Source organism: Lissotriton helveticus, chromosome 4_1, assembly GCF_964261635.1.
Source record: "Lissotriton helveticus chromosome 4_1, aLisHel1.1, whole genome shotgun sequence".
Classification (NCBI taxonomy): Eukaryota; Metazoa; Chordata; class Amphibia; order Caudata; family Salamandridae; genus Lissotriton; species Lissotriton helveticus.
The window spans coordinates 594781644-594853732 of NC_136063.1; positions in this window are offsets into that span (position 1 = coordinate 594781644).

A 72089-nucleotide genomic window follows, 5' to 3' on the forward strand; every position below is an offset into this window, starting at 1 on the left:
TTGCCTATAGAACTATATAAAATTTGCGAGAAAGAACTTCTCCCGCTTTTTCATTTGGTGATAGTTTCTATAGGGCAAACAGGAAGTGCCCCTATATCTTGGAGAACTGCAAAAATAATATTCTTTTTGAAAAAAGGCAAACTGTCAGAGGACCGGGGGTCTTATAGGCCCATCTCATTAATAAATAGTGATGCCAAGGTCTTCGCTAAAATTCTAGCCAATCGTCTCGCTCCTATTATGCCAGGTCTAGTGAATTGCCAGCAACATGGGTTTGTGGTGGGGAGAGACACCACTACCCATATTAATACCGCTGTGACTGCATTTGATGTGGCCTCAACTACCCTCACCCCACTCGGAATGGTTATGCTGGATGCGGAAAAAGCATTTGACCGAGTGGGGTGGGAGTATCTGTGGGCAGCGCTGAGCGCATTTGCTATACAGGGACAATATCTCAGATGGGTTCGCTCTTTGTATGAACAACCAATGGCAATAGTTAGTTATGCTGGAATTAATTCAGCTAACTTCGCAATTAAAAGGGGGACTAGGCAGGGGTGTCCTTTATCACCCCTGCTTTTCGCTCTAGCTCTGGAGCCATTTCTAAATGCACTGACAGCCCAAGATAATATAATACCAATACAACATGGAGGCAAGAGCCTGAAAATAACCGCTTTTGCGGACGATATAGCCATATTTACTACAGATCTAGTTTTGGCAATCCCTGAGATAATTGAAGAAGCTAGCAAATTTGGAGAGATATCAGGGTATAAGCTAAATGTGAGTAAAACCCAAGTAATCGCTAACTACAAACCTGCTCAATCGATATTGGGACTCTCCACTAATGCTATTTATTTAGGAGTCAAGCTCGCTGCAGCAATAGAGAAAATTATAGCACTGAACTATGATCCCTTGCTTAAGGAAATAACTGTATCTTTAAAAAATTGGCATAAGATACCACTTAGTTTGGTAGGACGAATAAACTTAATAAAAATGAAGATCGTACCAAAATTACTGTACTTATTTAGATCAATCCCCTTACAACTCAATAACGTATATATTGAAAAAATAGAGGGTATATGTAGTAGCTATATTTGGGGCTATAAAAAAGCTCGTAGATGAATGGCTTGTCTGAAACTCCCAATCGAAAAAGGGGGACTAAATTTCCCGGATTTTAAAATGTATTTTTTTGCAACCTTTTTTCAACGTATACGTAGGTTATTGACAAATGATACTTCTATTTTTCCATCACTTTATGTTGGGACCAGACAGCAATCAGTTCTTGTACCGTGTGCACGACCCCAATTATTTCAAGAGAGTCAAGTTTAAGACCGCGAGACATATTAAATGAATTTGGGATCAAATTATGACTTCAGATAAGATTTCATTTTTTAATGCTGAGCTGCAAATATGGGGGAACCCAGGGATACCAGGCTTCTTCTCTGATGGCGCTGGAGCCCTGTGGCTTGAGCATGGCATAAGTACTCTAGGCGACTTATATGGCTCGGATGGCTTTTTGAGCTTTAATGCACTAAAATTACTATATAAAATCAGTGATGCTATGCATTTTAAATACATTCAGATGAAATACTTTTTGGTCAATAAAATGAAAATTGAGAAAGTAGAACATTCAGATACTTTAAAATGCCTCTATTCGAGGCATACTAATTCACTTATTAGCAAGAGCTATGCCTGCTTAAGTAGCCACAGAGAAGGAGATTGTGCAAACATGGCGGACAAATGGACTAACAGACTAGGTGTTAATATCAGCCCTAGCCAGATTGCAGGCTCGCTTAGACAAATAAATCAAGTGGTTCAATCTTCAAGCCTAAGGCTTCAATTCTATAGAACGGTAACCCAAATTTATTATACACCTCAAAGAATTGCCAGTTGGACATCTGGAAATGCTGTTAGCGAGCGAACTAAATATCTGAAATGTAATCTGGAAGCCGCCGGTATAGAACATATGCTCTATCAATGCCCGGAACTTACTGTGTTTTGGAAAGGATTAAGAGCGGCTTTAAACAGTAGACAAATTACACTTCCAACACTTTTGGCACATTTAATATTGTTAGACATACAAGACACTAATAGCAAGTATAAAGATTTGATAACTGTTGTTATCGCATGTGCTAGGTTGGTCATAGCACGGACTTGGATCTCTAAGGAACCTCCTAGTGTTATGGAGTGGTGGAATCTTATCAATGAAATACATACGATGGAACTCTCATTGGCTAAGCTCAGGGGTACTAAGGAATTGAAAGGGAGGGTAAAAATTTGGGGAACGTTTATTTGATATATATGTAAATACTTAGAGAGATGAACTTACTCTTTTTCTTTGCGTTTTCTTTTTACTGGCAGCAACGAAATGACTCATATTTGGGAATGTATGAATTGCAATCCTCTGCATGTATTTAATGGTTAAATCTATGTTTGGATACCTTTGCTCTTGATATATGTATGTTAAGAGATTTTTTTTACTTTTATCTTTTCTTTTCCTGCAATAAATAAAAAACATTTAAAAAAAAAAAAGAGAAAAAGTTAGTGACTACCCTGTATCGCAAGTCGACAGATAGGAATACAATCCTGCACTACCAGAGCTCCCACCCAAGGAGCTTACGCGATACCCTTCTGTATGGACAGCTGTTACGCATCAGAAGGAATTACGCAAGAAAGGAGGACTTCATGATTCATGCAGCAGTACTATGTAATCAACTCCAGGAACGAGGTTACCCTAAAAAATTTTGAAGCATGCTACATAAAGGGCTTGGTATGCACCAAGGGAAGAACTACTCACAAAAGCAACTAACAAACCTCTTGAGAAACTAGTCTGTGAGACCACTTTTTGCCCACATACCCACCAGTTTTGCCAGATAATATTGAAAAACTGGCATCTCCTTTCTCAACTTGAATGTCAATTGGAGCGTCCTTTATTCGATATGAAAAAGGTAGAAGTATTGGACAGCAAATTATGAGGGCTGATCGGACACCCAAAAAAACAAAAGAAAGATTTAATAGCCCCATGGAATATGCAACCTATAGAAGGCCATCATAAATTTGGCAAGTGCTTGGCCTGTGATAGCACCATTGAAGGTTCTGAATTTATTCACAACAGAACAAAGAGGACACATAACACATTTTTGGAACTGTCGGACAAAAAACACATTTTATGCAATTCGGTGCCCATGCCTCAAATTATATTTGGGAAAAATGAATCAACAAGTCAATCAAAGCATTCTGCAACACTGTTCAAGGATCAAAAAACAAGCATTGACAGCTCCAATGGTTCCTCACTTTATAGAAGCAAAACACTCGGAGAAAGACTTTGTCTGGACAGTGCTAGCCGCACTTAAACCAACAACCCAAGGAAACAGAAGCGATCGTAAGATGAGAGCAGCGGGTTCGAGTTTTACAAACCAATAAAGTTACAATTGTTTCAAACCACAGATCACAGACAAGCCCTAACTCCCATAAGAAAATCCAATGAAATTGGCTCCCAGCTCAAATGCACGCATGAATCAATGCTTCAACCGTGACCAAGTAAGTTTGATAGCAACAATGTTTCCCAATCAAGCAAAAGCAACACGCACTACCACCGCAGTGAACAGATAGGATTTTCAAAAACATGTGTACAACTTTATGTTGTAGATGTGAAATGATAAACCTGGTCACCTTCGTGTCTTAAATAAACGGGACAACAAAGTTTCAGCATTTAATTGTGACCGTGAAAAACCATCTGGCTACCCGCTAAGATTGTTTCCATTTACTAAAGTAAGTCAAAGCAACAATATTCTTTTCACAAGTACACAAACTGCACTAAATAGCGATAGAAACCAAAATTACAAAAACCTTAGTTGTAACTTCTGTTTCAGATGTGAAACCATCCAATGGACCATTGAAAAACTCAGTGCTTGAAGTGAGCATGACTCTCCAGTAAACATAGCAAACTGGCAGTAAATAAGGCTCATGTCCAAATAGCGTAAGCAAATTATTATTATAGATCAAACAGCCAATATACAAGTGCTAAATGATAATTTACAAATACTGCTTCTTCACATTCACATGATTGAAAATTTAAATAGCTGCCTTTTTATTGAAAATAAAAACGAATACGCAGAAAACAGCAAAAAGTGCAGATAAAATTCATTACTCCCAGCAATAAATAGGGCCACAATAATAAGAGACGTTTTTTATGTACTGACAACCAATTTTTTTGTTATTGTTTTGTTATTTCCAGATTACACCCTGTCACTGACCTGATGAAAATCCCTTGACTAATATAGGGATTTGATATGCGTTGACACTTTTCTACATTGAACCCATTAGGGAATTTATTTAAATAATGCCCATAAGTCACAAAAAGGGACAGTCTTAAAAGTTCTTTTTCCCATTGACATAAAGCTTTATCCCCATGGCCAGTACTTCTCTTATAAGTAAAAGCTTTGTCATGAGAGTACTGTGAGGTTATTTTTCAGTTAAACAAAAGACTGGTATAACATGTTTTTCGGTTAATGTGACTGTTTTTGCACTTTTTATGACTGTTTTTTCACTTGTGTAACCTATGATTATTATTTAACCTATGTTACTTAATGCCAAATGTACTAGGTATCATTTTTTGCATATGCTTGCATTCAAATAATGGAATTGTGTTTGTAAGTTTTTGAATAATGGCAAAGCAATTTAGCCAGCACCAAGTAAATATATGAATATTGGTTCATTTGCCTGCTTGAATAAACTGCAGGGCATCAAAAGAAGTTGGCCGGATTCCCTTTCTTTTTTGAGATTGTATTACGTCCGATGTGGCTAGACTAGGACGTAACCCCGATTTGATATACTTTTAGAAATTAGGCATTTTCTTGTTTAACCATTCTGTGTGCCTCTGCTTGTTTGTGTATTGACTGTCTGGTTTTGGAGTGAAAGGGCTGGGGATGTGCATTCTCTCAGACGGCCACTGGAGGGGAGAGGTTGATGTGTGTCCTGCCTTTCCCGATTGAGTCAGGGCTGGGCTGAATAGACCTAGGCTGCATTCAGAGTAGTGGGAGGAGTTTTCACTAACACCTATATAGGCCTGGTTCACATTTAGCGTGGTCGGAGAAGATTTTCCTTGCAATTGAATAGGGACTGTCTCCCTTGCATAATGTTGTCTCCAGCCCCTGCGGTCATGCTGCACCAGTGAGGACAGAATTGGTTTGGACTGGGCTGAGAGACCCTTGCTCAAAGAGAAAAAATACATTTTGGGGTATAAGTATTACCTGAAACCCCAGAATTTTAGACTACTTCTGGAATCAAGAGAAACCTTTGCCAAGGAGAAGAGCTGGAGAAACTGAGAAGTACTGCTCCTTTGCTGTGTACTGTCTGGGGTTGGCCTGCAGTAGCTGTTTCTGCCAAGGAAAGGATAAGGACTTTGCTGTGTGCTGTGTCCCTTTGCTTGAGGAAGATCTACAAGGGATTGAGTGGAGTTTGCCTCCTGTTCTGAAGTCTCAGGGACACAAACACTTCACCCCCAGCTCCCCTGAACTTACTTGCTGGGAGTTCTGACCTGCCAAGTGGTGCCAGTGACTGTGGTGGACCTCTGGATATTGTTCCTGCTGCTGTTGGGAGCTGGAAAAGCAACGCAACTACAAGAAAATCGAGGCATCGCTCTTCTTGTGGTAGTTTTCCTGACGCAGCACCAATGTGCGACAAGAATCTCCACGCATTGTCAAGCCGCTGCAAAAACGGAGGCAGCCCCTGTCACCACTGCAAGAACCGACGCATTGATAGGTCGCAACTGAAGAAACTGACGCAGCACCAATCTACGCCGCTGCATCAATCGCCCACGCACCGCGGATTTTCATGCATCGTACCTGTGTGGCACGTTTTCCCAATGCATCACCCGCGGACCAGAACTGCCTCAGAATCAACGGATCACTTCCCCCTACACACTGGATTTGACGCATCACTTCTCTTGCGTGCAACAGAACGATCGCATTGCCTCACCATGGTCTCAGGAACTGATGCATCTCTTTATTTTTCTGCGCTTCCCATCTCTGCGGCTCTTTGGCTTGTGAATTTTGTCGCAACTACAGGTACTTTGAGAGAAATCATGCATCTATAGCAGGGGTCTCCAACCTTTTCTGTAGTGAGAGCTACTTCTGAGCAGTGAAAATTGTCGTGAGCTACTGAAGGCTCGGAAACTTGCACATTTTTTGAAGAGACCCCTCTCACGCCCAGTTTCATTGACTTTAAGCCTAATTTCTTCCAAGCCATCATTACCAACCTTAAAACTCCTTACTGCTCTTTTGCCCCCACCATCATTGAAATTCCTGTCCTGGCAGCCCCATGGCTCTGAAATCTGCGGGTCACATTTCTTTCAAACAACTGCATTTGGTACTAGGTAGGGACCGGGTAACATTTATAACAGCTGAGGTAGCACAGTGGTGTCTCGGGCCAGTGTAAGCTGCCTGCACCAGCGCTGTGAGCTGCCTGCACCAGCGTTGTGAACTGTCTGCACCATTACTGAATTTGCGGCGTAGCCTGCTAACCATACAGCCCGGAGCTGCCTTACTAAAATCACTCAGCTCACTCGAATCAGCATGTTTACAGTACAGAAGGCTGCAGTCTGGAGAACAGCATTAAGATGTATATTGCTTACCGATTGATCTGCTTCTCGCTTGCCTCTCACTTTCATCTGCCTTTCTTCCTCCTCTTCCCTTACCTCTCACAGCTACCTCCTTCTCGAACCTCCACGCAGCCCGACCTGCCTCGACCACCTTTCTCATTCGTCTTTGTTCTCTCCCTTCCCCCGGCTGGTGTTTAGACCCCTTCATCACTCGCACTAGCCTCCGCTTCACTGTCCCTGCTGGCCACTCCGGACACAGTGTCTGTTGTCAGCGGGCCCATCGCACCGCGCTATGCGCCAAGTGTCCTGCCCCTGTGATGAGACCTGCAGGCGCTGGCCTGCCAGGGAGAGCGCCTCTCTGCCAGGCTGCAAGGCAGAAAAAAGCAGGTTGCGAGGGTTCATTGCAGTTAAAAACTGCTTGCACCACCTGCATGCTAGCAGGCTTTCCCAGGACCTGCTGCTGTGCACCAGCACACGTCGTGCTGGAGGATCAAGAACGCGGTGCCAGGCTGTGAAAGGCCGGTAGCGTGGACTGGAGGCTGACATCAGCAATAGCGTCATCATCTTTGGACTGCCCCGCCCCAGCTAAGCTCAGTTAGGCCAATCTGAGCGATTGGGTTTGATGAGGGCAGGCAACGGCTGTAAAAAAAGGCCCAAGAATAATAAATGACAATAACAGGCTACAAAATTTAGATGCAAGGCGCGAGCTACTCATGGGGGTTCGGCGAACTACCGGTAGCTCGCGATCGACCTGTTGGAGACCTCTGATCTATAGTTTTCTATGGTCCAAGTTGTTTGAAACCTTTTTAAAGTCATATTCTTATTACATGTATGTTGAATTTTTGTGGTTTTGGTCTTGTTGAGTTTAGATGAAGATACTTTATTTCTCTAAATTGGTGTGGTGTTCATTTGTGGTGTTATCAGTGTATTACTGTGTGTTTTGAGTACAAATACTTTACACATTGCCTATGGGATAGGCCTGTCTGCTCATGCCAAGCTACCCAGGAGGGTGAGCAGGGGTTATCTAATGTGTGTATCCCCCTTACCCTGACTAGAAGCAAGGGTCCCTATTTGTACAAAAGTACCTACCTCTGCCAACTAGAGACTCCTATTTCTAAAACATTTTTTTCTGCATAAAAGAGCGTGTCTCTTTCACCTGTGCACCTATCTTACCCTCCAATATTTTTAAATGTTTTCCACTACTTCTATAACCACTAGGTACAAACGTGTAATTTTTGCTCTTTGAAAGCAATCTGCCACTCCTTTTTCCTACGTTAATATTATACAAATAAATACATAGGATTAAAATTAGAATATTTTTTTTATGAAGTTTAGCTGCTTGTGGATGCGTTACAAATGTAGGGTGTTGACACTTTTACTTCAATGTTGCTGCATATTATGAAGACTAAGGCGCAGCCATCTCTTCTCACAAACTTAATAGACACATTTAAACTAGGCCAAAGTTTTTAGCGTGCGAGCAAAGGTTTTCATAAATCCCAATATTGCCAAACCATAGATTGTTGTATTTCCAGCTTTCCTGTGTTTATATCGTCTCACCTTTCATACCTACCTGGATTTTCCGGTAGATTGGAGCTATTTGAGGCTTTTTTTTAGGGCAGAGGGCTGCTGCTGGCATCTCTGCTACTTTCTCCACCTCCCGCATGTTATTACAGCAGGCATCAGAGAGGGAGAACAGCGAAGGCTCAGAGAGAAAAACTGCCACTTCACACACACCAAATTCAAACACACCACCTATGATCTGAATGCATGGTCATTTTGTAACCCCAGTCTCATAGATTCTATTCCAGGGATGAATGGGTGAAGAGTGAGAAACTGTTCCTTCAGAACTTAGCACCATATGTACTATTTTTCTGGTTGTAAAAAGCAGTCTCAATTTGAAACCAGTCTTTTTTGCGACCAGAAACTCATTTTGTGGAACAACTTATGTATAAATTGATCGGTTCACAAAATAAGGAATAGCAGAAAGTCACAGTCTGATTTACTAGATTAATATTAATAGTAATTAGGTTGGTTGCAAATAGCAACTCACTCTGAATGGTTAAAATCTCGTGAAAGAACACCGGAAAGCTACACAGTCCACAGGAACGCCACCCGCCGACACCACAAACTCATCAGATCCGCCAAAAGGACCGCCTTCAGAGACCGCATAGACAACAACGCTCACAACAGCAAAGAACTCTTCAGCATCGTGAACTCTCCAACCCCAGCTCCAACGCCAACGACATCCCACCATCACAAGACTTGTGCGACTCACTGGCCACCTTCTTCCATCACAAGAGAGTAGATCCACGACAGCTTCGATGCTGCCACCACCTCGGCAACCACCGACACCACCGCTCCCACGACCACCGCCCTCACCAACTGCCTGCTCGCCTGGAATAACATCAATGACGATGACACCATCAAGATCATGAACACCGTCTACTCCGGATCCCTGGAAAACCCCTGCCAACACCACATCTTCAACAAAGCCAACAGCACCATCGCACCGCACCTCCGGAAAACCATCACATCTCGTTTGAGACAGTGACCTTCCCGGAGAGCTGGAAGCACGCAGAGATCAACGCCCTACTAAAGAAACCCAAGACCGACCCCAAGGACCTCAAGAACTTCCGCCCCATCTCGCTGCTCCCGTTCCCGGCAAATGTCATCGAAAAGGCCGTCAATAAACAACTGACCAGCTGCCTCGGAGAGAACAACATCCTGGACCCATCCCAGTCCGAGTCCCGCAGCGACCACAGAACCGAAACTGCCCTCATCGCTGCCACCGACGAGATCAGGATCCTGCTCGACAATGGAGAAACCGCGGCCCTCATCCTCCTGGACCTGTCAGCCGCTTTCGACACAGTCTGCCACCGCACACTAAGAGCACGCCTCCACGACACCGAAATCCAAGAGAAGGCCCTGGACTGGACCACTTCCTTCCTCACCGGGAGAACCCAGAGCATCCCATGAGGAACAGGGTCAAGACTGATTTGCATATGGCCATGTCTGAACAGGGGTGGCTTGGTGAGCAAAATAACGATGGATGAAACCCAGATCTGTGACTGGGGGTGAATGTTTTGCCATTGTGCAACATTCTGTCCATCATCTTGTGTGTTTTTAAGTGTGAATTTGTCCCTGTCAGAGGCAACCAAATGTCCAAAAGTGCCAATGTTGGTTTCTAAGCCATAGAAAGTGTCTAATCTTTAAACTGTCACATCATTTTCATTTTGGTGTCATTTTAAAGATACCAATATTTCCTATTTTTATAAATTGGTGTTGGATTTGTATTGTGTGTTGCGTCTTAATTATTTACTGAATTGGTGTTTTTAAATGTTTTATATACCTGTCTTTGAAGTTAAGCCTGCCTGCTTGCAGCCAAATTACCAAGGGTTAAGGATGGGAATGATTTTCTCAGACCTATTCTAAGCCCTATATTGTGTTAGTAGAATTTTCGCTAGTGGTAAATGCAAATCTGCCACTGCTAACAATCCACTTTCCAACAAAGTTTAAGCCTGGTGGAAAACGTTGCATGTGTAAATGTGATGTAATGGTACATTCTCACGTTTAACTTTCTACTTTTGTTTCTCCCCAGGGGCATTGTATCCCCATTCTAATCTTGGAAGCATATTTACTTCTGTCTTTGACAGAAGTAAACAGCAGTAAATCGAATTGCCTTTCAAAGGTGGGAAACTACCTAAATATCGAACTGGGAGCTATGTCTCAGTGGATTGAAATGCACTGTTGAATCATTGATTGAAGCCTGATGATCATTTTCCCTTCAGTCTTCCTAAACTAGGACTTTTCCAAGTGACCTCTGACGTCACATTTGTGGCATATAGCACAGTATTTGAAAAGATATCCCAATGTCGCCAGCACTGTAAGCAGAAGTAGTAATACACTCACATATGCAAAGATTTATGACACAAAAGCCAAGATCTGCATGCAGTATTCTGTTTTTCGCTAAATTGTAGTCCTGCTGTTAGCATAGCACATGGTGTTTATCAGCATATTTTGACCTCTTATTTTTGGGATCCGTTTTATTAGCAATCATCTCTGCAGATGGAAGTAACAATGCATGGTTAAACTTTTGGATTCAATGAATAAAAAATGCCTAAACTTAATCAGAAGAGAAATCTCATGAGTTGCTGTTGCAAAGAGGAATTGGATGGTTTCCCAGCCAACAAATGTTTCTAATTTTCTGTTAGAATTTGCAGCACTTGCTAGCATAATGAAACGTTCACTTAATTTTACAGACAACGGAGTGATAGAGAGAGTAATTTCCCAAGTCAGTTAACTTCTCCTTCCCTAGGCCCTACCACAGTGCGAACACGTTAGACTCCCACCTCTGTTTACATAAACTTTTTTTGGTTTAGATTTAGTTAAGATACATTTTTGGGGTGCTTTGGGTTAATACATCTTTTATGTCATGCAAGGACACTTTGTTGTGCGGACTTTCGCACAATATGCCTGCCAATGAAACTGAGAAAGGCATGCGCCCAGTCAATAGGGGAAGATTATTTATACATAGACAGTGGCAAAGGGAAAACAATCACCTACCATCTCAATGTATTCAGATAACAGCGTCTTGAGTATGCAAGGACGTTACCGCACCATGGGTAACACCACACCACCTGATTGTGGTATTACCCATCCAAACTGTAGCTTCAGAGTGAGTAAACTTCATAAAATGCACGTGACTAGAAACAGCGTTGTACTGAACTGCTCTAGCACAAACAGATGCAGCAACTTGAATACAGGTATGCTGAGCAGTAAATGATCAATCATGCAAGTAGAATCATATGCATATAATAAATATGGAAACGGTTAAGTATAGGTTATGAACACACTGAATGCCCCTGCCACAATGCAAACAGCACCAGGGCACCAGAGTAATAAGTACCATCTAGCAGTATTACCACAATCTCACCAATAAGTAGCATGGCTATGCAAGCCACGCATTCCCAAATACCCACTATCAGAAATCATGTTGACATCAAGAATGTTACATGAATTATGTCCTGTAAATGGATGCCCTCAAGAGGAGCAACGAAATAAAGGTTGTATCCACCCTTATCTAGGTTGTCAAAAATTGGAAACATGGGCATAGAATCCAGAGGGAAACAACCTTTACAACGCAACTTTTACAACGCACTACCATTACAACGCATTCATTACATCGCAACATCCCTTACAACGCATGCCATTACAACGCAACCATTACCACGCATGACACTACAACGCATACAATTACAACTCATGTCATTACAACGCAGTCATTACAACGCACACCATTACAACGCATACCATTACAACGCATAGTACCCTTACACTATCCAACACTTACCCTACTGTTGCACCCCCTGGAGTTAGAATAGTACATTTTACCCCTACACTATCCAACACTTACCCTACTGTTGCACCCCCTGGAGTTAGAATAGTAATATTTACCCCTACACTATCCAATACTTACCATACATGCAATGTAATGGTATGGGTTGTAATGGTATGCGTTGTAAAGGTAGTATGCGTTTGTAATGGAATGCGTTATAAAGGTAGTTTTTAAAAATTCGTTGTAATGGCATGCATTGTAATGGAATGCGTTGTAATGGATGTTGCATTGTGAAAAATGCGTTGTAAAGGTATGCGTTGTAAAAGTATGCGTTGTAACGTCATACTACCCATCCAGAAATTTGGAACATGTCCTACTGAGAAACTCTATTCAGGCTAGCAGTGCTTCTTCAGATTCTTTCCTCACAAGGTCATAATCACTCACTTCCTGTTACTGAATGGACTCTTACGCCCTGAAAGGGACATTTGGAATCAGAGAATTCAGAACTTTAACAACTCTTTCGTCACTTTACAGATAGTCGTACTCTGTGTGTTACAGCCTTTGAGCACAATGGCAATAAAGCCCAATTTACCCCCAAAACACTTCAGGGCTCATTTACAAGAAAGTGCAGCAGCGCTGCACCGCAAGCCCTTTGGCTGCACCATACTGCAGCACTTTCAAAGCACAGGGATGTGACATATTTACAATAATATGTCGCATTCCTTCGCTCTACCCTGCGCTGACACACAATTGGCTGCCGTGCGCCGATGCAGGCACAATGGTGCAAGGATGCCTTTGTCGCTGGAATGATTGTTTATGTGCAGGAAGGGCTCCATGGGTGTTGTGTGGGAACACTCACAGCAACACCGATGGAGCGCCCCTTGCACGCAAAGTGCAGCGTGTGAAGGGGCTGTATCTACAAGGACAGGAAAAGCCAAGGAGGGTGGCTTTACCTGTCCTTGTAAATATGGGGCAGGAAAATGCACCACCGATGCGTCACAAAAAGTGATGCACTGGAGGCACAAGGGGCTTGTGAATAAGCCCCTTAATTCTTATTTGCACCACAATCCTCAACAGAAAACCAGCAACCATTTTCTTCTCCGTGCATACCTATGCAGCATTACGTAATCCAAAGACATTTTGCACATCCTTCTTGCATGTAACGTCTAGTGTTTATGGCTTTGTTTTTGCTTCCCCTCTTTCTTTCTTACTATGGGTGCATGGTTCACCTTGTGATATGGGGAGCTGCACTGGTATTTGCCTTCTTCCTAGTCCCAGGCCGCTCAGATGAGATGACTATCATCATGTAACTGAGTTACTCCCCAGTCATTACAGGCTTACATTTATTCTGCTTCGAATAGTCATGCCTGGGGGTAGGATGCTGGGTGACAGGATGCTGGGTGACAGAGTTAAAGACATCTTCTTGACTGATTTTGTCTGTTTGGGACCATGGAAATAAAGGGTGGGGGTAATACTTCATGTATTTCAGAAGATTTGAGACACCTGTTGTACTTTTAGATTTAAATGTAGTTTAAATATATATTCTTAGATCTAGTTGATTATGTATTTGTTTCTAAAACATATTCCCATTGTTTTGTACAGGCATCTGTCTGCTTTCTGTAGTTCAGAAACATATTGCTTAGGGATTTTTTTTCTACGTTTTTAGACAATCTTAGATGTATTTCCTTCAAATGTGTGAGATGCTAGCTCTGACCATAATGTCCTTTGGAATGGTAAGTGTGTCTATGCTCATACACTAAGTACAGCTGAGCTGAAAACACACAAAGGGATTGATGTTTTCTTTCTTATTTGACATGGTTTTCTGCCACAACTCTCGCTTGATTGATGATGAAGTGCTGCCCAAGAACAATTAGCTGCACAATATTGAATAAGCTTCTAGAATAACTGCTGGGTGGCTTTGATAACTATCATCAAATGGAACATGCATTGGCAGAGCCATTAGGTCTGGCTGTTTCAGACATGAAAGTGGTTTTGTATTGAGTGCGAAGTTTGGGTGTGTATATAGCACAAACGTGACCCGTTAGGGTATCAGAGCGCTTTACAGGGATAACACGTTGTGTACCGGTTTAGCAAGGGCAACACACATTGATAGGGATAGAGGGAAGTGACTACATTAGGACAAAAGCCAGGGTTATATGCAATAATCAATATAATACAATAATCAGCAGATCGACATGTCAGCAACATATAGAGAAAAACAGCAATTATATATGAGGGGGATATGACAGCAAAAGGTAGAGAGAACTAGCAATACATTTGAAGGAGTAAGAAATCGGTACAAGGAAAGGGCAATCAAGCAGAACAGGAAATTTTGCATAGGAACAAAAGCAATGACACAAGGCAGTATGCACGACAAAAGGAAGTTACGTGAGGAATTTGCTCATTAGGAAGGTTTTAGCTGCCTTTTTAACGATTGACAGAGAAGGTATTCTTCTCATGGAGGTTGTTGGTGAAGCCCCAGAGAAGGTACAGTTATACGTTTTTCTTTATGGAAGCAGGGTGGCTGGAGCACACAGTCTCTGGAGGACCAGGAGTTTCTGATTCCCCAAGATGTTCTGGGCGAGATTTGCCTGGAAGTTTGTGTATAGTGCTTTGTGTGTGATACGGGTCACTTTGAGCTAGATTCGGGCTTTAAAAGGAAGCCAGTTCAGGGCCTTCAGATGTGGTGTGATGTGGTCAAATATTTTTGAGCCTGATAAGAATCTAGCTGCTGCATTGAGGCAACCTTTTTGGGGGGCCATGGAGGTCTTTGGTAGGCCAGATACCGTTGAGCAGCCGTATTCAATTCTGGAGACAATTAACGCCTGAACTGCGGTTTTTAGGTCCTTAGCTTCAAGGAAGGGTTTTGGTTTTCTCAAATAGCTCTGGTGGAACCTGGCAGATTTGGCCATTGAGTTGATGTGCTCATGCATATTCAGGTTGCTGTCTAAGGTTATACCGAGAGATTTGGCAGAATCCCCTATGGTTGGTGTGCAGTTAAGTGCTGTGATCAAGTTAGTCCATTCCAGGATGTCATTGGTGTTTTTAGGGGGGATGATAAGTGACTGCATTTTTTGGCATTCTGTTTGAGCTGGTTGTTGGCGAGCCATTGAAGAGTCAGTTTCAGGGCATCATTCAGATAGGTAATCTCCTCTAGAGATAAGATTTTGATGTAGATCTGAGTATCATTGGCATTCAGATGGAAGGAGATGTTGGCAGTGCAGAGTATTTCAATTAACGGTTCAAGGTGAAGATTGAAGAGGGTAGAGGACACCGTGGGTTGTGGGACACTGATTGTTATCGGGGAAGGAACAGACATGTTACCGTTGACTAAGAATCTCTGGGAGCGGTTCTGGAGGAAGGAACCAAACCATTTGATGACTGTACCTCCTAAACCCATCCTGTGTTCGAAGCAATCAATCAAGTAGTTTCTTGTGGTTGACTGTGTTGAATGCCGAAAATAGATCCAGTAGGATCAAGGGACAGGTTTTGCCTTGGTCTAGAGCTTGGAGAGCATCATCTACAATGTGAAGAATAGTGGTTTCAGTGCTTCCAAGCCACCCCGAAACGCACCCACTGACCCTTCTACTGCCACGCCTGCAACTTTACATGCGACAGAACCACCATACCCCCACGGACCAGACCCAACCACCTCTGCTGCATACTCTTCAACACCCCCTCCGCATGCAAACACGCCGTCGAGCTCTGGGACCTTCTCGACACCACCGCCCCAGACATTGCCTTCCTGACCGAAACCTGGTGGAACGACTCCTGGGTGCCTAACATCGCCATTGCCATCACGGATGGCTACAAAATCTCCCGCCGAGACCGCAACAATGGGATGGGACGAAGAATAGCCATCGTCCACAAGTCCACCCTCCAGGTCCACACCCTCGCAGACGACTACCTCAACTCCGCCGAACACCTTCACTTCCGGATCCACACCGACCCCAACACCACCCTCAGAGGAACACTCATCTACAGACCGCCTGGACCCTGGGACCTCTTCAGCAACTCCATCGCCTACCTCGCCAGCACCCACACACTCGCCTCCACGGACTACATCCTCCTCGGGGACCTGAACTTCCACCTCATCAACAACAACGACGCCAGCTCCGCCACCCTGATTGACAACCTCGACAACCTCGGCCTCTGACAGCTCATCACCGAAGCTACCCACACTGCCGGCCACACGCTCGACCCCGTCTTCTCCACAAGCACCCACGTCGCCTTCAACCACACCACCAAACTCCACGGGACCAACCACAGATGCATCCACTTCGCCTTCGAGAAACCAACCACGCACCACCGCATCCAACAGCTGCCTCGCCGCTGCTGGAGCAAAGACCAGCTGGCCTCCACCCTTGCCCAGGACCCACCCACCAACCCCACCGACACAGACGCCGCCGCCCAAATCTTCAGACAGTGGATCGACGACTGTGCCAACACCCTTGCCCCGATCAAGAAACCCTCCATCAACCACCCCAGCAAGAAAGCCGCCTGTTTCACCGAAGAACTCCAGACCACCAAACGAACATGCCGGAAGCTGGAGAAGATATGGCTCCACGACCGCACACCAGACAGCCACGCAGCCCACAAGGACGCCATCCACAGACAGCACCACCTCATCAGAACAGCCAAGACAGTGTCTGCTGGCCAGCGGCATGGGTTGGAGGGAAGGCATGGTGAGCGGGGGAAGGACTGAGTTAAGGGAGGGCATGAGGGTGGCGATGGAGTGTTCAGTGACGAAAAGGATGTTCTTCAAATTTAATATGGATTTCTGGATTCTCTGAACTATGTTGGATGCTCTGGTGTTCAGGGTTTCAAGGTCCTTAGGTGAAAGTTGTACTTGCGGACAGGGGACCTGATGGTCAGGACAGGTTCTGGCGGCGTGAGCGGGAAGCCAGGCGGGGGAGCTTGACCACCCTAAGGCTTGGTTACAGGGAGGAGGGGAGAGAGGAGGGCTAGGCAAGCTCAGTGGGGTGGGTATGGGACTGTTAAGGTGAAAGTTAGGTGAGCTGAGGGTGAAGTGTGTGTTAGTTACAAAGCGAGAAGGCGAGGAGCGAGGATAGGAAGCGGGGGCGGCGGCGCAGTCTTATTGAAAGATGCTGGAGGTTGGGGGAGTGGAGGTAAGTTCTCTAACAGCACTAGGGGGGATACAGTTCCGAGATTTGAACTGAGAGGGGAACACATTGGGGAGAATCCAGCCAACCCGACCTATGTTAGGAGTGAGGTGGTGGAAGGGGGATTGGCAGCAACATTGGTAGATCTAGATGGTAGGCCCTTATCCTTGGACTTAGAGCCGGTGCTGCGACAGGAGTCAGGAAGCAATGCCATGCCCAGGGGGTGCATAGAGGAATTATGTACTTGTTCTTTGAGGATGGAGAAGAAGTCAGCAAATTTATTTAGATCTATGTCTGGTGCTTGGATCATAACTATGCCGTTTTTGTATAAGGTAATGGTAAGGTCAGCTTTGAGATTTTTGGAAGGCACGATTGTGAGTTTGGCACCATAAGGAATATTCCTGGATTCATGTACGCTAAGTAGGTTAAATATGGTAGTGCGCCATAGTGCTGTTTTACTAGTATAGAACTGTTCCTTGGAAAGATCATTGAGAAAATCTGAAAAAAAGCCCTCTATTTTGAAGAAGTCTGTTGCATTCTTGAGCTTCTCTAGTGACAAGGTTAGGCTCTGACCCCGTGTATGTAAAACAAAATGGATTAGCAGTTCAGTAACTTGATCACTGTTGTCCAAAGCAAGTCCAGGAGTGCTTGACCATACTAGATTTTCATCATAACCACAGATAATGTAAACATGTTCCATTTACATGGGATATCTGTTACGTTTGTGACAGAGTATTCTCCTCTGCGAAGAGTTAAATCAGACCCAGAGTACCTTGTGTCCTGGGTGTTAAGATGCAGAGTCCTTGCATCGAGCTACGTGAGCCAATGTTGAGATCCTCGACGACTAGCTGCAATGTGAAGTGCGGTGTTAAGATGTATCGCACAGCAACCAAGTCAATGTCGCAATCAATTGGAGCTTGCATTTAAATGCGGGACCTATTGCATTTAGTGAGTTGTGGTGTTATTTTATTAGCTGCTATCTTTTTTTTAGTTTAAAAAATAAAAATGGGGATCACATGCCTAAATCACAAAGGATATAAAATACGTTGGTACAGAATACCAGTGCAAATCAAGTTCTGTATTAAAATACGGCCACTGAAATCACTTATCGCGGGTGTGCATCATACATCTTCAACATGTAGAAAAGTGTACCTTTGCCGCTTTTTATGTCTACACACTTCATTGTGGTAGATCAGGAAATTTGTCATATCAGTCCTTCGTCCACATCAGTGGCAAAAGAAGAACTAGACTTGTGATTGAGGCTTAGAAAGCAAAGCGATTACGCTCCAGCGCCCGCTGCTTTCGGGTCTGATGAATACACGCGTCCCGTTGTGTGTTGTGTGTGCAAAAGCGTGTGAGGTGATAAATAGCGTGCGTGGCGCTGGCCCGTATTTCTGAGCCTGAGTAAAAGCGTGTGAAACTCTAGCACCGGTCCCTGACAGGTACCAGCACGTCTAACCCTTTAACCCGTAGCCTGTCTGGAAAAACATGGCATCTTCAGCAGCTGCAGCAGCACCAACCCCTGTAGTCCCTGTTGCTCCTCTGCAGAGGGGCATCGTTACGATGGTGAGAGAGGGGAATGGAAAGGGTATTCTGTCCTGGCAAAAGCGTTTGCCACCATTGACACCCATTAATTATCCTGCAAAACCACAAGTTATTTTAACTTTCTGCATAACCCCTTTACATCTGATCAGTTTATAGTTTCTCATAGCCAGGTTAGTTATCCGTAGCAGGGTAATGATTGAATATCCTGCCCCCAGATTTGGGTTATAATTGTATAATTGTAGTCTGCATAGAACATTGCTTACTATGTGTGTAACTAATCAGAAATAGTTTTGACTAATGTTGTTGTTACATATGCATATATCACAAACCCATCTTTCCTTGCCCATGAGTATTAATTAATCACCTACAACTCTAACTTCATAAATCACAAACCAGCATGCACCATTTGAAGTTATGTCTAGATCGCTGGCACATATGCATAAATCAATAATGCTGCAAGCATACCTTTAACTCTTAAAAGATCTTTAAAAACCATGTTTAAAAGAACTGACCATGCACAAAGCCCCTTAAAACACTTCCACAAATCATGTTCCCACCCTATATGACTTCTTTGATACCTGGCACAGCAGCACAAATGCCTACAACAGATCACTATACTCTTCCTCATCAACGTTCTCACACTGTATGTATGAGCCCTGCCAAGAGAGTCCACCCTCCTTTCTTCCTATTTGTATTATATACATATATATTTTTAACCTTACCCCTTCTTCTTCATCTGCTCTGGAATTGAATACTTCAAATCATTCAGTTATTGAAGGTTGTCGGTGTCACCAGGGCTTCAGAAACTCAGGCAAATCATTGCACAAAAGTATACCTTTCCATCCATGAATTGTTCTACTTTTCTGTTTATTAAGTTTGTGCAAGTTTTAAGGTGTCTTTCAACCAAATCTGAGTGTTGGGACTTAGTGTGGAGCATTGAGATCTGGGTGTTAAGGGATCTGTGTTGTCAATTTTAAATATTGGCTATAGTTGGCCATGTTGGATTGGGCCTGCCGGGAGGCTGCCTGATCCCATCTCTCAATCGGAGCGGAGATGAAATGCCGAGATTCCAGAGTTCCTGATGACCGTTAATACATCGCAATTATAGACTTCAGTTTATGAAGGTGCGCTGCAAACACGGATGCCTTTGTCGTGGCTCGAGGTGGCCTAATTTGTACAGGATTATGATTTGTAACCCCGTTGGTTGCCGACGACCGAGTGTCCAAAATGGCGGCCACTCAGCAACTAACTTTTGAAAGTCTTGGTTTGCCGATCCACGACATTACACCACTACCGGGATCAACCGTTTGATGTTACTAGGGATATATCCACCAAGTGACAAGGTATTTACCCCCCCTTCTATCGGGACTGCTGTTGTAATATACCGATACCTGTGCCAGAGTGCCTGACTCGTTAATTGCGGTGAACTGTGACATGAACGAGCTATTTTATTAACTTTAATTAAGCTGCAAAATACTTATGGGGCGAAATAAATGGAGGAGCGAACACAGCAAGTTGTGAGCTTAAGTGCGCTTTATTGTAAGAAATGCTCACTACTCGCTGACAACCTCCGATGCAATACCTGTGCCCAACAGAACGGCTGGTTGTGGATGATGGACTGCGTGTGGTCACCTAACTGGATACTGCCGAAATCTTCGGTGCCTGCGCAGTGATATTACATCCTGTTGCAGCGCTGGCCCATGTTTGATGCGCGTCGGCACCAAGTTCATTCCTGCCGGTGGTTTGGAGGTGAGCTTGTTAGGAATGTTTTAACACTGCTCTGTGAGGGTTTCTGATCTCCAATCTACACGTAAAATGGCTGCCAACCAGAGATGCTGTATCTAAAATCTCTGCTAATCTGTTCTGCAGTGCATTGCGACCCCAGTCCGATGGTCGCTTGGAGCTAAGCTCCGTGAAGATCCCGCACACTGCAGCGCAATACGCCAACTTCGTCAAAACAAACTGCTTTAATTTCACAGGAAGCAGTTTTGATCTTGGATGCTGCAATAGCAATCCCTTGCCTGACCCTAAGATGGCTGCCACAGTTTTCCCTGCCACCAGACTCCGACCAGACCTTGATCACATCCCCCATCGGCCTAATTGGCAGCCCCAGCTCCTTCTCTGGTGTGTTTGTATTCCCACCCCTCCACCTCCTTCTTTACCTCTATCCTTTAGTGGGGACATGCTCTTCCACTACTTGACTCTGTTACTGTAGCCTATGTATCTATTCCAAATGTTTTTTCCCTAACGTTGAGAGCTGAGCAACATGGCTGATGCCCGGTGGTGCTGCTAGACAGCTAATGAGGAGATTGGCCCTGGTTTCCCCCTCGACCATCACCTACCCAGCCGGACACTAGACACAGTTCTTCCTTGTCTCCCTGCTATGGCTCCTTCCTCCCCTCCTTTCCCACAAATTCTCTCAACCTCGTTGTTTGTTTACTGTACCTTACTACGCTATTGTAACTGATGTAACTTGTAACGCAATGTTCCTCTGGTTTAGCGCTCTGTTACCTTCGGGTCTAGCCAGCGCTATATAAACCTTTTTAGATGTACATTGTATTGCAACGATCCTGTGGTTAAGCGCTCTGATACCTCCGGGTCTAGGCAGCGCTATATAAACTTCTTAAATCAAATACATTCAAAACTGGTTTTCCTGAACACTGAGACCTGAGCAACATGTCTGATGCCCGGTGGAGCTTCTAGACAGCTAATGAGGAGATTGGCCCTGGTTTCCTCCATGACCTTCACCTACCCAGCTGGACATTGGGCCCAGTTACTCCTCGTCTCTCCGTTATTACTCCTTCTTCCCCTCCCTCCTACAAATTCTTGCAACATTGTTTATGTAAACCTTACCATGCTCTTATAACTGATGTAACTTCTAACGCAACGATCCTAAATGTAAAGCGCTCTGATACCCTGTTGGGTCAAGTTCGCGCTATATAAAACTTTATAAATAAAATGAATAAATAAATGAATTGTACTTTTGTATGTGATTTTATAATTTATGAGAAGACCGAGAAGTTCTGGTAGAGCTGCAGATTCCATCTTGGTGATTGGGTTTGACGAATGATGATCCACATGGGCAGATTAGGTCTGTATGTTTGCTTTGTGGCTCTATGGGGAATAGGCAGTGGCAATAGGAATTCACCCTCTGAGAACAAGGAGCTAAGAGTACTTGGTTTATGCCCATTGTATGTAGCAATGTGCAGAGGCGGTACAACAGTGCTACTTGAGACACTGTCTGGTTTTAAATGGTGACCTTGGTTACCAATGAGTTCCTGGGAGTGGCAAGGAGCAATTCTCGGGCGTACTCTGTTTCGCTATATCAGAAAGGGGCAGGCTTAAGGTGGTAGTGTAAGGACAGTTTTTTCAGACTCTATGGAAATTCAACAATTCCTCTACCGTGTCTCTATAGGAAGAGACGTTTACAGTTTGACAGGGCTTTAAACGACCAGTGGGCAATGTCTAAATCCTCAGGCCTTTTTCCTTGGACTCACAAAAAAGTTTAATTTAGCAAAAGACCTCAAACGTCTTTGACTATTTGGAAGGACCTTGCTTTGCTAAGGTCTATCGCCTACTGAAAGAATGACTTTGTCACTGCAGTCATGGGCTTTCCAGGACGGGCAAAAGCGATGGAGATTGTCCTTCCCCAGGTGGTTGCATTAGAGACCTGCCTTTAAAATTTGTCATGCCCATTTTCAAGAGCACGCTTGTTTGGAGAGCAACACTTTACTAACTATCTCTGGTAAATGTTCCCCCCGCTCATATTCAAGCACACTTTGGTTGAGAGCAATTATAAATGAGAGGTAGACTGGCCTATGGGCCATCTTTATGATTCTTTACATGGTGGGGCCTCTGTTTTAAAAACAACACATAAATAAAAGGCACTGTCATTACAATGCCAATAGCTCAAACTCTCGTAATTGCGAAGCATATTGCATTGCAAATGCTTGTTATAACTGGTGCCCACTTTCAAGTGGGAGAAGCATCTGGGGTTCCCCCTACTGAGGTGTCTGAAAATGTCTGCCTTCCTGCTCTAGTCCTAGTCTGTCTGAAGGTACAATAGGCTAGTGTCAAGTCCTGTGTGTGAGGGTGGGCACAGCTCACTGAAGTGTAAGAGTGGTAAGTGACAGCTCCGCCCCTTATCATGTCAGAGTTGGCCCATCCTGCCAACATCCTCTTTTGTGATGCTATCAGGGAGGACTATACAAAGGCCAACTGCTAACTATATCAAGTAATGGATCCTAGGAACAGGCTGTAGACACCAAAAGTTTATAACAGGAAAATAACAACTTTCTATAAGTGTCATTTTCTCGATTGGGACTTAAAATCCAACTTTACCATTAAAATTGATTTTAAATTACAATTCCTTAGACACAAAACTTGACTTTCCTACCTGCCCCTGATCAAAAGTTTGCATTTCTTAAATGTAATATGGCAACTCAATGTTATCTTACGGAAGAGGTGGGCCTTGCAAAAGTGAAAATAAAATTTGAGAGTTTTTCACTACCAGTATATGTGAAACCTAAAAATGCATGTCCAACTTTTTTAAAACATTATACTCTGCCCTATTGGCTGTCAGAGGCCTACCCTACAGGTAACTTATCCGTATTAAAAAGGAAGATTTAGCCCGAGAAAAAAGTTTATTTTGCCAGGTCAAAATGGAAGTTTGAAACTGCCAACAAGGCTACTTAAATGGGTTGCAGCATAAGTGCAGCAGGCCCACTAGTAGCATTTAATTTACAGGCTCTGGGTACATGTAGTACCATGTTACTAGGGACATTCAAGTAAATTAAATATACCAATTGGGTATAAGCCAATTTCACCATGTTTAAAGGAAAGAGCACAAGCACTTTAAAACTGGTTAGTAGTGGTAAAGTGCACAGAATCCTAAAAGCCAACAAAAATGGGTTCAGAAAACAGGAGGGTGAAGCCAAAAAGTTTTGAGATGGTTCTGGAGAAAGGACCAAGTCCAACACACGGAGTGTGCTGTACTCAACCCTCTTGTGTTTGATTTAATAGACTATAATGTTCTTTATTCATAATAGGAATCTAGGCCAGCTACAGGGTACACATCACAACTGACTTGCCTCCTAGTTCACTAATGGCACCATCATCAGGGCAAGGGGGGCAGGAATGTTTCTAAGTCCAGGTCAAAAAACTTTTAATAAATGCCTGGTATAATCTGAGGTACTAAGGTGGAATACCTTGGCAGAAATACACTTTTTTAAAGAGACTTTGTCATATTTTTACATGATTTTGTATTTGCATGCCAGCTATTTTCATTGCTTGGCTCATGCATGGGCTTTTGATGCCAAGCCATAGCTTTGGCTAATCTCATCCTTTTAATCTGTTGGCTTGACTACCTCTATGAAATCACAGTACCATACAAAGACCTAACATAACCCTGAGCACCCTAAAAATACCTACGTCCCAAAAATAAACCTGACACCTCCGAATTCCTACTGGAACACGCACCCAATCAAAAACCCTAATACAACCAAAACCCTAATACAACCCACAATGTCTAATAATTACTTAACCACATTATATATATGAACACTGGTAAAATAACTGAACAAGCACTCTCCATTAACTGCCCTGATATAACCTCTATGTCATCCACCTGGCTAAACTGATACAAAGATATGGCTGAATGCACGTATTGTATGCAGACGACACTCAGATAATTGTCTAGGTGAACAGTTCATCCAGCTCCACAGCCACCAGATTTCATGACTGTATGAATCATATAGGTAACTGGATGATAGACAATTATCTGAAGTTAAACTCCTCCAAGACTAAGGTTCTTTTACTTGGAAACAACCCCCCTACCTGGACAGATAGTTGGTGGCCTGTCCAACTTGGTCCTTTACCTACACCAGCGTCTAAAGCCAAAAACCTAGGAGTCATCTTCGATACCAAGCTATCATTTGAAGCACAGACTACCTCTATCACCTCTGCCTGTTTCTTTATCCTCAAAATCTTGAGAAAAGTACACCCTTATTCCCTATGGATCTCAGGAAAACTGTGGTACTTATTTCATCTAGACTGGATTACTGCAATGCTCTTTTTACCAGTGCCTCTAAATCCAGTATTCAAAAGCTGCAGATTGCTCAAAATGCAGCAGAAAGAGCACTCTTATGATCTCTAAATTCGATTCTGCTTCCAAAGCTCTATTCCGTGTGCACTGGTTGCCAGTAGCAAAACGGATTCAGTTTAAATCGCTCTGCATTGCTTTTAAATCTTTGAACAATCTGGGGCCAATGCAGTTGACAAATTATCGTAAGCCATTTATCTCAGCAAGGTACCTTAGTTTAGCTGAGCTTGGAAATCTTGCTGTCCCTAGAGTAGGTAGGGCCAGGTGTTTCACTACAACACCAGCCAAACTGTGGAACTCTCTGCCAACCTCACTTAAAAAAGAGACTAACCTGGTAAAATTTAGAAAGGGTTTAAAAACATGACTCTTCAAGGCATACATTTTAAATCCACTCCTGTCAGATCGGTACTTTCTTGGGGCAGCGCTTAAAAACCGTAGGGCATTTTTCGCAGTTTATAAATTTATCATCATCATAACCAAGAACTCCCCAAAGAATTACATGAACATTAAAAATATTCCCAAATATAAACAACCATGCAAACCCCTATTAAAACTCAAACTTCTAATAAATACCAAACCTAACAAAAGAAAACCTACATCAAATTTATAAAGTTAACAGTATTATATTTTTTAATTTTATTTAATTATAATTATATCCCACAATTGTACCTACCAAGGTAAAAAAAATATATATTTACAATTGATATTTTGACTCACAATATTCTGCTAATGGTATTTTGGCTGAACAAGATTGGAGCCTGAATATTCAATGCATGTACTGAGGCGTTTAAAGGGCAATCCTATCTCACAGAGTACAAAGTGCCCCAAGAATGGAAGATGTGACAGCAATCCTGAACTCCTTAGGCATTAGGGTCTATAAAAATGTGAAGGTGAACTCTTTTTTTTTTTTTAAACATTTTTATTAACTTTTGTCATCATGAAATCATACATCAAGAATGTCAGTATCGAGCAACACACCCATCCCCCCGCCTCCCCGCCCTCCTTCCCCACCAGTTGATCAAAGACATAGTCCATTTTGTCCGATAATTCCGTTAGGTCTCTCCCCCAAATCCTTCCAGAAACCAACCCCACCCTCCTCATCCATTCCCATTCAATTAAGAGTATAAGCCCAGACCTCCCTTTCAGCTCATAGCCCTCCATCTAGTCAATGATAGCGTCGCCATTTGCCCCACACCCTACCAAACTTCTTTGGGCACCCCCTCGCCTTATTCGTAACTCTCTCAGCCACCATGTAAAGGTCCATACCCCTCCTCTACTCCTCCAGGTGCGGTATGTCAGGTGCCCCCCACTTCCGGGCCATATCTCTCTTCGCCACCACTAAGGCCAGCACCAGGAAAATCAGTAGGGATCGAGCAAGGTCCACGTCATTTGTCATTCCCAGGAGGGCAAGTTTGGGGTCTAAAGGTAAGGCAGTCTCTAGCACCTCCCCAAACTCTTTCAGGACCTCCCCCCAAAAGCGTTGAATTTTCGGGCATGCCCAGATTGTGTGATAGAAGTCCCCACTGTCGTGGCCACATCTCAAACAGCAAGGGTCAGTTACTCTCCCAATCCTATGCAGGCGCACTCTATTGTAATAGGTTCTATGAAGGACATTAAATTGGATCAGCCTTAGGCGAGACTTAACTGCTACTTCCCTGGGATGCATCAGAATCATACCCCAGTCTACTTCATCCATGTCACCCACCTCTCGCTCCCATGTAACCCTGAGGTCCCCGAATCTGTCTGGCCTGTTATTCATTATGGTTTTATATGTGAGGGACACTGCCTTACCAGAGATCCGTTCCTGCAGCAGGCGACCCTCCAGTGGACCGTATTCTGGGAGTGCCTCCGCCAGAGCCCTCTCCGCCCTCCAGGCATGTCGTAGTTGCATATACTTGAAATATTGTGTGTGGTGGAGCCCATAGTCCTGTCGCAGTGAGGGAAAGGATTGCAGCACCCCTTTCTTCATCACGTCTCCCAGAGTCGACACGCCAATGGCATCCAAGCTCTGGAATCCTCTCAATTTATTAAGCTCCTTCAACCAGGCGCATTTCCATAGTGGTGTTTGTATCGTTGGCCTGCGCTCCCACCCTAACGCTTTTGTCGCCCTCGTCCATATCCCTAGTGTGAGTCTCATAGCGGGCAGTAGTCTAGCCCTCCCCCTACCTCCGTATAGATAATGTATGCATGTATGGGTGTCCATGGTGTGTCTTTCTAGTGCAAAAGTGGGGTGGGTGGCCTGGGCGTGTATCCATTCATTTATGGAGACTAAGTGTTCTGCCCAATAGTAGGCCTCAAGGTCGGGCAAAGAGATACCACCATTATACTGGTGTCTCTGTAGGGTGGACAGCGCCACCCTGGGTTGCTTCCCCAGCCATAGAAATGTCCGGAGCTCCGCCTGTATATCCTTAAAAACCCGACCCTGCAGGGGAAAATATTCATTTTGAAAGGCGTATAAGAATCTCGGGAGCGTGATCATTTTAAACATTGCTGCCCGGCCTAAAAGTGTCAGGGGCAGCAATTTCCATCGCGCCGCATCCTCATTAAAGTTACGCACTACACGGTTAACATTCCTCTCAAAAGAGAGTGTCCTGTCAGTCGTAAGAAATACCCCCAGGTAGGCAAATCCCTCCGTTGTCTTTTGTAGCCTCTCTGGCAGCGTGGGCCCTTCCTCCCTTCTCTGGGGATCATAAAGAGTTGATTTATGCCAGTTGATCTGGTAGCTTGCTTTGTCCCCATAACGATCGAGTTCTGAGAACAGTGCAGGTATGGTACTACCTGGTTTCGTGATATACAAAAGGACGTCGTCCGCATACAGGAAAAGTTTTTCTTTGGACATATCTGACTGTTTTATTCTAAACCCTCTGATTCCCTCATTCTGCAGGATTGCGCATGCCATCACCTCAAGGGAGAGGGCGAGCAACAGTGGGGACAGGCCTGGTACCCCGCCTAATGGGGAAGTCCCCTGACAGTGTCCCATTGACCCGAACTCTCACCCTGGGGTCAGTGTATAACAGACCAATCTTCTTCCTATATTTGGGTCCAAAACCGAAACGTTCTAGTACCCCCTCTAAAAAGGGCCAGTGGACAGCATCAAATGCCTTTTCGGCATCGAGGGATACAGATCTAGTGTACACCTCCATCAGCCAGTTATGGGTTCTCCTAAGGTTGTATCTGGTCGCCCTCTCAGGGAGGAACCCTGTTTGGTCGAGATGTACCAGTCCCGAAATCACCCGCCTAAGGCGAAGGGCCAGTATCGTTGCGAAAAGCTTTGCCTCCACATTTAGGAAGGAGATGGGTCAATAGGACGAACATTCATCGGAAAACCAGGATAATCATGGCTTGTCGGAGGTCTAGCGGAACACCCCTTCCGATTCAGCGTCCACAAAGAGGCCCAATAGGTGACGGGTCAGGAGATCTGCCGTTTTAAAACAAAATTCCGCTGGGAAGCCATTAGGACCCAGAGCCTTCCCCGCCCGATGTTTAACCATAGCCTCCCTAATTTCATCCTCTGTTATGTCTGCCTCCAGGTCCTGTTGGTCCGTGTCCTCCAGGTCCGGAAGCTTGATATGTGCCATGTACTGCAGCTCGTCCTCCCTTGTCCCCAGTTCCCTTGCGTCGTAAAAGGCCTCATAGTAGCCTGCAAAAGTTTAGGCTATCTGTTCATCAGCTCGAGCCCATCTACCCTGGCCATCTCTCACCTTCTCCACCCATCGCGCATCTCTCTCTTTCTTGCTAAACCATGCTAGTAGCCGCCTGGACTTGTCACCCCCATCGTATAGGCGGTGTAGCGTTGCCAGGGCCTGTGCCTTTCCCTCCCCCGTAACCAGATGTTTATACTGGGCTTGTATATCCGAAAGTCGTCTAAGCGTCCCTAAGTCTCTGGCGGTCTGATGCTCCTGCTCTAGAGCCAGTATCTGGGCTTCCAGGGCTAGGACCTCTGCTTGTACTTTTCTCCTGTATTCCGCTAACTTATATTGTGCCCTGTCACGCAGGACCGTTTTGAGTGCTTCCCATAGCATCACCCGGGAGGCCACCGTCCCCTCATTTTCTGCTATGTATACCTTCACATCAGCCTGCAGGCCTCTCAGTATGTCTGCGTTTTGGAGGTCCCAAGCAGTCAGCCGTAGTGCCGCGGGTCGCCCTCCCCTTCTCCCTCTCACATTGAGCAGTAGGGGTGAGTGGTCCAAAATGCCTCTCGCGCAGTATTCTGCCACATCGGTGACACACAGCGCCTGTCTAGCCATAAATATATAATCTAGGCGGGAGTACACTTTATGCGCTCCGGAAAAGAAGAAGTACGACCTAGTCTCCGGATGGAGCCATCTCCAGGCATCTACCAGGCCCACTGTATCCATCGTTTTAGCCAGCAAAGTAGGGCCCGCGGGCCTGTCCCTGTCTCCTGTCCTGTCCGCCCCCAGATCCATAACGTCGTTGAAATCTCCCCCCAGGACTTGCACCGTGTCGGACGTATTGAGGAGGATGTCAGTAACGCCTCTGAGTGTACCTACCTGCAATTTGGGTGGGGCGTAAGCCGATATAAATGTGTATTCCCTCCTCTCCCAGTGACCCCGCACTCCCACGTATGTCCCTTGTGGGTCCGTCCAAGTCTGTGCTATTCACATGGGTGGATGTTTTTTAATCAGGATCGCTACCCCTCTCGAGCCAGATGTGAAACCTGCATGCGCTAAAACTATGTAGTGCCCCCCAGCTTCCTCCGCGCTGGCCCTTATCCGGCCTAGACTCTCACAAGGCCCACTCGGGTCCAGGTCCAAGGGCCTCCCGGGAGCGTGGCTGGTCTCTCGGCTCCAGGGCACTTGGTCCCGGCACAGTGGCGCCCAATATGCCTCTCCGCGGGGTCCCGCCCCTAGTAGTGCCGCCCTCGCAGTCTCCAGGTCTACAGTGCTTGCTCGCCGGCCCGAGACGGCTAGGGGGCCGGGTCTTCAGTGAAGGGCACCCCCGTTGGCCGTCTCACTCTCTCCACGGTCCGCTATACGGTCTCAGGGACCTGCCGCCAGGCCACGCCCCGCAGAGAAGGCGAGCTCCGCTGGGCTGCGCGCCGGCTCCGGGAGTCTCCCCCAGGGATTGCGGGGGTGGGGGCGAGGGTGCAGATTCCGGAGCCTCAGCAATCCCGGGCTCACCTCCTTATGCTCGTTCTTATGTTTCGTCTCGCCGGGCCAGTCCTTTCGCGTCGGGTCTCAGATCGCCTCCATTTTAGGGGGTCGAGCCGCAGCAGCCCAGGACGGCGTGCTGGCTCTCGCAGGGACAGGTCGTTGCAGCGTTGTAAGCCTGGATTTATGGATCGCCCCCAGTGTCACGGGGCCAATGACATGTCCTGTGTGTCCAAATCAGGGTCTTTGGATGGTATTTATCGCCGGATAACGAATAGCTCGCCGGAGCTCACAGGAGACTCGACCTAGTCGGCCATGTTGTTGGCCACGCCCCTCGTGAAGGTGAACTCTTAATCTCCTAAATGACAATTGACATAATGACACCTAGGGGTTGTCTTTAATTTGCTCTGTGTTTCACAGGTGTAGAAGTTGAAACATTCTATGGGATCGCAACCCCAATGCTAAAATGGTGATGTATTATGAAAAGTATTGTTATTCCTCTTGGCTCTGGTTTGGAGTTCACAATAGTGTCTTTAAATACTAATCTCTTGTGACTCTCTTGTGACTCATGTCTTCTAATCCTGCTGGACATTTCAGAAACCCTACCTATTGAATATACTAAGGAAAAGAAAGAGCATGGAAGGCACAGTCCTTATTAGGGTCACCATCAGCCTGGAAAACAGAGGTGAAATCATAAAAATAGTCAACTCACTATCCAATACCTCAGTGTTCCACCAATGATTCCCTCAAGATACCATACATTTACCAACACTCTTCAACAAACACACGGAATTATATCCACACTACTTAACAACACAAATGTTCTGTGCCGCTTTGTTGATGATACCTTTACATGAAAATTTCTTCACTTATTGATAATATATCTGTATTTCAAAACCTTAAATAAATGCAGTCTGGCATATCACCATCTAAAACTAAACCTTCTCAAAACTGAATTTTTACAATTGTTAACCCAAAGCAGCTTCATTCCAATGCTGCGAAGGTTCAACGATTACATCACAGATTGTATATAGCAAAGAATCACTTGTCTTCTCACTTGACAAAAATGTTAGACTACACGCATACATAAATGGACGAGTACACTTGGAAAGAATAAAAAACAAGGCGAAATAAAGATATTTCCCCTCGTTATGTCTCACCTGGGGAGGCGTAGCATTTTTACGCATTCCCAGATCTACCAGTAATAGTAAATCTAGGAATGCACCAAAACCGATAAGTGGATGCATGGGAACACCCATGCACCACTCATGGAAAGCCACCGTGGGGCTGAGTAATGCAACACAACGATTTGCGCTGTGTTGCATTACTCCAATGGGTTGCATTACTCTAGACACACAAGGCCACGCAAGGTGGCCTTGCGTTGATAGATAAATCTAATTTTGTAGTTCCCTCGCCCTTACGACCTCTTGTGAGGCACAAGGGCAATGCAACTCATTGATAAATATGCCTTCAGTATCTGCTACTACCTCTCATACAAACTGAACATCTAAGGCAGTGAACACTCCTTAACATGTTCAGATACTCATTGCTAGAAATCATAGCCTTCAAGAAAGAAAAAAATTTAAACACAATCCTTCTCAGAACATACACCAAACATGTGTAAGTCCATATCCCCTCAATAGTTGTAGAGGGCGACTGCAACCTAGTTGATGAGCTACTGTCCGAAATTACATCTGAAGGATGACTGTTTCCATGCTACTTCCAAATTCTTGATGATGTAATAACTTGACATGTGTGACTTGTGTCTACTTATCCTCCATGATCAGTAATCAGTTTTTTATATTTTTGAATCAAACTCAAGGAAAGAATGTACGTAGTTGGCATCGCATTAAGCTGTCAGGAACACTGATTCCAGCAAGTATTATTGGTCATTAATTGGCCTAACAGCAAGGGTGCTCGACCTCGGATCTGGGGAACTGGGTTCGAGTCTCAGTAATCACGCTTAAACATCCTGTGATTCTGGGCAAATCACTTAATCTCCCCGTGCCTGACAAAAATGATTGTGTGTCCTCATGTAACGTAACTGGTGCTATGTTAAGCGCTCTGATACCCGATTCGGGTCAAGTTCGCGCTATATAAAGCTCTGCAAAAAAAAAATCAGATCCTTCAACCCTAGGCCAGGGAGTGCCACATAAGCCTGGGCGGCCAGCTATGCTCCGTGCACGGAGTGCACGGAGTGCCGCCTCCTACGCATTTTGCGTAGGCGGCGTAGCCAGGCGGCACTACGCGCGCTCCGCAGACGGAGCGTAGCCGGCCACCACCCGCCTCCCTCCCGCCCTCCCTAAATACATAAATAAATGGATAAAAAGCTTTTTAAAACACTTACCTTGTCTGCCGCTTCCCCGGGGCTCCCTCTCGCCGTCCCGCGATGCGCGCCGCCATTTCGGATCCTAATGCGCATGCGCGGGCGGCCTCGCATGCGCATTTCTCGTGAGGAATGCGCATGCGCGGCCGCCCGCGCATGCGCATTAGGATCCGATTCGGTGGCGGCGCGAACGGCGGGACGGCGAGAGGGAGCCCCGGGGACGCGGCAGACAAGGTAAGTGTTTTAAAAAGCTTTTTCTGCATTTATTTATGTATTTAGGGAGGGCGGGAGGGAGGCGGGCGGCGCGGAGTGGGGCTACGCGGAGTGCGCGGGTGGGCGTAGTTGTGCGCCCACTTCGCGTAGCTCCGCGGAGCCCCACTCCGCACACTACGCCCAGGGTTAGTGCCACATAATGTAACTCAAGCTCTTTTCAATCTGAACTTGGAACACCTGCCCACACATCTTAACTGCTAAAACATCTTCTGTATTGTCTCTTGAAGTATATAAGCATCTGTACCTAAAAGTCTCCTTCTCAGATTACATACTGCTTCTAGAACAGACACTGGAAAACAAGCAATGAAAAAATGTGTTTTACTACTTCAAATAAATCCACTTAGGACCGAATGCCTACTCATTTCCCAGCCTTTGAGTTTTATTCCTATAACAGTCATTGCAAGACTCACTCCATGTACTGGAGCAAGCCCCACTCTCAAAATCTCTGGGCTTCACTCTAGATTGAAACCTGACCCAAGAACACACCTAAATAAAAAAAAGAACAGTAACGCAAAGAACATGTATGCTGTTTACCTTTATGCAAACTGTTGCTATTTATTTAAGCGTCTCTGATATACCATTGGTTTGATTCACAAGTAGGGAGGCGTTGTCCTCCTGTAAAGCTATGATAGAGCGCAGACTCACCTTCTCAACATATTCACCTGGGCCCATATGATTATATATATATATATATATATATATATATATATATATATATATATATATATATATATATATATATATATATAAATATATATATATATATATATACATATATATATATATATATATATATATATATATATATATATATATATATATATATATATATATATATATATATATATATATATATATTAAACAGCTAAACCTACACTCAAATCAATTGGTTTGTTTTACCATTTGGATTTTTATTCCATTTATCTTACCAATCCAAGTCACCGATACCTAAAGTCTTAAAGGATCAAAGGAGTTTGAGAGAAAATAGGTAGCAATAATAACATTTAGCATTTCATAAATAACCACAAACTAGGTAAAGGTATTAAAATCTTTATCCAAGTACATTTTTGAAAGACTTATAAAACATGAAACTCAAATTCATTTCTTATTCTGTTTAGACTAATGCAGATTTTAAAAACAACATTTGCAATAACTTGGAGAGAAATTGTCGTTAGGCATTTGAACAGAGGGTGGGTAAAGGAAAAAGGGAAAACAGTACAATGACAAACCCACACTTAATAGTTACCTATTTCGGTGTGATGACCAATCCTGGTCATAGGCTTAGTCAAAGAAATAGAATCCCAAAGTACAGGTGCCAGCAGAAAAGAACAGGTGCAAGCCAGAATCAGGACAGGTTACGGACCAAATTGGATCAGGATAGGACCACCACAGGCTAAGACCAGCACCACAGTTAAAGTTCAAAATGCCAGCGTTGTAAACCCTTTCTGCAGCTAACAGTTGAACCCCGATTGGGTCATCGATCTCCTCCCCAGAACCCCGATTGGGTTATTGATTCTTCTGACAGAGTGCTCCGCCAGCAACTCTGCTCCCAATTCCCTATTGAGTGCATTGGGACAGTGACAGGTCAGATATTCTGACAAGTCGGACAAACTAACTAACTAAACCTACCCTAGTAATACTATTTTTCAGGTCAGTGTACCACCCCCAAATGTAGCAAACGTGTGAATTCCACAATTTTATTGGACAAAGAACGAGGAGTACTTTTCTAGAAGCAACCTGTCAATCATGTATTCAAGTTGTTCCCTCCCATAACTTTATCTACCCATGTTCTTTATTCCTCCCGGTAGTGAAATGTATCAATGATCATTTTAAACAATGTAATCAATTCAGCTTCCTCTGGCAAGGCAAGGAGTTCACTCTTCTCCGCCTTCCATGTCCGTCTTGGCCATGATTCAAGACTACAGCTTCTGTGGCTTCAGGACATTTGTCGCACAGGCGCAGTTTCTCCAAAGATGGAGTTCAGCAAAGCATTTAGGCCCATAATTTTGATAACATGTAAAAATAGAAAAGAAACATTTTCAGAAACACAGAATAAATGAATGCACTGTATACCATTTCTTTCTACTCTATTCCCATTATTTTATTTTAACTATTGCATTAGATATTAAGCAAAAACAAACACCGTAGCAAAGCAGCGATGCAAGTTTCTTGCACATTAGGACACATAACAGCCATCTTAGTTCTATTGCGCAGAAGCAAAACTTTTCCCACCAAGCATGTCACGTAGGCATGACAGACGCATGCGCAGTAGAAAATCCTGCGTAGCAGAAGCCATTTTAGTGCAAGCGGATTATAGTTAGTAAACGCACATTGGCAAGCTTCCCCTAGATATCTAATATGTCGTGTAATGCAATATTAATAAGACAAAACATGTTAGTTAGTACATTAATATTATTATCGAGAGGGTTGAGTACGACCAAGTCACTTTACGTGTGAAACCTTGCACCATCAGCTATCTGACACCCTTGGGTCTGATAACTGCTATACAAAACTTCAAATAAATATAAAAAACAAAATAACTATCTGAAAGAGAATTCTTCAATCACTCACAAAGTAATCTTTGGCGAGCCATGTCTAATGTGGCTTTACAGAGTATGGCCCGGGGAGATAGTGAATAAATTGAAAATTCTCTTCGATTCTGAACTCTCTATTTCTCCACAAGCGGAAACTGTATTGAGAAAAAGTTTCCAGTTGAAATCTCTCAAGTGGCTTTTTCCTCTTATTGTTCTCCTGCTTTAGGGGATGTTCACATTGCAAAATCTTAATGCGACATGGCCAAAGAGTTCATACTCGGTCCTGCCTGAAGCTCTGGTGTCCAGGACTCAGAGATTGCAGGACGCTCCTGCTGGGTTTCTGCTTGCCTTGAGATGAAATGATCCCATCATCCCACATTGAGACCTTCCACATGCCTCTGATTTCTATCAGTATGTTTTTTAATCCGCCTTGTGTGGTTAATCAGACTTGTTATGGAAGAGACCCATATATTTGAGCGAGAAATTTCAACCACAAGCTCTTTATGAACCACTATTACCAATAATTTATCCCAAAAGCCTCTTGGAAAAGATTGGGAGGTTTTGCCTCATTGGAAAGGGTTGTTAGACTAATCAGACGTCTACCTCTGAGCCAAGCGCCACTGATAATCAATCTAAAAAGTTTTGGGGCCACAAGGCAGTATGTATGGTGGTAGTGGCGCTCTTTAAAAATGGGCGACATGATATACAACATCTAAGAAATATAATGTTTTTACATGAAAGAAGACATCAAAAGAAAAAGTATACATTTTCAAAACAGATTTAAGTTCCAGGTCTATTAATGGAGATTGAGCTGTACCACTGAGACAATGGTGCAAAATTATTGCACTCATTTTTGTTTAAGCAAACATAATGCATGTGGAAAGATGCATTGGCAGCTCTTCGGAGTAATCTTGTCAAAGAGTGGTATAATTATTGTAGTGTTGCAACTGTGCCAGTCACAACTTCCAAACTGGTATCTTGATCTCATGGGGTAGCTTTTGCCATTCAGTCGAGCACTTGGGTGATACAAAGCCAATGAAGGGCCGCGAATGAAATACTGGCTCTTCACAAAACAAACAAGTACATCCATTCAGGAATAAATAGCTTAATAAATTAATCTATGACACGTGCACCCGAGCCTACAAAAAAGAATCCAGCTCAGTAGACTCGCCATAAATAACGTTTAATTAATTTTCACAATACTGATGTACGTAGGTTCCACTTTGCCAAGATGTTAAATAGGCATCATTTGATCGGTCTTCTCATTCTAAACGAGTTCGTTTCAAAAACGTGACAGAAAATCAGTACAAAACTTGATGCTGCTCTTGTTGATGTGTTTTGCAGAATAAATTCTTGTCGAGGTTCAGGTGCGCGCGCAACAATGGGCGGGAGCGCGTGTGCCGGGAAGATTCTTGGAATGCACTCTTATGAAGCACTTACCGCACATCAGCTCGCAGCAGATCATGCACTGAATTATTTACACTTCCATCTGGTTTGAGGGACACCAGGTGGAAATCAGAGAGGACGAGGCTGCAGAATGGATGGACATCATTGCTTAACAAAATAGAGCAGCAAACGTTTGGGCAAACGATAATTTGTTATTGCAGGGTAGGATCCGCTGGCCCGTCTTGCGCTGTTTTCATCCAAAAGAGCTTATTAAGTGCCTGGTTTAAAATATGTATAGGAAAAAAGTCAATTATTCTCATCCCGACAGTTGCCAACACTGGGAAGAACCAAGAGCAAAGGCCAAAAATGAACACATTTTGAAAACGAGACTCACTTAACCTACTTCCCATTCAGGGCACGGGAGCGCGAGCGGGAAGAGTCGCCTTCTGTGGTACAGCCTGTCCAGGGACCGTGGAGGACGGAAGCGGGAGGAAAACGTGCTAATACAGTAGCTGCCAGGCCGGTTGATGCCTCCAGAGAAAATAAGTTCGATAAATATGATTCTCCAGTTTGTATTTCATGTTTTTTCCCCCATCTGAGGTCTTATGCCTTACACGAACAATCATCTCTTAAACAAAGATGTCAGAGCGTCGACCTCACTTAGTCAGTGGCTTAGCTAAGTTGCCATGAGCCCTACTGCAAGTAAACTAACTGGCCCCTTCAATAGGGTGACTCGTCAGTCTGTCAGCTGCCCCTAACACTCCTCAACCTCCTTGGACAGAGTCTGCATCTGCCATATTAAAGCTCACTACCATTCTCATGCACACACTATTGTATTTGCACTCCCTGCACTGAATTTCTTTAGGTCAAAGCCATATCCTTAAAAAGCTTAAACAAAGCCAATAGGTTTGGCCCATGTAAAGTGCATGCCCACAAAGACACAACATGCAGCAACCGCATATTCACTCTACTTCCCTCACATGGGCACATCCCTCATGATGCACTCACACAGGTATATGCCTCACTCTGCACTTGCACAGGCACAAAGTTCAACCTGTAGACCACTCAGCCTGCACTTGCAAAAGACAATGTTAATCCTCCATTCTCACAGGCACACCCCTTACAATGCACTCACTAAACATGGTGGCAATCCTGGACTCACACAAGTATGCTGCTTACACACAAGAACGTCACTCGGTACGAAGTAGCATTGTTTGGATAGATGGTGGCATAGGAGGCATAGGTTGAGTATCTGGTGCATAGATTCACTAGAACAATTCAGAGTTGTTGAGGTAAGCTGCACTGAAGCCTAAATGTCCACTGAGGTTATCTAATCTCCCATTAGCCACACTCTGTACAACACTGCAGACTTTGTGAGCCTGATCTTTGTTGATTTTTGCGAGGGAAAAGTCTTGACATCAACAAATAAACCTACTTGCCTTCTAAAAAGCAAGGTGGGTTTCTTTTTATTGCAAGCATATGCTAAAATAAATAAAGAAAAAGAAAAAAAAGCCAACTAAATGTGGAATGCATGTGCTTCAACAACATTTTTTAAAAGTAAAGCTTCACACTAGTCTGCCATCTCGAAACAGTAAAAAGTTTTCAGAGTATGCAGAATATCATTTCAAGATGGTGGGATGGTTATGAAGCTTGCAGCATTGATGCCTGGTGCTCTTCTGCATAAGAACGGTGTGGTTTAGTAGCAATGGCAACACAGCTGCTGGTACTTTCATTACTCAATTAGCACTAGTCTGCATTTGCATGAGCTGCTGGGGAATTCATTTAAAGGAAATACCTCTGGAGGTTGGACTCCTGTGGAAGCACCGTAAGACAGAGTACGCTGGCAAAATACTGTTATTCAGAATTGTTGACATCCTAAAGATCAGCAGTTGTCTTCCAAGCAGAGTTAACATTGGCAACACAGCCAATGGCTGAAGAGGGCTGACCCACTGCCCAATCGTATGTATGCTGCTCTGAAACGTTGAAGTAATACGTGAAGAACACTGATGAATACCTAATTGAGTTTTTCCAAATCCCATTTTCTCTAAGAAAAAATATGTATTATTTTTGTAAAAATATGAAGCTGTTAATAAGCTAAATCTTTCTTTTGGCAGACCAAAAGGACAGAAATAGAGTACAGGAAGCAGGAGTACAGGGGTCCTTTGTTCACAGGCAGAAGACATACATCACTGGTGAAGAGCATCGCAATCTACCCTGAGAGACACTTACCAAGTATGGTAGTGCAGACACTGAACAAGTGTGGTAGTGCATGACCTGTAGGAGTTTCCTTCAAGGACATAGAACAATAGTGGTGCTGCAGTACCAGCCAGTAAAAGCTTCCTTCAAAGACATTGAACAAGTATGCTACTGCAGGGCCAGCCAGTGCAAGCTTCCTTCAAAATCATGGAACACATGTGGTACTGTAGGGCCAGTACAAGCTTCATTGAAAGATTTGGAACACATGTTGTACTGCAGGGCCAGTGCAAGTGATGGAGCAAGAATTCACACGTAAAGCGGCTTGCTTGTATTCATGAACCTCGAATAACCATAATGAACTAATTCAACCTGTTTGTGTTACTAATATTGCCCATTTTACATTACACGGGGTGTCCCAGTGACGCGTGCCTATGTGTTTACTTATCCTAAACCGCTTGTCACTAAAAATGGCCGCTGCTTAGCGGGGTTTTCTTCTGCGCATGCGTAGGTCACACTCACGTGACGTGACGTACTCGCAGTTCTGGTGGGAAATCTTTGCGCTTGCGCACTAGCTTTAAAATGGCCGCTTTGTGTTTTCACATGCTGAAGCTTGCACTGCTGCTCTTGCAATGCTTGTTCGCTTTGCACTAATCTTAATGCTATAGTTAGTATAAAGGAAGGGGAGTCATATAGGGATTCCTGGTATGCAGTGTAATCATTTATTTTCTGTATTCTAAATTGTTTTCCTTTACTTTTCATGTATCGTAATCCGTGGGCATGAGGGATGGGAATGCTCCATATTGAACGGCCTTTCTGCGGATGACAGTCTTCTGCCAGAGGATGAACTCTATGACATTGAACGCCTGCCAACCCGAGGTCCCAGTGAGGATGTGCCTGGGAAGATGCACCTTCGCCTAGCAGAAGAAGCTGAAATGTACTAAATGTATCATAATGTAAAAATTTATAGATGCGCTATTGTAATTCTGAGACATATGTCATGGGAACCCCAAATTCAATAGGCGGTCCCAAAAGATGTAAATTAGGACTTGAGAAAGTAAATCCTGGTTGGTGTGTTAACCTATCCTACTTGTGGACCAATCGAAATTGGGGATTCTTAACTTGCAACATTTGGGGGGGGTGGTACACTGACCCGAAAACAGTATAACTAGCCTAGGTTTAGCTAGAGAAATTGTCCGACTTGTCCGAATAGCTGACCTGTCGCTGACCCAACGCACTCAATACGTGACTGATACAGAGAGCTGTGGAGCACTCTGTCCGTAATTTCCACAGACCCAGGGGGGTTTGTTCTGAAACCTTAAGTGCTGGCGGAGCACTTTGCTGGGGAATTTGATAACCCAATCGGGGTCCTGACTGATAGCTGCAGAGAGGGTGGAGCGCAGGCGTTGCTTCCGAATGCGGGTGCTGGTCTTACCTTGGTGGTCCTGTCCTGATCCTAATCTGGTTTTCCTGTCCTGTCCTGGGGTGTCCGTTCTGCACCTGCTGGTCTACTGGCGACTGTCCTTCCTTTGGGTTTCTCCTGTCCTTAACTGACCCGTGGCCAGGGTTGGTCTTCACACCGTTCTAGGTAAATATAAATCTGAGGGAACCCATTTGACTTGCATTTCTTGCTTTTGAATAAAAATCACACTTGCTTTTATTCTTTTTATTCTTTTTTTCTGACAAATGATAAAGTCCTATATTATAGTTGCCATACTAGCATGTTCCATTTTTTCCCTTACCTATAGTTGAATACAGCACTGTTTCTGAAAATTAGATGTTCCTTCTCTTTACCAATCCTTTAGTGAATTACAGTAATTGCTTTGAATGGTAGCATATTCCAATTTTACCTGCCCCATAGTTACATAGTATTCCAGAATTTTCGAAATACAAACTAAAGTTCTTTCCCGTACCCATTATTTCAGGATAACTCAACTGTAATATTCTAGTATGTTCCTTATTTTTCCCCGTCCTGTAGTCACTCCTTGGTAAATCTAAAATTCTGAAACCACTTACTAGCATGTACCCTGTTCTTACCCTCCTTTAGACTAATAAATGGTTAGCCTTATCTACTTCCTGTATGGATACGTGCTCTTTATAATCTTGGTTATTGACTGCTTACTTATTGTGAATCTTATACTTTCTGAATTCGATGAACACTAGATAAAGGTTTTAAAACTTCTCGAGTCTGTGGTCATTACATGAGTGCAAAGAAAATATATGGTATTTGGTATTTTGTGTCTGCCTTTTTTTTACATCTAGCTCCCTTATCCATTGTGATCATAGGTACCCGTAACAGTGGATTGGTAAGTCGGGTACACTGGAAATAAATAGGAAGGAACAACGGTTACTGGTAGTAGAGAGTAAGGTTACCTAATCAATAAATGTGGTGAATTGAATTTATGGGCCCAATGTGCATATGGTAAAATTATTGGTCGGGTGACCTGCGCGCTCTATCAGTAATTTTCTGGTAGCAGAGGAAATGGTTAGGGACTAGTTAGAGTTAGGTAGGACTAGTTAAGATAGGTTATTTGCTGCTAATTGTGAACATTTTTGCTGCTAATCGATCGATCGAAAATACAATTGTTGCTTATTGCTTTGAAAATTATGAAATGTTTTAAATTGTTTTTCTTGCTGTTATATTGATAAATGTACTAATAATATTCGTTAGTGAATTGTTATATGTTTGTCTGGAATCCCCGGGGAATAGAATTGTGGGTGGTGAGGAGAATCCACGCCGTAGTGAGGTCACTTGCTCAAGGAAAATTGGTGCAGTTTAGGCAGAACTGGAAGCACTAATTAGGGTTTTCTGAATGAATGTTTGAATAAATGGTAGCAAAGAGTTCGCTGGCAAAACTTCTATTGTGATATAACCTAGTAGGGGTCACACGGAAGGAGTAGCAGGTTCGTCTAAGCTTGATTGGTAGCAAAGGAGTTCACTAGTGAAACTTTTGGCTTAGTATATAGCCCGCAGTGGATGAGTCGAAGGAGTAGCAGGTTCACTAATGCTTGTGTGAAGAGTAGGCAGAAGGGATCTACTCTCAGTATTTGAAAAGTAAATAGAAGAGGTTTACTTGCAGTGAAACAAATTTTTTCTTTCTAGACACTCGAGTACAGTGGCGAATGTGTTTACATTGTGAATTAAACAGAGCACTTGCACTTTAAAAGGTCGAAATTGCATTTTCCTTACCTTGTGAAGGAGGGAGTCAGTTGCGGAGCTGCGCTGACGTCACTCGGTGCCGCGCTGGTATTGGTCGAGACAGCGGGCGTGTAGCTGAGGCGGAATTGTAAAGGAGGGGTGAGCACAAGAGCGTGAGAACTCGTTTGCGAGAAACGCCGCACACACATTGGCTGAATTCATTTGAATTCGCGCATTTGATTGGTTGCACGAAAATAAAAGACGCCTTTCTATTGGAAGTGATTTTTGTAAACAAAGTCGCTTGTGGGAAAGTATATGTGGCATTCCTATACACCGGAGACTAGACCTGATCCAAGATATCTAGGGTTTGCTAAAGAAAAGTGGAAAGGTCGTAACTGTAGCATTATGTACTGAAATAAGAGGAAAGTGACCATAGTAAACAAAGTAAAGAATTATTTCAAGAAAAACAAGCCTATCAAAACTAGAGAAGGAGTTGTCATTCCACCACCTAATACTCCCGCATCATTCATGATGTTTGATAAAGGTTACCATTCTTGTGTATGGTTGGAAAATTGGGTGGAATACACTAAGAATGATGGAATTTTGGCGTTTCCGTTAGATGGAATGTTTAACAGCAGGATTTTGTTCAATTTGAGAACCAGAATGAATGATTTACATCCCAGACCGAGATTAATGCAATATGAGGCCTTAGAAGAGTGGGAGATAGAGGCTTTTGAGCGAGACAAACCCAGAATGGACAAAGGGTTAACCAAATGGTATCCAAAAGTGAAACAAGAAACCCGAGAGAAAAAAATGAAACAATGGACACAGAACATGATAGTGGAAGTACTGTACCCCTTAATAACCCTAGAAGCGCCCCTGGGAGAGAAAAGGACAGAGAAAACAAAGCATTTAGTGACCAGTGGGGATTCAGATGATGATTATTTGGAGGAACTATTAATGAAGAACCCACCTCCTTATAATGAAGGTTCAAGACCCATAGGTGCCAGAGACACCTGTCTGAGACCCCCTTATAGTGAAGAGTCAAGATACTCAGGTGAGAGAGACTCCTGTCCAAGACCTCCTTATGAGGATGAGTCAAGACCCTTAAGCACAGGAAATCCATTCTTGAAACCTAATTACGGTGAAGGACCGAGTATGACACATCCGACTGCCCCGTATTTTGCTCCAACCCTAACTCCGCAAATATTGCACGAAGCCTCCCTGGAAAGGGTACTGCAGGAGAGAGAGCGAGAGGCCATGGCCAAACAGAGACCAGAATTAATTCAGAAAATCTCCCAACTAAATACAAGTCCTGAAGCCCTGACCATCCCAGTAACTATTGGACCAGTTGTTCCTTTGTACGGGGATAAACAGGGGAGTCCAAAGACTCAGATCATTACCCCAGCTGTAGTACAGCCGAGGAAAGAGCCCTTAATTGTAGATGATCAGGCGAGTGAATGTGAATCCGTGATTTCTTTAATGGATTTACCGAACAGGGAACCAGAAAGGGATTCACAGAGGAGAAACACTCCTTTCACTTCAAGAGAAATTCAAATGGAATCAACTTCAGGTACTAAAAGTGTCACAGTAGTGACTCCTGAAGAAATTGAAAGATGGAGTCGAGAATTAGAGAAACAAAATCCTCAGTCGAAACCCTTAGATATTTACAAATTAAGAATAGAATTTGAAGAATTGATGGCTGGAAATGTGGGGTTAGACAGACTGAATACCTATACTGAGGAAGAATTGCTGTTTATTTGCAAAAGTATCACCCGTAATACCAGAGTGTTCCATGAGAAGCTAATGGACACCGCGGCTAGTATGGGAATAGATATCGGTAAATCTAAAGTGCTGCAAAAGCCCTATAGAGCAGAGTTCTCAGACAGAGATTTGGAAAACATGAATGTGTCAGGGAAAAAGGTACAGATCAAAGAATTATTAAACCTGCTACAAAAATGGGAAGAATTAGAAAAATGGAAAGCCAGATGGGCAAAGAAAAAAGAGGAGATTAGATCAAAACAGATGGCATCCGAGTATGTCTTAAAAGAAGCTGACAAGGCAGAAAAATTATATCCTATGCGAGAAGTGCCTGGTGGAAAGTATGTGCATGTTCCATGGTCCCGACAGGATATTGTGTCCTTTACTAATGACTTCCCAAAGCTGCGAGAAAAACCTGTAGAGTGGTACAGGCAGGTTGAGAGATTTGTGAAGGTCCAGAAATGTCTCTGGAAAGATTTGGATGGGTTCTTTGATATTGTGGTGCCTGTAGATCTGTGGACAGAATGTAAAATCGCAATTGATTGGCCTAGTGATGAATACCCGAGCGATCCAAATACAGGGGCGCCTTCAGCAGATGTGATGAAAAAGTACAATCAGGTAATGTTACATCTAAAGGGGAAGGTGCCTGCAAAAGAAACTGATTGGACTCGAATAGACAGAACTACCCAGAATAGGGATGAAACTGTGCATTCCTATTATGAACGATTGTTACAGGTGTTCAAAATATACAGTGGTCTAGACAACATTGAAATGAAGGACATGACTCACTTCCTTTATAGTTTTGTGCTAGGGTTAAGACCTGAGATTTCCCAGTGGATCAAAGACAATAAGATCTGCTGGCAGTCTAAACCAATTGATGACGTTTTAAAATATGCTAAATATTGTGAGGATGAATTGGCAGATAAACGAAAAGAGTTAAAGGAAAAAGTAATGTGGGCTCAGGTAAAATTAGCCGAACACCAAGAACAGCAGTTAAGTAAATTGACCAGTAATCAGAATAAAGGCTCCGGGGGTGGGGGAAAGACCCGAGTAAAGAGGAGGCCAAAAAGAAATTCCCCTGTCACGGATGCGGCCAGATAGGTCACTGGAGAGACGAGTGTCCACATGTACAGAATGGTAATATCCAAATAACTGATTTAAATCCACAGACGCAGAATGAAAAACCACGAAAGACCCAGCCACAGGTAAAGCAGAATCAGTTGCCTCGTGCGCCTAGACAATATTTTAGGAGCAAAGCACAGCAGGGTGAAGACACCGAAGTGTGGGAAGGAAAGGAGGATAGAAATGCAGCCGCTTCACAATTTCTGTTAAATGACACGTTTCTCTGTGATGACACCTACTGACGGTGCCTGAGAGGGGAGGACAAGGAGTGCGTGCTTGGCGCCTCCTTGCCGGTGGACCAGTCAGGGCCATACATTGAAGGAAAGGTTGAGGGAAATGACGTCACCTTTCTGTTGGACACTGGTGCTACCCGTTCTACTGTGAGAACAGCAGACGTTCCAAACCTACCCCTCTCGGGAGAAGCGATCCAAGTAGTGGGCGTTTCTAATCAGCTAATTAGTACCCCAGTTACAAAACCTATGGAGATTAAAGAGATGCATAGATTTGTCATTTGCTACTCTAGTCCTGTAAACCTGCTAGGAAGGGATTTGTTGTGTAAAATGAACTGTACTATCTTTTGCACACCAAATGGAGTCGAAATTCAGACCCCAGACCAAGATGGAATTTACAAATTAATGCTAGCAAGACCTGACTCAGAAATTACAAGACTGACAATACAAGACTTACCCGAAGAACTCCAAGAGAAAGTGAAACCAGAAGTATGGGATTTTACGGGAAAAGATGTAGGATTAATGGAAAATGTAGACCCAATCAAAATAGCCATAAAGGAAAATGCAGTATACCCAAATATTAAACAGTACAAAATGAGTGCAGAGGTGAAAGCAGGGGTTGCCACTGAAATAAAAAGATTGTTAAAAGCAAAAATCATACAAGAAGTGATGAGCAGTCCATGCAATTCGCCCATAATTGGAATCAAGAAACCTAGTGGTAAGTACAGGGTAGTACAGGACCTGCGAAGGGTTAACAAAATTGTGGTTCCTTGTTGTCCTGTTGTACCAAACCCTGCAGTGATTTTATACCAAATTCCCTGGAATGCTGGATGGTTCACCGTCATTGACTTATGTCATGCATTATTTTCAATTCCATTGCATCCAGACAGCAAATTTCTTTTCTCATTTGAATTCGACAGTCACGTGTATGTCTGGAATTGCGTCCCTCAGGGGTATACAGAAAGCCCCTCAATCTTTAATCAGATTTTGAAAAAGTGCCTTGAGACCCTAATATTGCCGGGAAAATCAGTTTTGGTGCAATACATAGACGACCTCTTGGTGGCGTCTAAAAGCCGAAGAGACTGTGTAACTGACACGATTGCCTTGCTGAACCATTTAGGTGAAGGAGGGCATAAAGTATCACCAGAAAAGCTGCAATTCTGTACCACATCAGTGAAATATCTGGGGCACCAGATAGAGAGAGGTATCAGGAAAGTCACCACAGAAAGAATCAGGATAATTCGAAACATGGAATTACCAAATACCCAGAAAGAAATCAGAATGTTCCTTGGAGTTGTAGGCTACTGTAGGCAATGGATTGTGGAATTTGCAGTCCTTGCAAGACCATTGATAAAAATGACAAAGAAAGGTGAGAAGGATCCAGTGGAGTGGGATGACGAAAGCACGACAGCTTTTACCAAATTGCGAGACTGTCTCTGTACTGCTCCTGCATTAGGAATGCCTGATTATTCCAAAGATTTTGCACTGTTCTGTGACACACGAGACAATTGTGCACTTTCAGTTCTGACCCAAATTCATGGTTTGACTCGACGTCCAGTGGCATACTTTTCTTCCATATTGGACCCAGTAGCAGCTGGATTACCTGGGTGTTTGAAAGCTGTAGCTGCAACTTGCATGAGTCTTGAACAGAGTGAGTCCATTGTGATGGGACATCTAGTAACTGTATATGTTCCACATTCTGTTGTAATTTTACTGACAAGGGCAAAAACCCAGTATCTCACTCTTAGTCGGCTGACTAAGTATGAGAGAATCCTTGTAGGTGCAGGAAATGTAACCATCGAAAGATGTAACATTTTGAATCCAGCTACCTTATTACCTAGCTCATTTGCAGCTGAAGTGAGGGAAGAATTTGCGCATGATTGCATTGACTTGACTGAATTCAGTACAAAACCACGCCCAGATATAAAAGAGAACCCTCTTTACAGTGAGGATTATGAGCTGTTTGTAGACGGCTCATGCATGAGACACGAGGACGGTGGCCTTAGTGCTGCCTACTCAGTGTACACTCTAGATCGTCCAGTGGAAGCATCCTATTTGTATGGAGTCAAGTCTGCACAAATAGCCGAATTAATTGCATTGACAAAAGCTTGTAAATTTGGAAGAAATTTGAGAATAACCATATATACTGATAGCCAGTATGGTTATGGGGTTGTGCATGACTTTGGCCAATTGTGGCTACAGAGGGAGTTCCTGACTTCTTCAGGCACCCCTATCCGAAATGGAAAATATGTGCAGGATTTACTGGAATCAATCCAGTTACCAAAAGAATTGGCTGTGGTCAAGTGTGCTGCTGACAAATCTGGTGATGACAATGTGACAGCAGGTAATCGATATGCTGACCAGTTAGCCCAACATTGTGCAAAGTACAAAATCTCAATCAATATAAAGGTGGGAGGAAACGGAAACAGCTGCCAACTTTTGATGCTAGAGGGTGTGAATACATGGGAGGAAGTGAGAGACTTACAGGAAACAGCAGAGCCACAGGAAAAACAAAGATGGAGAATCTTTGGTTGTCGTAGGAGCGCTGCAGATGGTGTCATTGTTTACCTTGATGATATGCCTGTGTTGCCAGACTGTATGCTTGCTCCTATGGCCAGGTTAATACATAGAGACACACATGTGGGCAGAGATGTGATAATTCGCATGTTCCGCCAGACATGGTTCAATTCGAAATTCAGAAGCGTAGCAGAAGCACTCTGCCAGAGGTGTTTGACCTGCCAGCAATTTAATCCTGTTAAGAAAACAATAGTCTTGCCAGGGAAAATTGGAAAGGCAGAAGGCCCTTTTATTAGACTACAACTTGACTTTATTCAGTTGCCCCCTTGTCGAAGAATGAAATACCTACTTGTCATTGTCTGCCTGTTTTCAAAATGGGTGGAAGCTTTCCCTGCACGTAGAAATGACAGCATCACAGTAGCAAAATTATTGCTTAGGGAACTTATACCTCGTTACGGTTTCCCAGTCTTAATTGAGTCTGACAGAGGAAGTCATTTCCAGAATGAAATAATAAAGCAAATCTGTGAAGCATTCAAAATCACGCAAAATCTGCACTGTGCATAGAGAACAGATAAATGGCACAATCAAGTCAAGATTGGGAAAAATGTGTGAATACACTCAACTGGAATGGCCAGATGCTCTGCCTCTTGTGTTGATGGGACTCAGAAGTATTCCAGATCGGAACACAGGCTTGAGTCCACATGAAATCCTAATGGGAAGAGTAATGCGGCAAGCATGGGTACCAGGATACAAAATAATAAGCATATCTGATGATTTGGTACTGGAATACTGTAAAGAGCTGGCTGACCAAGTACGTTCTATCTCTCGCCAGGTTGGGGGAGAAGACGTCGCCAGACCAACGACTCCAGCCCATGGCCTGAATCCAGGTGACTGGGTCATAATAGAGAAGCACACTCGGAAAAGTTGCCTTGAACCCAGGTGGGGAAAGCCACGACAGGTGATCCTGGTTACCACCACAGCTGTAAAGTGTGCAGGAGTACCTCGCTGGATCCATGCCAGCCACACAAACAAAGTGACTGAACCAGATCAAACTGAGGCTGAAGGTTGCCCAGCTGAAGGATCCCAAGACATCGGTCCTGAAGTAGCTGAAGAAGAACAACCGAGCTTCAGTCAAGAAGATTGGGTACCACTGATTGATCTGACAATCGACCCTATACGAACCAGAAGTCAAGCCCAGTTAGATAGACAGTGGGATAGTGAGAACGAGACAGGTGAAGGAGAAGCTACTCAGATCATCGAAATCCACGTTAGATCTGATTCTGAGGAGGACCAGATAGGGAAAGAGCAGGTAGTTGACACTCCACCAAGAACACCTACACCAGAAAAGGGACAGATAGAAATTAGGGCGGAAGTTCAAGCGGAAGAAAATCAAGAGTTCGAAGAGCTTGAACAGAAACAGATAGGATTAGACAATTGTGTTCAGGAAGAAGAGATCGAAACAGATCAATGCCAAACTCAGCATACACCTGAACATGGCCAGTCTAGGGACCAGGCAGAAGAAACAGATGAAAGACCTGGAAATAGTCAGTTAGGGAACAATACTGAAGACAAACTTGATCCCAATGTGCCACAACTAAACGAAAACAAAAGAATATTGGACGAAGGCCAAGACACAGTGCCAGTTAAAAGACTCAGAAAAGGTGATTCAGTACCTCGATTTGTGAAAAGGCTGAGACTGCGTCTAAAGGCGATAAACGAGGAGCCTGAACAAATAAACGAGGTTTCAAGTCAAACTGACCCAGTGCACACAAAAATAAAGCGAAGAAGTGCTCGCATTAAGAAACTGAATAACAAGTACGCGAGTCCTGAGTGGACTTACTTCGTATTGGAAGAGTTTGAGAATCTGGAAATAAGTGACGAAAGTGATGAAGAATTGATTGCTGAACAGACCAGTGAAGAAGCAAACGCAACCTGAAAAGTTACTCGAGTAAGCAAGCTGTGCAGAGTTACAAAGAGGGGTTGAAGCCTCTTGTGAGCCAAAATGTCAAATTCTTCTGAGAATGGGAGACCGAGACGAAGTTGTTGTAAAACATGCTGCCAAGTATGTTTATGTAGTGTAGCCATAGTACTGATACTGTGGATAGGACTAACAATAACTATTCCTTCTATGAAGAGCAAAAACCAGAGCTTGTACCCGAAAAATAACTTACCTGATGACACTGTAGAATCACACACTAGAAGTACACCACAAAGAGTAGATGCACTAGACAAACCACTTAGCTTGAAACAAACAAACGTAGACTTAGAAGCACCAGATGAGGAAGGATTACACTTTAACAAGATTAAGAACAAAACTCATTTAAATGTTTTTGCAAACCTGTTAGTACATTACGTAGAAACTATGGAAATAGAAGACTGTTATGTCTGCATGAAGCTACCCACTTCAGTAGCTGAAGGTGTAACTTATCACCACTTGCCCTTAACCTATGGAATTTCCCGTAGCATCTTAGCTAGTTTATTCTATAAAAGAGGACCGTTACAGTATTATTACTCTAACTCAGATGTAATATTTTCTGAACTTCCTATACGTGGAAATCTGAACCCTGTACATACTAAAAGTGATGTAACACGTTATATGGAAGAATATTTTCTGACTATAGACACAATAGATTTAGGAGAAGCTCTTAGAAATAACTTGACCTGTTCATTACACGAGCAAGAGAAAATGTTTCTAAATATGGCAGAAAAGAGAAGAGAAAGTTTTCAAAGAAAAGCGAATGATAAAAGACAGAAAACTCCTAAGTGGGCTGAAAGCATAGGGAGCACCTCAAATGGTGGAGCTAATGCTGCGATGCTTTTGGATTTCGAAAAGAAAGGGAAACTTTGTCTTCACCGAGAAAAGACTAGTTATTATAATAACATTTTCATTGGTTCCAGTCAATGCGAACACAATTATAAGGTAATTGGAGGTTGGGGTTTCAAAAATGGGTCAGAACCTGTGTTTCCAGGAATATATTATATATGTGGGAACAAGGCTTATTTCAAATTGCCAGATCACTGGTATGGAAGCTGTTATTTTGGAATTGTCTTCCCGAAAATATACCACGTGAATGAAGTTACTGGAAGCAATGAAAACACTAATGATTTAGTACGTATTAAAAGAGAGAGTGTAGGAGAAATAATGGGTGATATATTTAGTGCATTGATACCTGCAGTGGGAGTGGTTCTGAACACACACAAAATTTGCAAATTGTCAACAGTAGTGGATCGGTTATCTACTGACACTGCTGGAGGTTTTCTGATGATCAATACCGAAATGGTTGCGGTCAGATCTATGGTTTTACAGAACAGACTTGCTCTTGACACCCTTTTGGCAAAAGAGGGTGGAGTCTGCAGAATTTTGAAAGCGCAACATTGTTGCATTTACATACCTGACAAAAGTGTGGAAATCAAAAGGTATGTAAGGAACATTACGAATTTGGAAAAAGAACTCAAACCACTGGAGGTTGACAGTGCCTGGAAGAGACTTACTGATGGTCTCTCCGCCGTAGGTCATTGGTTTTCTAACTTAGGTAAAAGTTTTTTGATTAAAGTACTGATGCCAATTGCAGGAATAGGTTTAGTAATATTCATCATATTCATTTGTTGTAAATGTCGAAAGCACCAAAAGAAGTACACTGTGAACAAGAGAGGAGTGAAGAGGAATGTGGATGAACTTGAATTAGAGGAACTGCATAATCAGATTTATAAAAGGGTGAAAAATTCTCACCCTAATAAAGAGACAAAAGAGAAACTGAATCGAATGTTGGAAGAGATTGAATTGGGAAAAATTTAAAGTTGGCATCTGGTTCTATTGATTTGTGATGATATAAAATATCATCAAAGAGGGGATTGATGGAGCAAGATTTCGCACGTAAAGCGGCTTGCTTGTATTCATGAACCTCGAATAACCATAATGAACTAATTAAACCTGTTTGTGTTACTAATATTGCACATTTTACATTACACGGGGTGTCCCAGTGACGCTTGCCTATGTGTTTACTTATCCTAAACCGCTTGTCACTAAAAATGGCCGCTGCTTAGCGGGGTTTTCTTCTGCGCATGCGTAGGTCACACTCACATGACGGGACGTACTCGCAGTTCTGGTGGGAAATCTTTGCGCTTGCGCACTAGCTTTAAAATGGCCGCTTTATGTTTTCACATGCTGAAGCTTGCACTGCTGCTCTTGCAATGCTTGTTCGTTTTGCACTAATCTTAATGCTATAGTTAGTATAAAGTAAGGGGAGTCATATAGGGATTCCTGGTATACAGTGTAATCATTTATTTTCTGTATTCTAAATTGTTTTCCTTTACTTTCATGTATCGTAATCCGTGGGCATGAGGGATTGGAATACTCCATATTGAACGGCCTTTCTGCGCATGACAGTCTTCTGCCAGAGGATGAACTCTATGACATTGAAAGCCTGCCAACCCGAGGTCCCAGCCAAGATGTGCCTGGGAAGATGCACCTTCGCCTAGCAGAAGAAGCTGAAATGTACTAAATGCATCATAATGTAAAAATGTATAGATGCTCTATTGTAATTCTGAGACTTATGTCATGGGAACCCCACTGACCTGTCACTGACCCAATGCACTCAATAGGTGACTGATACAGAGAGCTGCGGAGCACTCTGTCCGTAATTTCCACAGACCCAGGGGGGTTTGTTCTGAAACCTTAAGTGCTGGCGGAGTACTTTGCTGGGGAATTCGATAACCCAATCGGGGTCCTGACTGATAGCTGCAGTGAGGGTGGAGCGCAGGCGTTGCTTCCGAACTGCGGGTGCTGGTCTTACCTTGGTGGTCCTGTCCTGATCCTAATCTGGTTTTCCTGTCCTGTCCTGGGGTGTCCGTTCTGCACCTGCTGGCCTACTGGCGACTGTCCTTCCTTTGGTTTCTCCTGTCCTTAACTGACCCGTGGCCAGGGTTGCTCTTCACACCGTTCTAGGTAAATATAAATCTGAGGGAACCCATTTGTCTTGCATTTCTTGCTTTTGAATAAAAATCACACTTGCTTTTATTCTTTTTATTCTTTTTTTCTGACAAATGATAAAGTCCTACATTATAGTTGTCATACTAGCATGTTCCATTTTTTCCCTTACCTATAGTTGAATACAGCACTGTTTCTGAAAATTAGATGTTCCTACTCTTTACCCATCCTTTAGTGAATTACAGTAATTGCTTTGAATGGTAGCATATTCCAATTTTACCTGCCCCATAGTTACATAGTATTCCAGAATTTTCGAAATACAAACTAAAGTTCTTTCCCGTACCCATTATTTCAGGATAACTCAACTGTAATATTCTAGTATGTTCCTTATTTTTCCCCGTCCTTTAGTCACTCCTTGGTAAATCTAATATTCTGAAACCACTTACTAGCATGTACCCTGTTCTTACCCTCCTTTAGACTAATAAATGGTTAGCCTTATCTACTTCCTGTATGGATACGTGCTCTTTATAATCTTGCTTATTGACTGCTTACTTATTGTGAATCTTATGCTTTCTGAATTCGATGAACACTAGATAAAGGTTTTAAAACTTCTCGAGTCTGTGGTCATTACATGAGTGCAAAGAAAATATATGGTATTTGGTATTTTGTGTCTGCCTTTCTTTTACAGCTAGCTCCCTGATCCATTGTGATCATAGGTACCCGTAACAGTGGATTTGTAAGTTGGGTACACTGGAAATAAATAGGAAGGAACAAGGGTTACTGGTAGTAGAGAGTAAGGTTACCCGATTAATAAATGTGGTGAATTGAATTTATGGGCCCAATGTGCATATGGTAAAATTATTGGTCGGGTGACCTGCGCACTCTATCACAAGTATCCTTCAAAGACATGGAAAAAGTGTGGTATTGAAAGGCCACTGTAAGCTTCCTTCGTAGACATGGAACACGTGTAGCACTATGCAGCACCACTTAATGCTTCCCTTAGATACAACAAGCAAGCTGGATTTCAGATTTGGTAGAAGTGTAAGGAACAGCACTGGGAACTATGAGCACAACGTTGACTCACAAGCAATGCAAGTTTTCACACTCAAAACAGATACAGTGCTGAGCAGAAGTATATGCTTCCCTCACATTCATAGAATACATACTTACATGGTCAGAAACAGTGCAAGCTTCACTCGCATCTACAGAACATGGACAACATCTGCAGCAGCAGTCCAAGACTCTGTGTAAACACACATGATGATGCAGAAACATTTTCTTAAATTTAACCAGTTCAATCAGTGACTTACAATAGGGGTCTCCAGCAAATCTTCTTCTCTGCAATTGATCTTTCCCACCATTTTAGTATGGAGCATCAATCCAAATCATTTCACTAAACATTATCAATTTAGTTCAGTAAATAATGAGAGTTTTGAATCAGTTTGAAAACCTTTATTTATCGATGAGAGTTTCGTATATAGTTTTGGTCTCTTTATTCAAATTAGTAAATCAGAGAAATCTGTTTACAGAAATATCAAGAAGATCATTGTGAGAGTCAATAAACACATTTACAGCATGCTCCATAAAGGAAATTAATCCCTATTCTACTCCAAGTGGATCCTAACCTACCAGAACTCATTAGGAGTCCTTTTTGGAAAGGAACAAGTTTTAAAGGAGCATTGAAATAGAATTGCATTGCAGTTGAACTCCTCATGAAGTGTAGTTCCGGAAACTCGTCTGAGTCTCTTCTCTCAAATCAGCATCAGCAAACAGTCACAGTTACAACTGTTCAAAGTTAAGCTAAGAAAATAGTCACGGCAGCAGTAATAACCACAAAAAAACCAGACACCCACAAAGTAGTAGGTACCAGTAATCACCATCAACAGTAGCTCACAGCAAATAGGGCCAAAAGTGCTAAGGGAAAAGGGATGGTCGCAAAAGAATGGCCTGGACCAGTCTGGACAGCACTGACTTAATTCTAACTAGGAACACGTATAATATAAAACACAAAAGCATATGTACCAATCAATGTTGGTGCTAGGTCATCTTAAGCCAATGAGGAAGGATCGTCCAATGGTCTGCTGCTTTTTCCTTCATTCCCACTGTGAACGTATGAAGTCGGCAAGGTGCTATCTACAAGTACCAACTTAGTCGCTAAACATTCATGTGCGGTAGCTTCACTCTGAATTCCCACGAGAACCCTAGAGTCTAAACTATTAGCTAGTCAGTATTCCACTGCATAACAATTAACTATTCTAGGCAGAAACATTCTAGTTGAAATTATGAGATTAAGTCATGAAATTCATGTCTTCAAGTAAGCATTATTGTTTTAATAAACGATTCTGTATTGTGAATATGTGACTGTTAGCAAATTTACTAAATGCGATTGGAACATGTTGCTTAGGAAAAGAAAAAATACATTTTTAAAGTCAGCACATTCTATACAGATGACATGTTTAAAAAGTCAATTGTGAATGACTTATCAAATATTATTGCATAATTCAGCATTTCCTAAAAACATTTATTTATTAAAGAAGAAACTTAACTGAAAGATAGAAAATGGTAGAGACCTAGTCTGGCCTAGTAGTGTGATTATGATAGAAAGGTGTGTTTACTGCAAAAATCATGTTGCACGTTAATTTTGCATGTTTAAGAAAAGGCAAATATTTTCCACATTTCATTATATTAAGCATTTTCATTTTAGTGTCTAGTGTAAATTATGGCTCTAAATTTAAGCCACATTCTCCTGCTATCAATCCTCCCAACTGTTAGTTATCTTAACCATCACACAAATTAATTTTTTGTGCACATTCATCATCATTCATGATTCTCCTCAAACCTAAATCCTTTTGGGTAAAATACATCTGCAGATCCGATATAAAGCATAAAGAAATATTAGAAAAAGCCCTATAATTATGACATGCATTAGAATAGCTTTTAAAATTCCCTTTCCCGATCTTGAAAACCAATCTATGATTGTGTAAACTCCTGGCTCTTAATTTTGAAAAACTCTTGCTGTTTCCAATTCATGTAATTCATGTTCAAAACCTGAAATGTTCTTGCATAGCCTTCTATTTCCTTACTTTCATCAGGTATGTATGGACTGCAGTGAGTTAATTTAATCATTTTGCAGAATCCGGATTTCTGTGCGCGTAAGATGTCTAGTGCAAGTAGGTCTTGAAATGCCATGGACCGTATAGTAATTAATTCAGTGTTACTTATAAGCAAAGCTCCAGATGTACTTGTTGTCATCTTTTCAATAACTGTAGCCAACTTCCTGATCTTTTCATTGTTTAAAATGACGCCCACAGGGGGAATGATTGCTCCAAATATTCCTCCTACTAAGCCACTTTCTGTATTTCATTTCTGTCTATGTGATGGTATCATTGTTAATGTGATTACCCTTTGCCATGATACTTCTTAGCAATTAGTATGCCTAAATTACAAATACCCTCCTAATCAGTTGACAACAAGAAATAAGCATTTAGTCCACACATAAAGTAAACCCCACAAATTGCATTATTTTCTACCTGCAAAATGTGCCAAGTTTCCCCTGTCAATTCTAATGTGTATTCACAACTACTGATTCTTACATCTCTGTTTCGTTTGGGTGTCCTTCTTCTGTAAACACAAATTTTCCATTTCTGGTGGCTTTGTAATCTTAATTTTCTTTCTAAATTTGTTTTCTTCCTTTTTCCAAACGGTTCCAAAATATCACTATTTTTATCACTAGTTTGTGTTATGTTAGTGTCCCTTTCTTCCAAAGCCATTACGTATATTTTCTCCATCGGTCGCTTTAAGCATTTTAGATTATTCTTGTAAGCTTAGCCACTATCTATAGGTCTGTGTGGAAAGAAATAATACAGGCTGTATCCATTCCTTTTGCCTGCAAGTGTAAATTCATGTTTTCTACAAAAGGAACCCTAAAAAGTATTGGATCATAGTTAGAATAGTTAGAATAGAAATATTCAAACTGTCCTCATCTATAAACTAATTAAAGCAAGAGGCTGCATGAAAGTGCATAAGATAAAGGCTTGTGGTACTATATTACTTCTTCAGAAAACAGATGTTGGCCAGTGTGTGCAGACATAACAGTCCTTTGCTTCTTTGTATTCTTGTACTGACCTATAGTAAACATTACTAGAAAAATCATCTTTCTTATATCTCACAAAAGAATAATTAAATTGATATTCTTCGCTTAAGTTTGTATGTAGTTTAGTAGAGTTCTTTGATCTGTCGCCACTGTTAAGTAAAATCCTGTTAGTATTGTAGAAATCATTATTACTAGTATTACGAAAATTGAACACATGATATATTTACACTTACTTCTAATGCAACACATTGAGTAAGTTCTGTGCTTCTTGAGTTAAGCAGTTCTCTTTTCCTTTCTTTTGGTTACTTTGACAAAATTAGTCTTTAGAAGTTCAGTTACTGATTAGACAATCCTTAAATCCACCCTATGTTCTTCTAAAATGTTATCTCTACTCTTCTTCTGCTCATTCAGGCCTAGGTTGATCTTCTGTAAAATAAAAGACTAAAAAAACAAGGTCAACAGCACAATTTGTTTTATCAATGAGTTCTTTAGTGTTTCTTCTTTTTGTTCTTTCAAATCTTTTTCCCTCAAGTTTTCAGATTGTTTTCAAGGGGGTTCTAGCAGTTCTGGGTACACCTTGCTAACGTCTTCCAAAATGACATTCAATGCTGTGATTATGTATTATGACCACTCAGATGCTGAATATCTTCACCAAGCTACTCTTTTGGATCTATGCCACTTTCATTACTAGACCCAGTTTATTCAGGCATAGCCTCTGGTATTTGTGCTACTGGCAAGCTTCTTCTCAGGTTTCTGTAAACACAGCTTTGTTGCTATTCAGTTTGTTGATTTGATCTCCTTGATTCAGTACTCGTTCCTTCACTTGGATCTTCTGTTTGTGCGGGCACAATTTTAGTAGAACTTCCAATCTGAGGATCAGTATGTGCTTCTTTTTTGTTAGAGACTTTGATCCCACTCTGTATTACTTTAGGTACTTGAATTTCTCATTCAGCTTGTTGATCTTCACCTCTCTCTTCCTCTTGCTGTTGTACAGGCTTTGATGCTGCTGGTCTGGGTGGTCTCTTTGGTGGTGCTGTCACCAATGATCTTCATTCAGGATCATAGACCACAGTTGCTTTCTCTGGATTTCTCACTTTCTTGGTGTGTGAGGCCTAAATCTAGTTTGGAATTCTAGCACACTTAACAGTATTTGTCATCAGAATGACCTGGAAGGGGCCTTTCCATATGGGCTCTAGACAAGGCTTCTTGATCACAAACCAGTCACCAGGACTGAGGTTAAGGCACTGTTCTAGAAGTGGATCTTGTGTTGTTGCCAAAACCTGCTAAGAAATAGAATGGACTACATCAGTCAATCCTATGCAGTAGCCCAAATTAATATCATCACTGATATTCAAGAGAATATTTGCGGGAACAGCTGGAAATCTCATGGCCCTGCCCATGAAAATTGTTTGTGGCACCGTCTTCCTGTCTGGAGTACTTTGAATGGGCATTAACACCAAAGGTAGTGCATCTGGCCATATCAGAGAAGCTGAAGGACAAACTTTGGCCAACTGAGACTTAATGGTCCCATTTACATGTTCAACTATGCCAGAAGCTTCAGGCCTGTATCTGCAGCGCAATCTTTGCTCAATCTATAATGCTGTGCAGATCATTTTTAGAACTTCATTATTAAATGAGTTCCTCTATCTGAAATCAGCAGGTACTACAATGTAAAAAGACATATTCAAATCTTTGGGGAAAGGAGTTGGCCTAATGGTTAGGGCGGTCAAACCCAAATCTGGGGAACTGAGTTCAAGCCTCGGCAAGGATGTGCAACATCCTGTGATTCTGGGCAAATCACGTAATCTTCGCAAGCGTAACAAAAATGTATTTATCCTCATGTAAAGCAACTGGTGCTCGTGTAAAGCGCTCTGATACCCAACAACTTCGGGTCAAGTTAGCGCTATATAAAACTCCGTAAAAAAAAACACCTTTGAAATTGGTATGAATAGTTCTACTTGGGCCTACCATTGCACCGATTTGTCTCTCAATTTTGAAAAATTATTCATAAAATGCAGCCAAATCACCTGTACTCCAAGGAACATGTAGATACATTCCTCTTGCTATTTCTCTAAGTGGGTATGATGTTGTTTCTCCCTCACTTCCCTCTTCTTGTATTCCTGTTATAGCTGCTTCTCTCTTTTTCTTGTCAGGCTTCATGGCCCATTTAATTTCTAGTATTTTCAGTCTCACTCCATTGGTGAATGCATATAACTAACTCCATAATGTGTTCACGCATTCCTGAAACTCTCATGTTCTCTGATGCTGGATCATCTATTTTGACCCCATAGCTTCTCTGCAAATGGAATTTTTTGGCAAGATCAATCTCGATGCTTGACCCCACCAGGTAGGTCGCTCCCTCACCGCACAGCACTGCCTGTGTCTCCCTGCCCCAGCTGCTGCTGCTGAGGAAGTTCGAGGCCCTCACCACCCGCAGGCTACCACCTCCGCCTCATCCCTGGTGGCCAGTGGTAGGCCGTAGGTAGGTTTGTTCATCCTCCGCTTTATTGCTTTTATTGTATTGCCTCTATTTTCATTGTTGTGTCTGTGACTGCTGTTGTCTTTCTTCCCCCGCTGCCTGTACGTGGTCCATACCCCTTTTTCTTCCCTCTGTTCCCCTCGCTGTCCCCGTGCTCTCTCTGCCCGGTCTATCCTTCTGTACCCCTTGCTGCCCCGTGTCTCTGCCTGGTTTTCCCTCCATTTGCCCTCGCTGCCCCCGTGCCTCTCTGATTGTTCTGCCTTCTGTTCTTAGCTGCCCCTGTATTTCTGTGTTCTGTATTTTGCCTCTGTGCCACTCGTTTTGCCGGTATTTCTGTGCCCTTTTGCCTTCTGTGCCACTCGTTTTCCCTCATTTTTGTGCCCCTTTTTCCTTCTGTTCCACTCGCATTTTGTGCCCGTCTGCCTCCTGTGCCACTCTTTGTTTCCTCTTTGTTGTGCCCCTTTTGCCTTCTGATCCACTCGTTTTTTGTGCCCTCTGCCTTCTGTGCCACTTGTTTTTCCCTTGTTTTTGTGCGACTCTTGCCTTCTGTTCCACTCATTTTTTGTGCCCTTCTGCCCTCTGTTCCACTCGTTTTTTTGTGCCCTTCTGCCCTCTGTGTCACTCGTTTTCCCCTTGTTTTTGTGCCCCTTTTGCCTTCTGTTCCACTCGTTTTTTGTGCCCTTCTGCCCTCTGTCCCACTTGTTTTTTGTGCTCTTCTGCCTTCTGTGCCACTTGTTTTCCCCTTGTTTCTGTGCCCCTTTTGCCTTCTGTTCCACTCGTTTTTTGTACCCTTTTGCCTTCTGTGCCACTCGTTTTCCCCTCGATTTTGTGCCCCTTTTTCCTTCTGTTACCTTCGTTGTCCCTCACCCCTCTTGCCGCTGCATCCCCTGCAGCCCCGCCCCCTGATGGCACACTGCCCATTCGCTCCTCCCACCTACCAGCTGCTCCTCCCTCCCACCTCCCCATATATGCCGGCTGCTGCGTGGCCACGCCGCTGGCGCGCCTAAGGCAAGCCCGTCTGCGCCCATCCGCGCCTGGACCGTGCCCAGCGCCAGAACTCCTGGCCCCCGCACCCACCATGATGACCACCGCCACTACGACGCCAGCACTCTGCACGCTCTCAACTCCGGACTGAGCCACACCTGCTTCAGGGCCACCCCGAAATGCACACCTTCTGGAACTGCAGCTACACCAGCCTCAGAGCCGACAAACCACCCGCCAAGAAATACCCCAACCACCTTTGATGAACTGAACACCCGCTCCTCACGCAAGCATGCCGTCGAGCTCTGGGACCTGCTCGACAAAACATTCCCCGGATGTCGCCTTCCTGACAGAGACTCCTCCGCACCCGACATTGCCATAGCCATCCCAGACGGCTACAAGATCACCCACAGAGACCGCACCAACGGAGTCGGAGGAGGAATCGCCATCATCCACAAGAACAGCATCAGGGTCTCAACTAGCACTGCCGGACACATGCATTTCCAGATCCACACAGACCCTAACTCCACCCTCAGAGACACCCTCGTCTACCGACCCCCCGGAACCCGCCCCAAGTTCAGCGACTCCATCGCCGACTTGATCAGCACGCATGCCCTGACCTCCACTGACTACATCCTCGTCAGAGACCTGAACTTTCACCTTGAGAAGAACAACTCCACAACCCTGATCGATAACCTCGTCAACCTCGGACTGAAGCAACTCGTCACAACGCCCACCCACTCCGCCGGCCACACGCTCAACCCCGTCTTCTCCTCAAGCCCGCACGTCTCCGTCAGCCACACCACGAACTCCTCTGGACTGACCACCGCTGCATCCACTTCGCCTTCCAGAAGCTCACCACACTCCACCGCACCCAACAGATCTCCGCAGCTGCTGGAGCAAATATCACCGAAGACCAACTACAAGCAAACCTTGCTCTCAGCCCACCTACCGAACCATCCAACACCGACGATGCTGCCCACAGCCTCAGATGCTGGATCGAGGACTGCGCCAACACCCTCGCCTGCTGAAGAAACCCCCCCACAGAGACACCAGCAAGAGTGCCAGCTGGTTCACCCCAGAACTCCTAGCCTCCAAGCAAGCCTGCCGGAAACTAGACAAGAAATTGCACAGTGAACAAACTCCGGACAGCCACGCAGCACACAAGGACACCATCCGCAACCACCACCACCTCATCAGGGCAGCCAAGAGGACGTCCTTTAAAGACCGCCTCGACAACAACGCACACAATAGCAAGGAGCTCTTCAACATCATGAAGGAACTCTCTAACTCCAGCTCCAACACCAACGACATCCCGCCATCACAAGCCCTGTGTGACTCCCTCGCCTCCTTCTTCTACCACAAGAAAGCAGACATCCACGACAGCTTCAACACTCAGACAGCCCCAACAGACAGCAACACAACAGACCCTCTGCTCACCAATGACCACGACCCCCTGCTAGCCTGGGCCAGCGTGAGCATCAATGACACCATCAAGACCATGCGCACAATCCACTCCGGCTCTCCGTCAGACCCATTCCTGCACCACGTCTTCAACAGAGCAAGCAGCTCCATCGCACCCCACCTATGCAACGTCGTCAATCTCTCCCTCGAGACCGCGGCCTTTCCAGAGATCTGGAAACACGCCGAGATCAACACCCTACTCGAAAAACCTAAGGCAGACCCAAGAGACCTCATGAACTTCCGGCCCATCTCCCTGCTCCAATTCCCAGCCACGGTTATCGAGAAAACCGTCAACAAACAGCTAACCCGATACCTCGAAGAAAACAGAATCCTGGACCCTTAACCAGTCAGGGTTCCACAGCAACCACAGCACCGAGACTGCCCTCATCGCCGCCACCGATGACATCAGGACCCTACTGAACAACGGCCAGACCGCAACACTCATCCTCCTAGACCTCTCTGCTGCCTTCAACACCGTCTGCCACCGCACACTACGCGCACGCCTCCACGCCGCAGGGATCCAAGACAAGGCTCTGGATTAGACCACCCCCTTCCTCTCCGGCAGAATCCCAGGGCGTCCTCCTCCCCCCATTCTGTTCCAAAGCCTCTGAGATCATCTGCGGTGTACCCCAGGGATCCTCCCTCAGCCCAACGCTGTTCAACATTTAAATGACCCCGTTCGCACACGTAGCCCAACAGCACGACCTCAACATAATCTCCTACGCCGGCGACACTCAGCTGATCCTCTCCCTCACCAAGGACCCCATCACCGCCGAAGCCAACCTCCACGAAGGAATGAAGGCTGTCGCCGACTGGATGAAGACCAACAGTCTGAAGCTGCACTCAGACAAGATGGAGGTCCTCATCCTCGGCTCCAACCCTTCAGCGTGGGACGACTCCTGATGGCCGACGGCACTGGGGGCAGCCCCGACACCCACCGACCACGCATGCAACCTGTGAATCATCCTCGACTCAATGCTCTCAATGACCAAGCAAGTCAATGCCGTCTCCTCCTCCTGCTTCAACACTCCCCGCATGCTCCGCAAGATCTACAGATGGATCCCGACAGATACAAGAAAGACAGTCACCCAGGCCCTCGTCTGCATTAGACTCGACTACGGAAACGCCCTCTATGCGGGAGCCCCGACAAAGCTCATCAAATGACTACAATGCATCCAAAACGCCTGGCACGACTGATCCTTGACGTACCATGCCACTGCCACATCACCCCTCGCTTGAGAAACCTGCACTGGCTCCCCGTCAACAAGAGGATATCCTTCAAGCTCCTTACCCACGCACACAAGGCACTCCACAAGACCGGCACAGCCTACCTCAACACACGGCTCTCCTTCTACATTCCCAACCGCCAGCTCCGCTCCGCCGACCTCTCACTCGCTACCGTCCCACGCATCCGAAGAACAACCACCGGTGGGAGATCCTTCTCCCACCCCGCCACCAAGACAAAGTACACCCTCCCACTGAGCCTACGACAGACCCAAGACCTGCTGACCTTCAGGCGTATACTCAAGACCTGGCTGTTCGATCAGTAGCAGCCCCGCCAGCGCCTTGAGACCCTCATGGGTATGTAGTGCGCTTTACAAATGATTGATTGATTGGTATTTCTGAGCCAATTCTGTTATCTCCATAAACAGGTAAATGGATTCCTTTCTTTGGTATTGCTCAATATGTTCACATGCTTAACATTCCCTTATTATTTTTTCAATTGAGAAACATTTAAAGACTTTTCCCTCTCCATTTCTGGTCTCTCTTGCAGCTCTGTGCTTTCTGTCTTCATAATTCCCGCTGCTTCTTCTAACTAAGATGGCATATAGCCATCTCCAGTAGCATTTATGTCACTAGATGTAATTGGGTTGTAGAGAATAATGTCCCTCCATCTATTAGAGCTGGTACTGTCTGTGGAGATCTTGACCCAACAATCTGAGAATTTTGTGAAGTTGGAGCAAACCCTGTGGTATGTACACCTTCAGCGATTTGATGAACACTTGGCCTTAAATTCATATTTGAAGGATCATGGGCAATATCGGGGCATTTACAGGCGTTATTTAGGCTGTGGTATGCCCTCCAGTTGCATTAATCACAGTTGGACCTGCAACCTGTGATCAAGCCACAACTGGTGGGACAATTTGGACTATCTGTACAGGTCTTTCAATTTGTGCTAAATCTGAATCTACTGGAGCAGTTGCACTGTGGCACTTGCATCGGCACTTGATTCTCTGTGATCATGAGGGGTTGTATATGGAGGAGGTCTTGAAGCTAGCATCTGCTCTAGAATCTCATCCCCTGAATCAGTATCAGTCTCATCCCCATCTTTATTTTGGTGATCATTCTCACCAACTTCTAAGCTGCTACCATAGTAATAGTTGGATATAATCTTGTTCCCTCTACGATAACCTTTTTCCACCTATGATGTTCTTCATCCCATTGAGCATCCACATTATTCTGCACCAGTTGTTTTGTCTTTCCTTGGTATTTTCCCTCTCCTTCTCCCTTGCAACCTTTTCCCATACATTCAAAGCTTCATATCAAGTGGGTCTAGGTGGTGGCTTCATCTAGTACAGTTTTCCTTTCAAATGGTCAAGACTACTGGTATTAAATGTCCTGTATCTAGGAAAGGTCAATGCACATTCTTTCTCAGTATTTCTGCTCCATTGGCGAAGCCAAAAACAATTATGTAACCCATGCTTAGTTGTCATTAACTGTGCAGGCGTACCTTCGGGAGGTGCCTTTTCACCTTTCCATAATGGAATAGTAACATCCCCTCTTTCTAAACTCTTGAATTCTTTCAAACATTTCATTTTTGCAAAGCAACAAGAGAGAAGGCAAATTTAAATCACATGTTATTGTGTTGTTTTGTATACCTCAAATTTCAATAAACTAATACAACTACCAGATTCACATTTTTTTAACAAATCTAAGATTTCTTGTAAATCAATCCCAGAGTGACATCCTGACGTCACCAACCAATCTCAGTGCGATCTCACTCCTTGCAGCAGTTCACCCTCCTTTACAATGTATCTTTCATTCACACAACTTCAACAATAAACTTAAAACTCTATGTTGTTTACTCCTCTAAAGAAATAATAGTTTTACTCAAGAGTATTTTCCACATTTGCAAGTGAAATGTCTACCAGCATGAAATTACCCAAATCAAATCAGCTTCCCCCATTTGTGCAATTAGGTTCCACTAACACTGATCAATGTTAATCAATCACAACAATGCTTAATTTCTCTATGACAATGGTATAGGTGATGGTACTTCACACACTACACCTTGTCCTGCAACCAAGTCTTCTATTCATTTCTATATATGTATTTATGTATATATCCTGGGATCTTTCAACTACAATGAGTATGAATTATTCAATCTCTTTTCTTCAACAGCTTCTTAATACTACGTTTTATTCACTCATTCATACTCACAGCACCACTATCTAAATCAAAACACAACTACCATAAAGAACACATCACCCTATTAATACTGACACCTGCAAACCGCAACTGCCTTCTAGTACCAACTTGTCAAATTTTCAAGTTCTGGAAAATGGATTCAGGAATTGGGAATTTTATTTTGACTTGGGGATTCTTTTATAGCTACATTCAGGTTATGAATCATATCTCTGCCCCCAGAAACTGCTGACATGGAAATGTTTTCTGTGATTTAATCAGTTCAACCCGTGGCTTACAATAGGTGTTTACAGCTCTGCACTGAAATCTTCTTTTTTGCAATGGATCTTTGCCACCATTTTAGAACGGAGCATCAATTGAAATCATTTCAATAAACATAATCAATTTCGGCATTTAGCTCAGTCAATGATGAGAGTTTTTGATCAGTTTGAAAACCTTTATTTATCAATATAAGTTTAGTGTATAGTTATGGTCTCTTCATTCAAATTAAGAAAATCATGGTTAGAGTCAATCAAGAAATTTACAGCATGTTTCATAAAGGAAATTCATTCTTGTTTTAGTATAAGCGGATCCTAACCTACCAGAAATCTTTTGTCCTTATGAAAAAGAGCAAGATTCAAAGGAGCATGGAAACAGAATAAGATAACAGTCGAAGCTCTCATGAAGAGTATTTCCAGAAACTCATTCAAGTCTCTTCTCTCAAATCAGCATCAGCAAACAGTCAGAGTACCAGTTGTTCAAAGTTAAGCTAAGAAAATAGTCACAGAAGTAGCCATAACCATTAAAGAACATAGATACCCACAAAGTAGTAGGCAACAGCAATCACCGTCAGCAGTAGCTCATAGCGAGTAGTGCAAAAAGTGCTAGGTGAAAAGGGATGGTTGCCGAAGAATGGCCTGGACCAGTCTGGACAGCATTTGTATTATAAAACACAAAAACATATGTAACAATCCATGCTGATGTTAGGTCATCTTAAGGCCATGAGGAAGGATCGTCCAATAGTCTGTTACTTCTTCCTTCATTCCCACTGTAAACGTATGAAGTTGGCAAGGTGCTAACTACATGTGTCAACTTAGTTGCTACGCATTCATGTGTGTTAGCTTCACTCTGAGATTAAGTCATGAGATTCATGTCTTCATGTAAGCATTATTGTTGTAATACACTATTCAGTATTGTGAATATGTGGCTGCTAGAAAATCAACTAAATACAATAGAAATGAGTGCTTATTGCAAAAATCATGCTACACATTAATTTAGAATGTTTAAGAAAAGGCACATTTTTTGTACGTTTCATTCAATTAAGCATTTTTGCTTTAATGTCTAGTGTAAATTATGGCATTTATTTTAAGCTAAATTATCCTGCTCTATCAAACACATACACAATGTGGAGCATTTGGGAGAAGTGTAAGTTTCCCTCATGTGCAACACATTAACAAAATGGTCATCAGCTGTGCAAGTTAAGACATCCACACATACAAAACAGGTATCAAACTGGCAGCTGCACCTAAGCTTATTTCGGGCACAGAATACCCACTATAAAGTATAGAGGTAGGTGAGCCACTAAAGGCTCAGTCTAGATGCTATACTCTGGTTCAGCTCAAGTTTCTCTTGAGCACTAAAGCCCACATTATGTTGAACTTTCTTGTGGCTTCTGCTGCTATTGAATGCTCCAACCTCATGCACTAAGAATGAAAGATAAAACACAAACAGGAGCTAGAAAGGAATACCAATCTAGTGGCCAATTTGCATAGTGTGAATCTAGAACATGGGATCAAACCTGGCCTGGCTACTTGATGAAACTGTGTATTTCTAGACAGTTATTTTATCTTTTTGTTCCTTCTATTTTTTTCATTGGTGCATATGAGATAATCTTGAAATACATGAGGATGGGTGCCCTACAAAAATCTCTCTTTTGATGTGATAAACTATAATTATGCTCTGTGTAAAATAAAAATATAGCCCACATAAAGGGTGCACATGACAACTAACTTGCTACTTACTTCACTAATGGTATTGTCGTTGGAGTGGGGGCATGCATGTTTCTAACTTCATGTTTAAAAACTATCACTTTTAGTAAACGCCCCTCAATGCAGTGATATAATCTGGTGCACTAGGGTGAAATGCTTGTTTTAATTTTGAAGTCACTGTTTCATATTTTTATATAATATTTATTGCATGATTTCCATGTCAGTCAGTCAACAAATCTTTATTCGGCTGCAAATTCAACCATAAAAGACTGCATAAAGCAAGTAAATATTTTGTGCATTTAACAAAACCAAATTTGTAACATGTATACAATAAAACCATTTGATCAATTGACAATAAAATCATTTTCCAACAAAGTTCTGGAGCTGAACAGCGAAAGAAATGTACTTATAGATCATTAAGCAGATAAATTCATCTTTTAAAAGAAGGAGATGATGTAGCGCAGATTTACACTTTCTTATATTTAAAAATCCTAATAAAGGTTTTAAAATGGAACGTCTTGGGATAGCAAAAAAAACATAAAATGAAAAGTGCTCTGTTCCGATTCTGAGTCAAAAGGACACAGGTCCAATTTAGCATTACAATGTGCATCACGTGGGTGCGAAACCAGTAAATAAGCAGTGCCCATCCTAAATCTTATGAGGTAAAACATCTTAAATAAAATAAAATCTAAAATAAAAAGAAAGATAGGGCTCAGTGCCTGGGGAGCAAATCAAGAATCAGTGTTTAACAACCCTTTTCTTTGTCAACTCCTTATGATCTCTGACTGAGTAGGAATAAAACAGGAAAACTCTTTTCAGCTCAGCTCTTGAGATTTTGACTATGTTTCCGGGGGTATCGATACATTCTGATAAACCCAACTTCCCCAGTAAATCATAGATATACATGATCCAATGAATTTTATTTACACAATCCAGCTTTAAACAGTCAGTGATTATAGCACTATTCAAGACTGTCTCTTCTTTTGCCCAGATGTTACGCCAGAGCAAAAGAGGTGCTAGGTGCATACCAAAAGATAAAGGGATCACACCTAGTTTGTTATGATAAATCGTAGCAGCAGTACTTTTCTGGACAGTCAATAATCTTTTCAAAAACATGTTTTCAGCCCTCTGCAATCCCGTAACATTACAAAATCCCCAGACACCGGTACCGTACATAGTGATGGCACACATGCGAGCTTTATAGATGTCTATAAGGGTTTTCATAGGCCGAGAGCCTAGTTTTTTTGTAAATCGGGACATGGCCTCAATATTTTGATTAAAAAAAACCAATTCTTACCTCAATTAAGTGAGACCAGGAATTATTTTGATTGAAAAGAATACCCAAGTAAGAAAAGGTGGGTACGTAAAGTAATTTTTCATTATTATAAAACAAGCTTTTAAAATTGTGGGGTGTTTGCCCACCACCATAACATGAGATTTTGCGACATTTGTTTTCAGTCCAAGGTCACTCATAAAATTATTAAAACCAGTTAAAAGACTCTGCAACCCCACCCCAGTTCTGGACATTAACACACAATCATCAACATATAAAAGTGCTGGGAGAGTTCTGCGGCCTATTAACGGTGCGTCAGTATTCCCATTTTCAAGATTGCTCTCCAAATCGTTAATGTGTAGGCAAAATAAAAAAGGGGAAAGGACGCAACCCTGTCGGACCCCGCGATCCATCTTTATTGGAGCGGTTAATTCACCATTTGTACCGTACCGCACTCTACCCGTAACACCCTGATGCATTGCTGCTAAAAAGTGGACAATTGGTGGTTCAATGCCCATGGATAGCATCTTCTCCCAGAGTCTCCCCCTCTGTACCCAGTCAAAGGCAGACGTAAGGTCCATGAACCCTAAATAAAGGGGTCCAGGCCCGGCTAAGGTGTATTTGCTGATGACCAGGTGCAAGTTGAGGCACTGTTCAACTGTGCCCAGACCTCTCCTAAACCCACATTGGACATCAGAGAACTTCCACTGTTTCGCAACACAGGACTCCAACCTCTCCAATATAACTCAACCCATAATTTCACAGGTGTGGAGTCCATTTGTGTTGTTTTCACTGTGTTACTGTGAGTGTTGGTACAAATACTTTACACATTTCCTTTGATAAGCCTGTCTGCTCGTGCCAAGCTACCAAGGGGGTGAGCAGGGGTTATCTAAAGAGTGTATCCCCCTCATCCTGACTAGAGGCCAGGATCCCTATTTGTCACAAGTACCTACCTGTGCCAACTAGAGACCCCAACACATATGAATTATTGTAACTTTTGTAAAGACGAGAGAAATGGTCTACCCAGGAATCAGGCATAATTGTCATGGCCATCCTGCCATTTTTGGAGCTATTAAAGTGCTCCTGATTTACGACGTGCCTAAAGAGCCTAGAATCCTTACTTTGACTTGCCACATGGATTTGGCCCAACTATTCTTACTTAATTTCCATTTTGCGTTTCTTCAGCGCATGTTTCCATGTCAAATGTTCCCTACGTTCAGCTCATGCCTGAACTCTTAGAGCTAAGACAGCTTTCCCTGTGAATTTATTGGCTCGTCCATTTCTATTACAGTATTGTTTATAACAGTTACTCAAGTTTACCCCCTAAGTATCTCACTCTGGGAAGCAGCATATTGTTTTCTGAGATTCTGGCCGGTTTTCACATGTCTCAGAAAGATAACTATTCCTACTTCTGGTTTTATTAAGGAAGAATTGAGTAGTAGCGACACAAAGAAGTTGTTTAAAGTTACCTGTGCATTTTTTAGTATAAAAAAATGAAACAAACATTTTAAATAATTATTTTCACAGTGCCAGCACACTGTCCTAAGTAAGTCTATGTTATTTTACTAACTGCCATAGTTTGCCCTCGACCTATCAGGCTGAACACAGTAATTACTGTGTCTGTCCTGTCTTCAGAAGCCAACCGGCAGCATGGAGATAACTTCTTCTTTGACCTCTGCTGGCGTCAGATAACCAGGGCCGAATGGTGCCCTCTGCATTTAGAAAATTGAGCATACGCACTGCTTATCCATTCAGTACATGTGCAATGAAGCCTTTGCAGTGCCCCGACAGGTGCTACAGTAGATTCTGCATTTCTGAGTCTGACTCCTGCATCTGAGGGGTTCAGACGGGTCTAACAGCAAGCTGCCAGTGCCGTAATAGCTCCTGTGGCCCACAAAGACAGTGAACTCTTAGGGATCCTGAAAAAATACAAGCATCACAAAAAAAAAAAAAAATGTGCCATTCCTATTTCTCAGGAGAGTGGCAATGGTGTAGTGTGTAGCTGGTGTTGCATTTAGGAGCACCCTGTCACAAATATATTACTAAAGCATGGTGTGGTAGTCACTGTCATTGACAGACAGCACATTTTCCATTGCAATGGCCACTAAATTTACACAGACAAAATGTTACTGATAAAACAATCGATAATCTGTGGAAATTTGGTTTCAGCTAATATTTGTCATTTGTGCATCACCATTTGTGCATTATCTAGTAAAGTGTCTTGATCTGTTTTGATCCTATTAAAATCTTGCTGAGGTGTTGGCAAAGGACTCAGGGCTGAGGGGGTCCTACAACAGGGAGAACTGGATTTAGAATATCCAGGTTTTCAGCTGCTTTTAAAACTGTTTATGGTCTGAGATAGCGTGAATATGTGTTGGAAGATTATTCCATTGTTGAGGGACCATGTGAGAGAAAGACCTTCCACCATCTCTGGCGGTACGAAATTTCAAAGGTGTAAGAAGATGTTTTCCTTCAGATCTAAGGGGGGGATTCACAGAATTAATCGGAGGCAAAATCCTAAACTTACTACTTTTGGTATTCACAGAAAGTATTTAGTAGTAGTAAAGTTAGTATTTTGTCTTAAATTAGTATTATGTCTTAAATTAGGATTTTATCTTAAATTAGTATTTTGTCTTAGATTAGGATTTTGTCTTAAATTAGGATGTTGTCTTAAGTTTTGGTTTTAAGACAAAATCCTAACTTAAGACAAAATACAAATTTAGGACAAAATACTATCTTATGACAAAATACTAACTAACTTAAGACAAAATACTAACTTAGGACAAAATACTAACTTTACTACTACGATATGCCTCCTGTGAACACCAAAAGTAGTAAGTTTAGGATTTTGTGTCACATTAGTCCTGTGAATCGGTCCCAAGATTTTTACTTGGTGAGTACCACTTGAGTTTCTTAGATAGATAGCTTTGCCCAGCTCTGTGCAGGGACTTTTGTGCAATGCACATAAGTTTGAAACAGGTACGCTTCCTGATTGGGAGCCAGTGTAGTGATCTCAGGGTCGGTACCCAATGGGATCGAAAAGGAAGATGTAGCACTAGTCTGGCTGCAGTGTTCTGCATTACCTGGAGTCTGGTAAAGGTCTTCATTAATGGAGGCCATAAGTGCATTGCCATAATCGAATCGGCTAATTATTAGACCCTGAACCAGCCTTTTCCTGGCTTCCAACGGTATCCATTTGAAGATCTTTCGTAACATTTGCATGGTGCCATAGCATGTGGCAAGAGTCTGATTTACACGGTCCTTCATGGATAACTTGTCATCTATTATAACCCAGAGATTTCGCATCGTAGATTTTGGTGTGGGGCAAGAAACCATGTTAGTGGGCAACCATGCAGTTGACCAGGATTGTTGTGCTTTGCCAAACAGAATTACTTCGGTCTTGCATGCATTGAGTAGCAAACAATTTTTTTGCATCCAAATGGATATATGGGACATGCAGTTGATAAATCTGTTTCTAGATGTTATAGCCAGTTTTATTTTGGCAGCTGAAAAGTATGGAGCTTTCTCACAAAGACATTTTACAGTACGCAATGTAGTACTCACTTAGTACCTTTTTATGCACTGTTACATGTCTCGATGTGCTGGCCTGAAAACATCTAGCATGGGAATATTCATGTTGAATTATTACAAATAGATACACCTGTGCCCTGTTTGCACTTTTACTAGTAAGGATGTGGACATTTCAGCGCCGATTCTCAATGAGTAAGAGTACAATAAAGAGTAATCCTGTAGTACAGCTTCCTGCACTATAAATGCTTTTGCGAATCAACCTTGATGAATTTAGTATTTCTCTGTGCCAAAATGATAGGACTCAGTTTTACAGATAATTGACAAAATTGTTAGCTTAGTTAGCAAATATCATACAAAATAATAAAAATCAGTTGCAAAGGTAAACAAAACTGCTTGCATGAAGTAAGTATCAGAAGACATGGCACTGTTATAAAATTGAATGTAAAAAAACCAAACCACATGATTTCTATAATTTGTGACACTATTCATCGCAACATATTGATTATTAACAATAGTTCACTAGTTACGTTATTGCAGAAAACCATTGCACAATGATCCAACAATCCAGTGAAAAAGTTGTGCCTAGGAGAATCTGCAAATGATATTGCATAATACTCACCTAAGAGATTGCATAATATTCACCTCCTTTGTCTATAAT